Here is a 62,604-nt window from a genome sequence, read left to right as displayed (position 1 = left end):
TGACAGGCAGAACTAGTGGCACTTCCTTCCTTCCTGGCACCTTAACAAGTAGTGCCTCCAATCCCCATTACAATACACTACAAAAAAAACACAAAACCCTCCAGGCTTCATGGTGCTTTACCAGTGGCAGCTGGCTGGCTGAGTGACATCCTTTCCACAGTGCCCACAGTTCCATATCAGTTGCCACCAAGAGAGGGGTTGTATGTGTTAAGCTGTGACATCATCAGCATTGACTTATAGTCTGTTTATAGGACCAGCATCCCAAGGAACAACCTCCTGGTGTACATATAAGAAAGCAGCTTTCTATAGATGACACTAACTTGCCTTAGTCTCACTGTGCATAAGAGAAAGTCAGCGCCCTGCAAAATAATATGTGTCTGGACGGACTTGCTCTTACTGCTGTCTTAACTTGGGTAGGTTTTGCAGAACAGAAAGAGGGTATTCAGAGACATGGTGTTTTACTGTTCCCTTTTCTTTAAGGATGATATACGCCACTTGCCAGGTGCCTGAATGTCCTTATAATCTTATCCTGACCATCTTCTGCAATGTCCCTCAGGCTGCACATAAATAATACACTGTAACCAAATTCACAAGGGTTATACAGAGAGCAGCAGAATGTAATAAGCCCTGTTACAAGAGCAAGCAATACACCCTATATGGAGCTAGCAGGAAGAGGGGAACTAAGCAGAAACAGGATCAACACCAAGTTTGCCTATAGCAGTAATGTGGGTTTCTAACTGACCCAAAGACACATTATAATGATGATCAGGGATGTACACACACATTTGGTGTTGATGATAGCATGGGTACTTCCCTTGTTACAGTCAGCATGTCTTCTGCCATTCTGTTCAAAAGTACCACCTTTGACATTTGGGTCATTTTTTCATTAAGCAAAGTCCCGCTCTGAGTGTTAGCTAAGGCAGCAGCAGAATGGTTAGCTAAAGCCTCAACCTGGAACTCAGTGGTAATGTGTGTTGCTTGTGGAGAAAGCACAGCACGTGGATAAAGTCATCAGACAGCTTGAGTTTCTTTATGTCTAGCTTTGACCAGTTCCCAATCAGCAGGAGTCATAGACAAAGTGGGAAGTATGCAGGCTTCTGTATAAGGTCCTCCCAAGTCTATGGGCAAATCTAGTTATAAGGCAGATGTGGCCATCCATGGGAGCCAGATGCCCATAACCATCCCCGAGGGAGGGGAGGTGCTCCTGCACAAACTTGGCTTTGTCACCCTAAGTAGTCAGTGTCTTTGAGTAGGTTAAACTGCACTGATCGACAGGGGTCCAAACTATATTTACAGGGGGTGGAGAGGTGTTACTGCCATTCTTTCTTTCTAGACGGAGAGAAATTTTTCTTCTCGTTTTCACCTGTGTTGTACTTTAGCCATCCCAAGCCATTAAGCAGTGTGCCCCAACAAAGGCTTAGCCATGTTTCTTTGTTCTCTTACCAAGTAGAAGACATATTTGATGTCCATGAAAGAAGGTAAATTTGGGGCTGGGTTTGTGGCTCATCATTAAAGCGCTTGCCTAGCACATGTGAGGCCCTGCGTTCCATTCTCAGCATCACATAAAAAAATAGATAAATAAAAATAAAGCTACAACTAAAAAATAAATTTTTTTAAAAAAAGAAGGTAAATTTACATTCAAGTCCACAGGGCTGTTGGTGAGCTGTGTCCATGAATGATGGGTGTTTTTCCAGCTTGACATTTATTTTTATTGTACCAAGGTCCCAGTTGTAGGCACTGAAGGAGACTAGTGGGGGAGGACAGAGGCAGCTAACTGTCTATTCAGCAATCGATTTTGTTCTGCATCTCCACAAGGGCATTTGCCATTCTGGATGTAAACAGATTAGCTCTAAGGATGAAACATAAGATATTTTAATAGGTGTTAACATAGGCAAATATTGACTATCTAACAATACATAAACAACCTGATCACTATAAGTGAAAATAGTACAAGCTTGTGGCCCATTCCTAGGTTTACAAAACCATATTTCTTGTTGCAGTGGTCCTGTGATTTTGATAGACAAGCATATAATAATATGACATACTTTTCTGTAGGGTTTGAAGATCTTGGCTTACTAGTTTTTTTTTTTTTTAAAATTATGTTTTTCATTCTAGTCCCTTTGCCCATAGACCTAGGAACCACCACCATCAAGTCTCTATTTGCCATTCCTATGGCCACTAGACTATACGGGTCCCTTGTGGCAGGTCCTGCCGTAGCAGCAACAGCAAATTATCCCCTGTTCCCAGTGAGTGCAGATGTGCCTCTTAAGCATCCTCATCTTTATTCAGATGGTGCTGTCAGGCAGGCACTGTGGCATGTGCTGCAGTTATGTTTATTGATGGTCCTTATGGCCAGCCATAGTTGTTTGGTCCACACTGCCAAGGATCCATCTTTCACGTTTCATGTTGTTTTAGTGGGCCATTCATTTGAACAATCAATCCTGCTGTAGCTGGGTTAGAAGGTAAGTGGAAATTCCAATGTATATACAAATTCTCAGCCTGTTTTTGCACCTCGTGCCAGAAGGATGTGTTCCATGAGTGTGTTACACATGGTGCCAAGTATCTGAAGTCCACGTATGGTTGCCTTCAGTGTGACCTTTTGGTAAGCATGTGTCCATAGCAGTCCAGTATGTGTGTCTGCAAACTTGCAGCCTTTTAGTAGCAGCAAGGGCCTGAGAAGCCAAACTGCACTTTTGTACAGGTGCCTCCCTTGAACTGTCCACTTGCTATATGAAGTACTGGCCACACTGCTTCACAGGATGTCAGAGTCACAAAAGTACAATGTCTGAGTGTCTGAGTGGGAGCCTCCATTGCTATGTTATGGGACAGAGAGCTCTTCTTGTTGGCCCTGTTGGCCCTTCTTCCTATGTAGCCAAACAGCCACATCTTTAGATGGCATATCTTTCAGCCATTTAATTTAGTTTATGTGTTAGGTAGCTTTTTTTTTCTTCTTTTTGTTGCTGTGCCTAAAAGACCCAACCAGCACAATTGTAGAGGAGGAAGAGTTTATTTGGGGGCTCACAGTTTCAGAGGTCTCAATCCATAGACAGCAGACTCCATTCCTTAGGGCTCAAGGTGAGGCCAAACATCAAGGTAGAAGAGTATGGTGGAGGGAAGCAGCTCACATGATAATCAGAAAGGAGAGAGGTGGGGGGTTCCACTATTCAGTGCTTTCTGTTGGTTCTATTTCCATTTTTATCCTCATTTTGTATTGAGTGCATTTTTAAATTTATTCCATTTTCCTCTATTGGTGTAGATATCTATACAGCTCTTTACTGTCCAGTAGGAGTTACTCTGAAGGTTACAAAATGGTCCTCAAGTTATCAAATATAATGTCAAATGATACTTTTTATCCTCCTTCCAGACAATGCAAGGGCCTTAGAACAATTTAATCCATTTGTCCTTATGTGAATCATATAATTGTACTGCTCCTGATGTTTCTGTTTCTTGTTATTGTTTTCCAACTTTCTAACTGGGATAATCTGCCTTTTACTTAAAGAACATTATTTAATTATTTCTTTTGGTAAGATCTCCTAGCAACAAATTTTCTCAGTTTCATTTACCTGAAACCGTCTTTCATTCTTGAGGAATATTTTTTTAATATGGTAAAGAGTCCTACTTTATTATACTGAAGTGGCACCCCCTTTCTCCACAAAAAAGACTTAACTGGACTTCTCCAGAAATCTTCACCCAGACTGATTTTAGGACTGTCAGCAAGAGAGTATCTGCAAAAGAGTTCAATGTAGATAAACTTCCTATTTTTGTGTCGCCCTCTTTTACTTGGCCACTGGCCCAGACGATACCAGCACTCCAGGTGCTGGACACCCTTAACTAGTTTTCCACGAACATATCCAGTATAGTACTTTGAAGAAATGTGAAAACAAGTCCTCTGGCCTTGAGCTGGGGCTTCACAGTGATGTCTATATTTTTAAGATAAGTTACAATTGGGCATCATGGTAACAGCTGGCAGGGGGAGAAAAGACAGGGGAGAAGAAGTTCTCCCCTTCTTAGGTGTTGTCCTTGAAGGGTTAACTTGCCCAAAACAGTGAAAGAAAAAGCTGCTTTTATGTGAACTTCTGCAGACTGTGAACTTCTGAGGCCCTCCCTTTACATGCTGGGTATAAAATTCTGAAACTCCCTGAACTCGGGGTTCAGGGGATTAATTGATTATAGCAAAAGCTGTGCCCTCTGAACCTGGCTGCAGCTAAATAAAACTGTTTCCTACTATCTTCAGTGCCTTGCCTCGTTTGTCCCTACAACAATACTGTGTCAGCATATCAAATATATCATTCTGCTATTTTCTGGCTATCATTGTTTTTAATGAGAAGTCACAGGTCAGTTTAATTATTATTGCTCTTCTGAAGATAATTCATCCTTTTTCTCTGAATACTTGTAAGGTTCTTTAGTTTAAGCAGTTACACTAAGATGGATCTAAGGATGACTTTATTTTCACTTACTCTTGAACATTGAGCTTTAATTGATGTTATGGTTTAGATATAAGGGGTTCTCCCAAATCTCCTGTGTTAATATAGAAATGCTCAGAGATGAAATGATCAGATTGTGAGAACGGTAACATAATCAGTCCATCCTAGTTTGAATGAACTGGATGATGACTGTAGGCAAGTGGGCTGTGGCTGGAGGAGGTGGGTCACTGGGGGCTGCTGTGGGAGTATTCAACTTCTCTGAAGCTCCTGCCCCCTCACTCTGCTTCTTGGCTGCCATGAATGAAGCAGAAAAACCTCTATCATGCCCTTCCATTACAATGTGCTTGTTAAACCACTACGCAAAGAAAAGACCACTGACTCCAATTTTAAATCAAATTAAAGCAAGCTTGTAATTCTGGCCAGGACTGTCTCTCCTGAAATCCTTGGGTTAGAGAACAGTACCCCAGTTCTCTAGGAGCATAATTTTATAGCACAAAAAAATTGCAAAAGGGGGGTATATTGAGAACTTACAGATAACAGGATTCTGACAAGCATAACACAAAGGCGGATAGTAGGTTAATGATCTAAATGGTTCAGCATTTCAAGTTACAGTGTAAATTTAGATCCCAACACCAGAATTTATGAGGCGCTGCTAAGGTTTCAGAGAGGGTTGTTATCTGGTCAGGGAAAGCCAGGCTTGGGTGAGCTCAAAGCACGGGCAGGCATTCCAAGCAAGTTTAGAAATCACAGTAATTTATAGTAAAACAGAAATTAACTTTTCATGACTTTGTGACGAGATGGCTCCCAAGCTTAGGATGGAATTAGGTTGGGTTCATCAGTGCTGCCTCACCTGGGGCCCAAAGCAGTGGACTCAGTTGACCATGGACTCAATCTCTGAACCATGAGCCAAAATAAACTTTCCTTCCTCCAAGTTGTTCTTCTCAGATATTTTTGTTACAGCAATGCAAAGCTAACTAACACAGAAATTGGTGTTGAGAAGTGGAGTCATTGCTATGGCTAATCTAATCATGAAGTTCTGAAGCTTTTGGAGCTGGTCTGCAGGAAGAATTTGGTAAAGTTTGGAGAAGCAGTCTGGAAAAGTTTTAGAACATTGTAAGTGGAGCTTAGTGGGTAATTATGGCAGGAGCTTTGAAGCCCAGAATGCTGATAGGGATGTGGTCTATGCTCACGAAGCTTTAGAGGAAAATGAGGACTGTAGTGGGATTTGGGCAAGGGGCCATCTGTGTGTGTTCTATTCTGGCAAAGAACTTGTCTACATTTTGCCCATGTCCTGAAACTTTTAGTGAGACTCAATTTAAAGGTGATAGACAAATTAATTTGGCAGAGAAAATTTCAAGGCAGCCCAACATTCAGACAGTGGGATGGATATTGCTACCAGCTTTTAATCAGGTTACTATAAAAATTGGGAGCAGAAAGCAAGGCTAAAGGATTTTAAAAACTTGAAGTTTGGCCAGAAAAGTGAAAGTAAAACTGGGGCCAAGGAAGGTGTGGTTGTTAAAGAGATTACATCCACTAAAAAGATGCTAACTACTTTGCACAGAGACAGTAAGAGAGATGGCTTGAGGGTATCACAGGAATTTGCAAGACCACACCCACTGTAGGCTCAAGGATGTCCAGGGTAAATTCCTTTGAGAAAAAATCATGAGGGCACCCTGTTTGCACAGAAAAGTTGTTTCACTTGCTCAGTCTCTCAACCCAGGCACTCAAAGGTCACTGCCGCTGTGACCTTGGAGGCTCAGGTACAGGAGCTGGCAGAAGATCTTGGTGTATTCCTTGTAGTTCTGCAGGATGCTGGAATTAAGAGAACATGGAGGCTTCCATCAAAATTTCAAAGGAAGGACTGGGAGGCCAAGCAAAGTACAGCAGGATTGGAATCCCTGAAGGTTGCCCTTGAGAGGAGAGAGTAATGTCTGAAGCTATGGAGGTGAAGCTGAAGCCAGAATGGAAGGTGAAGCAGGAGCTAGAATGGAGACCCTAAGAATTCAGTGAAGATAGTCATTTTGACTGTCTGCAGAGAAAAGCTCCCAGCGGCACAGACAGGCTAAAAGATAGCCCAGGTGTACTGCAACTGGCATGGCTTCCCAAGTCCTTTGGAAATCACGTCTTGCTGAGATTGGGGCAAAGGACAGTTGTAGATAATGGATGATTGGGTCAGGAAGATGGGGACTAATTCAAAGGAAATAAAATGTTACAACTTCCAGAACACGTTCCCCCTCAAAACCTGTTGCCTAGGTAACTTGTCTCCAGGGAATTTTTCCTTCCAGCAAAGAGTGGTTAATGAGCACCCCCTGGGTGGCTCCTTTCCTGCCTTTGGTTATTCCCACCTTTTGGCCATGTAGGCAGATGAGAGAAGCAGGATGAGAAGAAAGGAAACCCGAAATCTATAAAGGGGCACTCCCTTAGGCACCAGCACTGAATCCTATTCTCTCCGGAGAAGTCTTGAGAAACTGATGTGACTCCATTTTTTGAAAAACCAGTTACTACCTCAAGGCCTGTCTAGAGGGAGTGGGTGTGACCTTGTCCTTGGAAAAACCCACAGAGCTCTCCTAGGCACATACTCACCCTCCAGAATTGTTTGTAAATAACAGGAGAGATCTCAGGCGCCCGGTGTCCCTGACTCAGTTAGGCTAGGTGAGGACCCATAGCAACCTCCTAGCAACCACCAATCAGAGTGAGACAGGGACCATATCTGAAATGCCAGGTGACCCTCCCAGTAGTTTCAGTGATTGATAACATGATTAGGCCACCCTGCAGTTTAGCATATACACTCTTGCAACCCCTCGCGGCCTAAACCAATCAGTTCAAATGTAGCCACCACGTGAACTCACCAATCATCCTTACCCAACTTGTTCCCGCCAGTGAATGTGCGAATCAATGTTCAGAGTTGTTGTTTAATTTTTCCACAGTGTGGAATGATTTAGTGTGTGATGTTGTGACGCATAGAGTAGCCCCCAAAACCTAGAAATCCTCATTGAACTAAGGGTCAGGACTTACTCCTTGGGACCCCTTCATCGAAAACGGTTGTGAGTCTAGGCTCGAGCTTGCAATAAAGACTCTTGTGTGATTGCATCGGATTTGCTCCTGAAGGTCTACTGGGGTCCCACAAATCTGGCATTACAGTCTCTCTTTCTCTGTTCTGCCTTTTAAATAAATTTACTTTTTGCTCTTGCCTCAGTGTTTCTTGGGTGTTTAATTTTAAACATCAGGGGAACAAGTGTTATAGTTAAAGCAACATCCCGGGGTTTCATAAACTGACTTCCAGACCACTCACGTATAATTGAATCAAGCCTTTATTGAAGCACACCGGTGGCGACTGACCAGAACATAAAGCTGTTCCCCAGATCAGTCCCAAAGAATTGCAAGGGCGCTCCTTATAAACCTGAAAACCACAAAAGGGACATTTGGGGGTCCAGCCAATGCAAGCAAGCCAGGTTACAGAAGCAGGACAGTGCAGTCAGGGGGCCAGATGCTTGGCCAATCACAATTAGCCCAATTACCCCAGTTACAGAAACAGAACCCTGTTACCCTAGTTACAGAAACAATGCCCCATTAGGAGGTTCCATATTCTTAAGGGTTTCTATAGCAAAAGGAAAAGAACAACTTGCCCCAGTCATGATCCTTCTACTTGGCATGGTTGTTTTAAAAAATGGAGTTACAAAATAAAATGGAGTCACTTTGGCTTAAATGTCACACAAGGACCTGATCCTGACTTTCAATACCCTGTCTTCTACACCCATAGTCCCAATGGATTTGTGGGGTGGCCTCTGCCCTTTGACTCTCTGTGGGGGTCCTGTAACATATTAGTTCATGGCTATGTGTGTGGGTCCTGCCCTGTAGCTCCTCTGGACTAAGGTCCCACTCTGTGGCTCTCTGAGCCAGGGTCTACTAGCAGATCCCACCTCTAAGGCTCTGATTGGAGGCTCTCTGGACTGTTGAAACTGAAGTAATGGTCTTGATGATCTCAGAATCATACATTTCCAGGTTAACTACAAACGCTCAGAAAAGATGATCAACCAATAAATCAAATGATTAGAACATGAAGCTTAGATACCTTAGAAGTATATTTTCCTCTATATCGTCTTGCAGAGGGAAGAAGGGTAGTTGTGAGGTTATTTATAATACAAAGGGAAAAGGGAAGTAGGCATGAATCACTGATTTAAATATATACCTTAAAAGTAAGCTTTAAGACATGGCAACAGAAATAACAGATGATAGAAACAAATCTAAAAGGATCTAAAATATCGGAATCATTAGACACAGACTTTAAAAATAACTGTGTTTACGGATATGGGCTTGTTGCCTTCTAGAACTGTAAGAAAATAAATTTCTATGATTTCAGCCATCTGGGTCTGTGGTATTTTGTTATGGAAGTCCCAAATGAGGTCATTTTCCTCTGTTCTTGAAGAATAGTGCATTGTCATAGCCTAATAGCTCTCTTTTCCTACACTGTCCAATCCAAGAATTATAATATAATTATAATATATAATATAATAATTATAATATAGTCTTCCTTAATTTCATCCTGTTTCTGTCTCCTTCAGTTCAAACTGATAGTGTTTCTGCTCATATAATCTCATAAAATGTTTATCAAATTGTTGTTCAGCATTGTTTAAATATCCTTAGTATTCTCATCAAAACAAGCTCTCTCTCTCTCTCTCTCTCTCTCTCTCTCTCTCTCTCTCTCTCTCTCCAATATATATGGGTAATTATGAGTGTAATGAATTCCACTATTGTCGTGTATTTAAAAAGTAAATTAAAAAAATATAGAAAGACTGAAAATTTTCCAAATCCTCAAGTTCTGGTTCTTTTTTTTTTTTTTTTAACAATTTCTTCTTCAATTTATCTCTTGCCTTTCATGTTTATATAAGCAATGAGAAAGAATCAAGGTTACATTCTTTTAATATTTTGCTAAAAATCTCCTTAGCTAAATACCTAAATTTATTGCTTACAAATTTCTACTTTCCATAAAACATTAAACACAGTTTACTGAAGTCTCTTGACACCTTATAACAAGGGTCACCTTTTATCCAGTTTCTAATAATACATTGCACATTTCCATCTGAGATCTCATTAGAATTACCTTTAGTGTCAGTATTGCTAGCATCACTACAAAACTCTTCTAGGCTTTACTTATATCCCGTTACAAAGCCACGCCCCCACATGTTTAGGCGTTTATTACAGTAGCACATACTATGTATGGTTCCTGCTAATAAGGTGTCCCCTCTCCCATATTAACGCAGAAATATTCAGAGGTAAAATGATTGGACTGTGAGAGCTGTAACTAATAAGTTTCTCCTAGTTTGAAATAAACTGATTGGGTGATAACTGTAGGCAGGTAGACATGGTGGAAGCATCCTTAGGGGTGTGCCCTTCAAGTTTACATCCTCCCTACAGCCCTTTCCTCCTCCCCTCTCTGGCTCTGCTTCCTGACCCCACCGTGAGCTGAAGAGTTATCATCCACTAGGCCTGTCCCCCATGGTATGCTTCCTCACTTTGAGCCAGAGCAATGGAGGTGGCTGTCAATGGACTGAGACCTTTAAGTTGTTCCTGTTGGGTGTTTTGATCACAGAGGTGTAAAACAGCACTCCACTCCTAGTACCAGAAGCCTGTCTTAGTTATCTGGGGCTTCCATAGCAAAATACCACACACAGACTGGGTGGCTTAAACCACAGAATTTATTTTCTCCCAGTTCTGGAGGCTGAAAGTTCATAGCAATAAACATATGACACTTTATATTTTAAAACCTGTACCTAATAATTCCAATATTTTAGGTCCATTTAGGTCTGTTTCCATTGTAGGTTGTTTCTGCTGCTGCTTTTTTAAAGTTGTTGTATCTCCTCATGTACTTTGATATTTATTGCATTCTAGATATTATATATAAAAATATTTGTAAAAATAAATTGAGGTCTAGGGTCTTGTTCATTTTCTCCAAATAAAAATTAAGTTTTATTTCTAACAGTTTTCTTCACCTAATAAGAATCAAGAATATCCTTAATTCAATTTCAGAGATTGATAATTTTTTTTATTTTGGATCATTGGATGATTAGAAGCTAAGTTGTTGGGCTGGGGTGTGGCTCAGTGATAGAATGCATGTCTAGCACATGTGGGCACTGGGTTTGATCCTGAGCATCACATTAAAAAATAAATAAAATAAAGTTATTGTGTCTATCTACAAAAGAAGCTAAGTTGTAGAGCATGCAGGGAAAGCTTGCTTCCCTACATCCTTACTACTAGGGCATGGACTTTTAGAGACCCAACCCAGATGGAGTGGGTTTATCAGGTCTCAACCTTCACTCTAGTTTTTTCTTTTTTTTAATATTTTTTAAAAATTTGTTGATAGACCTTTGTTTTTTGTTTTATTTTAAATTTATTTATATGCGGTACTGAGAATTGAACCCAGTGCCTCACACATGCCAGGCAAGTGTGCTACCACTGAGCCCCAGCCCCAGCCCTTCACTCTAGTTTTTCTCCCAGTAGTTTGTAAAGCTTTTAAAAGCAGTGCTCAGTCTCTCAGCCACATTTTCTAGAACTTACCCAGGAAAAAAACTAGGTCCAAATACCAGACCCAATACTCTGAATTTCTGTCCTCTCCTAGATTTTGACCCACAAGTTCTTCACTACTTTATTAACTTTCCATTGCCTTCAAGGTCGCTTAAAATATATATAATATGTGTTATATTTTCTGTATATGCTTTTTAAAAAAGGTTTATTTATTTCTGCTATCAAAGAACAGAATTATGACAGTGTAATTTAACAATTCTAATTGGCTTCATTTTAAATTTTAAAATCAGGTAACACTTCATTCCATAAAACAGAATCAGTTTTATGAGCCAAGCACTCATCAGAAATAATTTTATGATTAACATCAGATTATTTATTTTGCTTACACAAAATAAGGACAAGGGAACTTCATTATTTTGCCAGTTGAGAATGGCTGTTCTCCTTCCAATCCAGATTTCTCTTGGAGGACCAGATATGTCAGCTTGGTTTGATTGACTCCATGTTTTGTTTTGCTTTTTTCTCCCTAGAATATTGTCTCTGCTGAAAAACTGGCTTCACAAAGAAGGTGGCAGCAGGAAAATTTCAGAATCCAAAGCTTAAAAATAAGTCTTGGGCAGTGTGGGGTTATTTTCTGTCTCTGGGGGGGATCATTCGGTGTCCGAGGCCTGGGGACAGAGGCAAAGTCCCCAGCCACCCATCTAGGAGATGTCACTCTCAGTAGTGTCTGGTGTCCTGACCTGTTCTCGCCCAGGATGACGGTGGGTAAGGAGCAGCAGGTCACAGGGACCCCCTGACCCTCTGGGAGACAGAGCACTTCCTGGGCAGACCCCGGGACTGAGAGTCAGAGGCCAGAGGAGAATCAACAACTGTCCCCGCCTGTGGTCTCTGAGGTCCTGGGGTAGGGATGCAGGAGGCAGCCAGTGTCACAAGATGTTCCCGTCTCCAGCCAGGCCTGGTGGGTGCCTGGCTAAGCGAGGAGAAAGACAATGTCCCTCCTCAGGGCCTGGCCCCTGCGCCTGGTCTCACATCCTCCTCGGCACTGCCTAGAAAGGGAGGAAGGCCGGGAAGTGAGGCCACCGTCACATTCAAGTTTAGGGTGCGACAGCTCAGTCTGCCTCCCAACAGGCCCCATACTCAGCTCCCCTTCATGGGCCACATCCCTTCTGAGAGTCACGCCTGCCCTTTATAGGCACAAGGACCCAGAAGTTCCAGGGACACGTCCATGTTTAGGCCCTCGGATCCGGAAGTTCCTCAGGCATCCATGTTTAGGCCCCAGGATCTGGAAGTTCCTCAGGTGCACGTCCATATTTAGGCCCCCAGACCCGGAAGTTCCTCGGGCCCACATCCATGTTTAGGCCACAGCATCTGGAAGTTCCTCAGGTGCACGTCATGTTTAGGCCTTAGCATCCGGAAGTGCCTCAGGTGCACAAGGATCCGGAAGTTCCTCAGGCATCCATATTTAGGCCCACTGATCCAGAAGTTCCTCAGTTTCACGTCCATGTTTAGGCTCTAGGATCTGGAAGTTCCTTTGGTGCACGTCCATGTTGAGACTCTAGGATTCGGAAGTTCCTCAGGTGTCCATGTTTAGGCCCCCGGATCCGGAAGTTCCTCAGGTACATGTCCATCTTTGGGCCCTCAGATCCGGAAGTGCCTCAGGCGTCCATGTTTAGGCCGTAGCATCCGGAAATTCTCAGGTGCACATCCATATTTAAGACCCTGGATCTGGAAGTGCTTCAGGCGTCCATGTTTATTCCCCCCCCCCCATCCGGAAGTTCCTCAGGTGCTCATCCATGTTTAGGCTCTTGGATCCGGAAGTTCCTTGGGTGCACATCCATGTTTAAGCCCCCAGGTTTGAAAGTTCCTCAGGCATCCATGTTTAGGCTCTGGGATCCAGAAGTCCCTCAGGCATCCATGTTTAGGCCCCAGGATCAGGAATGCCTCACGCATCCATGTTTAGGCCCTCGGAAGTTCCTCCTATTTTCTGTATATGCTTTCAATCAGTGATTCATGCCTACTTCTCTTTTCCCTGTATATATTATAAAATAATCTCAAAACTTCCCTTCTTTCCTCCCTGTAAGAAAAGGGAGAAATATATAATTTGGAGACAGTTAAGCTTCATATCCAACATTTAATTTATTGGTTGACCATCTTTGCTGAGTGTTTGTCATTAGAGTATCAACTAGATATTTTTACAACTAGCTTTTTTTTTTTTTTGGTACCAAAGATCGAACTCAGGGGCACTTGACCACTGAGCCACATCCCCAGCCCTGTTTTTTGTATTTTATTTAGAGGCAGGGTCTCCCTGGGTTGCTTAGCACCTCACCATTGGTGAGGCTGGCTTTGAACTTGCGATCTTCCTGTTTCAGCCTCCTGAGCCATGTGCTGGGCTACAACTAGCTTTTATGACTATCATATATGCTTTATACAGGCTTAAATGAAATGTATTTTACTTTAAATAAGTAGATAGAAGATGATTTTGTTTCACTCCTCTGACTTGACATCACAGGTCACCATAGGATGTCACAGAGTAGGTATCAAAATCAGAAGTAAATGCATATCTATTCAATTCAAGCTGTTTAAATGGCTAATATTAAACTTTCATGTCCAAAAAATTATTCCCAACCCTCTGTCTTACTTTTTTTTTTTAACAATAATAAGGTTGGCAAAATGCTTTGGCCATTGAATTTATATTTAGGAGATAATAGATAATAGATGATATTATACCTCAATACATGCTTTAGATCTTCACTGATTTCAGATATCATTTCATTATTAATTGAAGACGAAAGCTTATATGCTGTAGTTTTCAACCATAGATTGACATTTAAAATCATGAATCTGTTTTCTCTCAGATCTCTTCCTTTATCTCAATCTTCCTTCCATAATTCCTTTTGAATGGGACTTACTTTCACTTGACTCTTTTTTGTTTGTTTTTAACACTATCATGGCTTTATTAAAAAACACAGTTGCACAAAAGTATTAACCTCAAAATTTAAGGAGAGATTCTTAAAGAACTTAACACACTATATACATACTGCAATACAAAGAGCATTAAAATAGGACCCCAAACTTCTACAAAATATAAATCTCCCCCTTACTTATTTGCATGAAAATACCACCCACAAAGCTAAATAAGTTCTTAAAAGTTATCTGGAGGGTCACTATGTGTTGTTTTCAAACCAAAGAACTCTAATTTTGGTTGTACAATAAGATAATTGACAAGAAGGTCAATATATAGATTTCATTTTAAAAATAAGTATCTTATAATCTGGACATAGTATGTAATGAGAATTCTTAGAGACTAAAGCAGGGCATATCAATTGTTAAAAGTTAGGAAAAAAAATGTTAATCTTTTGTACTTTCTGATCCCCCTACTAAATTTATTCCAAGTGTTTTATTTCAATCAGTTGTGCAACTGTTTTAGTTTCTCCACAAATAACCTTTAAAACACCAAGTCATACATTTTAAACTAAGAAAAACAAGCAGCAGCAGTACTACACTCAGTAATTTAAATGTGTCACAATAGAGAAGAATAGCTTCAATTAGTTTACGGGCACTAACTTTTAAAAACCTTACAAATATTCAAAACAAAGAAAAAATTTTTAGGTAGTCAAGATGAACAAAGCAATTACCTTGAACATGGAGCCTCCATGACAAAAACAGAGATGTGCCTGTGTACTTGTTATATTTTATTTAGTAACCATGTAAATAAGCACACACTCAGACTTATTCCAAATATCCTTCTATTTTAATGGACATTCACTTGAAAATATCACTTGACTCTTTTTGTTCTTCAATTGACTTTTGAGTCTGCCCCTCGACCACCCTCACCCTCATGAAGCTTATAAGCTAAGGCAGTTCCTGTCCCCACAACCTGAATCTCTTTTTTCTTGTACCTGAGCTCGTAACCTGGGGACTAAATAAAATAGGTATGTTAATAAAATATAAATAAAACAGAGGTGTGTGGGTATGGCGGGAGCTACAGGAGGAGAAGTGTCTGATGTGGCCCTGCTGGAAGCTGTTTCCTTTCTTATATTCTGCTGTGTAGACTCAACCGAATGAGGCCTGAGTTAGTCTTGGGAGTATGAATGTTTAATTGAGACTCATTCCAACCCCTGGCAGACACTGCAAGTGGCTGAACTGGGCAGGCTCCATGCCTTGTGCTGTACTTACAGTTAGCATGGTGCATTAGGGCACAGCACACCCCTCTCTATCAGAAGAAGCTTTAAAAAAAAACCCTTACATGTTCTGTAACTTTATTTGTGATAAAATATAGTTACATGTTAAAAGAACCCACAAAAGAATTTAAAGACTTGTTTTTTAGATTGCAAGAGTACAAATTCTGTCATAACAACAGTAATCATTTTAGCCAGTAGGTACCATGACCTAGATGAAATGTGCCAATTTAAACGGAAGCTCTTTATTTTCTTAAACAATGGACAATCTATTCACACTGTGCTTGTTAGAGCACAACACAATGCTGAATGATGCTCCTCCTCTGCTTCTGCTAAATGGAAAACTCAAACTCACCTTAGCTGCTGTTCTTATTTTGTGTTCCCTCCTCAGGTGACTTGTCAGCATTTGAGACCTCATCTTTTGGTCGCTCAACAAATTTCCGCTGGACCATGGCTTCTGTGTGTTGATGGATGATCTGATGGGCTGCAAGAATATGTTTTCGCTGTGCATTCCTCACTGTGCAAAAGGGACAGAAGAATTTTTTCTCTGAAAGTCTGAATGAAACCATTCCCAAATGTTTTCAAGAGAGTAGTAACAAAAATGATCATTTTGTGAATCACATATTTTCTGACTTAGGGCTGATTGGGCTTACTAACAACACTCTGCTCTCTGGTTTTAGAAGAACATCTTCCTAAGTAAAAGGTAAAGCAAACCCATCCCTTATTTGTTGCTGTTCCCTCTATTCACATTCTTCAATTCAGTTGTCATTTCCTCCCCTGCAGACTTGCCTCCATGTCACACCTCCATAGCTTTTCTCACTTGGAAAGACTGCACTCCAAACCCTAACGTTCTGCAAAACCCAGCTCAAGTTCCAGCTCCCCCAGGAAGTCTGTTCTGATTAGGTAAGACCTTTTTTGTCATTTCCCACAAAAAACATTGAAGCACTTCATTTGAATTACATTTTCTTTTCTTCAAACCTTATAAGTGATTTATCAGTCTTAATGAGACTCTTGTCTCACACTTCTCTTTGAACCTTAATTCCTATGTGGAGTTTTGCTTATTAATGATAAATATCTGGGCTCATGACTATAGAAGGTGGTCCCAGCTTCAAATTCTAAGAATATTTGTAATCAGGGCTTAGTATAGATAATGCTAAGCACCTAGGCCTTTGGAAAAGTCAGAGGTGTTGATGTTAATGACAATGATGTTAGCAGTTAGCCTTTTTCCTTACTTTTTGCTAGGCACTATTTTAAGCAATTGACATATGAGTAGTCATTTAATTCTCCCACAACCATAAAACAGAATATTATCAATATCCTCATTTTTCAGAAGAAACATAGACACAGACAGATTAGTTACTTATCCAAAGTCATACTGCTAGCACAGGACAGTAAGAAGTACTGTGGATTTTTTGCTATTTAGGTATCAGCTACTTTATACAGGATAATTCATTCAGCACTTTTACTATAATTCACAGTAGTATGGCCAAAGAAGTGGGTTCTTTGGAGCCATACAGACCATGATTCAACTCTGCAAGTCATGTGTTTCCAAACACATGAAAAATCAGAATACCTTCATAGCTGTTGCAAGAAATTGAGATAATGTACATTTTCAAATGCTTAATGCACTGCTTTTTGCAACTTAGCATGCATTTAAAATGTCACAGTTACTGTTATTTTACATCTATATACATATCTCTTTAAGGTCTTTCTAATTTTATCAGCTTTTTAAAAAGTGAAATATCTCAACATGGCCTTTATATAATAGCACCTTGACTTTTGGTAAAGAGTATACATAATAAATAACATATTTGGTAAGGAGCATATATACTCTCTTATTTGAAAGAAGAAACAGGTTCCTAGTGTACACTCACTATCCATATGGCTTTTTTTCAATTTGACATAAACATAAAGGGAAGAGACTAAGGACTTGGGCAACTTGCCCACAGGATTTCCTCCATTCAAGTTCCTCCTCCAGATCTTTCCCTCATCCCTAGGAGGAGGTGTAGGAGGGGATCTCAAACTAGTAAATATTAAACCCACTATTTCCCTGTGTCCTTGAATTCCTCCAAGTAGAATGGCTCTGAAGCAGGCTGATCTCACTTTGGACCTGGGTGAAGTAGAAAGGAGTTATATATTTTCTTAAGGATCTAGAAAACATAAGGTCCCTTTTATAATGAATGTAAGATGATACAGAAAAACACATTACTTGGTCTGAAAATTAAACTTCATACACTATGAAGATAGATATGGCGCTATCATAACTGTTGCTGGGAGTAGAAATTAGAACACTCCTTTTGTGGGACAGTATGTAGAATCTATCAAAAGGTAAAATGTACATACCCTATTTCCCAGTAGTTGTACCACTAGGAATTGACTCTCAGAAGCATGGCCAGGAAACATATAACATATACTGGTTGCAGTGCTGCTAGTAATAAAGCCACACTGGAAACACTGAGTGCTTATCACTAGAAAGGACTGCTTTTAAAATTACACAACAACCTTGTAAGAATGAAAATATGGTGACTCTTTGTCCTGATGTGTTAGACCTCTACCATTTTCTCTATCATTGATTAAGCAATCAAATATTGCAGTTTTCTGCTTTAAATCTGTCCAGAAGTTCCCTACATAATCCCAAAAGCTTCTGCATTGCTATTTCACCTGAATATTGGTCTTGTCCTGATTGCAGCCCTCCCTCTAGGATCAGGCATCTCACCAATAGTCTCATAGTTCTGGAAGAATCTTTTTCTTTTTTTTCTTTTTTTAGCTGTAGTTGGACACAGTACCTTTATTTTATTTATTTATTTTTATGTGGTGCTGAGAATCAAACCCAGTGCCTCACACATGCTAGGCAAGCACTCTACCACAGAGCCACAACCCCAGCCCCAAAATATGCCACTTTTGAATATGATAAATTGGGGACCTTTATACTTAGGTACAGGTCCAGAGGAAATATAGTATCTGTGACTCAGGCAGAGTAGCAGAATAGACACAGACCTTTTGGGCACCCCCAGTTTTTAATACCCATAGTTTATATTTCCCTACTACAAAAGGCCGTCACAGTTTGAGCCATAGAATTCTTGGAACTAGGAACCTCCTTTTAAAGAAAGCTGGGTCTTGATACTCTGTCAAGCTTGTTAGAACTGCATCCCGTCTCTACGACAAGTGACTAAACTCTACAGTCAGACAACAGGAAAATAATTTATCGAGTTCTGAAACAAGAAAACAGTGCATCTTCAGAATTTCCCTGCATCTCTGTTAAGTTCTAAATCTCTAGGATTTTGAAAATAATTTACATCATTTTAAAAAATCCTAAAGTGAAGCATTTGTATCAGTTTACCTTTTTCTTTGACAAACTCTTTTTGCACCTCTGGAATCAAAAAACTATAAACCAACTCGGCAACAATCTCCTCTGACTGAAGATATGTTCGACTGAAAAAGAAAAAAAAAAGTTAAACTGTTTCCTTTGTTTTTCACTTGAGCTAATGGCACTTAGATCTTCCTTGCATGTATGAACAACTCCACTGCCTAAATTCTGTCATGACCTTTTCCTTGACTGAATGATCTAAAATACCACATTCCTAATGAGCTTAATTCCATGGAAAATCTGGATTTGACCCTGTCCTTCATTTATTGGCCTGGTAGGACGGGAATGTTAGAACTACAGATTACACATAGAAGCCCAAAACCTTGGGATCAAATCCAAATAATGTTGCACAAACACATGTCCTCATTGTTTTCATGCTTCTGAGTATTCTAAAAGTACATAGTATGAAAATAACCCAGATCACAGAGGGTAACTGAGAATTCAATTCCAATGCTCCCACCATACAGTGGTATAGTCATGTTGACTTATAAAGAATCATGATGATAAAACAGTAGACATCGAAGCACAAATTATATATTTGTTTCTCCTCGGTGGCGAAATCTTAAGCTCCTGAAAAATTACATGAGTACCAGCAAATGGACTGTCCGTTCTATAATCTCTTGGTGCATACCGGTTTTCCATTTCATAAGCAATGTCATTGATTTCCTCAGCCATCTTCTCAATTTCTTTTCTGGCCTGTTCTTCTGCAGTATTCTCTTCAGTACTCAGTATTATGTCTTCCAGATATGAGGATACAGTACTTTGATGAACTTTAACCACCTGCAAAGAGCAAAAGTACACCTACTTACTAATAATAGCTATTATTTTAAAAAGACCAAAAAAATAGACAAACATTGGTTGATGGTTTTCTAGCACATGTATTTCATTCATTAAGTCAATAGTTCCTTCTGTTTCTCATTCACCAACTGACTGATTCTGGGCAGCCCCTATCCATTAAGAAATATGTCTCTTACTTGTGGGTGGGTAATATAGCACCACAGGAAGATCATAGGCTTCAGCTCAATAACCCTGGTTTGGTTTCTGCCTTTGTCTTTATCAACAGCGTGACATGGCCAACCTACCTACCTAACTGTAGTAGAGGCTAGCACATTTCCCTTTATCCTTTCTGTTTTTCCTCTTAAATAACAGAACCTCTGGATTTCAGCTGGGTAATCAGGTACCTAGAATAAAGACTTCATTTCCTAACATTCATAGGAACTGGACATGGCCATATGATAAAATTCTAACTAAGACAATATATGCAGAAGTTATGTGTGTAACTTCCAAAAACAGTTCTTAAAGGGAAAGTTCTATCTTCTTTTTTTCTTTCTTATTTCATGGGGACATAATGCTGGTACATAGGTAGTCACCTTAAATTGCTACATGGGCCATAACTTAGGGGGCGAATAACAGAAAGATGGGAGGATCTTGTGTCTCTGAAGAACTTACTGAACTATCCCAACATTCTCGGACTCCTTCTTTTTAAAATTTTCTTGAAATCTTGAAATGGAATACAGATTTTAAAATGTGCAGAGAACACATAGGTACAGTACGGTGAGTTAGGCCAGCGTCGATGTAGTCACAGCTAGTACCTCAGAAGGACATGACTGCAGACCCTTTTCATTTCAATGACTGTCCTAGTAAACACCTCCTATGCTTTGTAATTTTACTCCCTAAGCGTGCAACCATAAGTGTATGGTTTGGTTATGAGGAGTCCCCAAAAAACTTATGTGTTAATTCAGGAATGTTCAGAAGTGAAATAGTTAGATTATAAGATCTGCAACCTCATCAGTGGATTAATCCACCTGGTGGATTAATAATTTGAATGTATTACTAGATGGCAATTGTCAGTTCTTGGGGTATGACTGGAGGAAGTAGGTAACCAGGGGAGTGCTGCTGGGGGTTATATTTTGTCCCTGACTCCCTACTCTCTCTTTTTGCTTCCTGGCTGCCATGAGCTGAAGTTTTCCTCCACTGTGCCCTTCCACCATGATGTTCTGCCTCATCTCAAGCCCAGAGCAATGAGGTCAGCCAATCAAGAACTGAGTCTCTGAACCTGTAAGCCAAACTTTTCCTCCTCTAAGTTGCTCTTGTCAGGTATTTTGATGAAATACTGAAATAAATTTTGTCAGTGATGAAAAACTGACTAATACAATAAGCAATGCCTTTTGGCCTGTTTGACAGGTATTTACACAGGAAGTATCATAAGCATCGACTGCTACATACTGAGTTTTGTTATATATTCTGCCTCCTCAATGGATTGTGAGTTTTTTGGAGACAGGGCAGTTTTCTATTTCATGTCTGGATATTTCTTTGGAATTGAGATAATGCCTAGGACTCAGTAACAACCCAGGACCTGTTTCTTGACAGGCACTGCAACACAAGTCTGAGTATGTGATACTGAACATGTACCTATATGACACCAATTTTGAACCCTTAGGCCTTCCCTACAGGAGTATCTCAGTGACAGTTCAGTATAGTATCAACCAAATGACCAAGTAACCAAAATATACTTGCTCAATGTCTAGTAGGTATGGGAATCTATGCTATTGTCAGAGAAGGCCCAGAGCAAATATACAATAGCTTGCTCTCATAGAGGAAGCAAGTCACACCTATATGGTAAAAAAGTAGAGAGGTGTGTGCTCTTCTCACAGTGATATATGTTCTTGAGTGTTCTTGTGTGTCTTTATAAATAGGTAAGTTTCTGGACACATTTGTGCTTGTAAGTGTGTGAGTAAATAAAGAAACACAGATGGCTATGTATGTGTCTTTGTGTGCTCCTCCTTGTATTTGCTAATTGTGCACACTGGGTTATTTTTTGTGAATTTTTTTGTGTATGTACCTGCAAAAGTGTGATTGTATTTAAAGATTCTTTATATCTTAAATATGCAGCTATTAAAATAACTCCATTCAGCTGTCCTGAGCAAATTTAAATTGAAATCCTGATTCTACCCCTAAACTTATTCTCTCAACTCACCTACCTCAGAAAAGAGGACCATCACCTTTCAGTTGCTTAAGCTCTAAACTAGGCACCATACTTGATTTCTGTTTCTTCCTCAGGCTTCACTACTTCAACAGCTTCCTTCCCAGTCTCTCTATTCCTACTCTGTCCTTCCTCCCACCTCTTCTCCATTCAACAAGCAGAGTAACCTCTTTACAATGTGTCACTGGGCTCCATTTGCTTCCTTCGTGGAACTGCTGCATTTTTCTAATTCTACACTTATATGCATGTTTTATGTTTCTCAACTTCCAGGGAAAAGGGACTCTGTCTGCCTTTTGTCCTCCAAAATACCCCACAGTGTCTTTGCACAGTTCCTGGCATATCGCAGGAACCCAGTATATATTTGCTGAATAAAATGAAAAACAAAAACCCAATGCCATTTCTTGTCATGGGAGTGCTTTGGTGTAACTTTGCTGTTTCCAGGGTATTTCCATGCCCTGGGCTTCCCCTACTTGCCTCCTTAAATATCTGGTCCTCCTCACGCAGGCGCCTTTGTTCCACCTGGCGACGACCACTCTCTTCGGCTTCTCGCATCCGCCGCTGACGCTCTGCCAACATGGCAAAGGCATGGATCCTCCTCTCTTCCTGTAGTCTCACCAGCTCTTTGGACAGGAAGTCTAGCATGTCAGCTAGAGCCCTTCCTTCAAGCCCGGCCAAATGATTTTCAACCAGAGACACCTTAAAAGTAATAATACAACTTTATTATTTAAAAATAATAATACAACAAATTCCACTATGAATGTGGTTATCAGAAGTGCTGGTTTACTCGGAACTCTGACAGTCAATTCACTGTTCAAAGGCAGTTGGTTTCTATTAGGAATGTTATCTCTCAATTGACCCCATCCCAAGCATCCTTACTATGAAAACTTATTATAGACTCAGACAGAGAAAGTAGATTGTTCTGTCAGTCACTGATGGATCACAGTCCTTGGATTATGAAGAGGATTTAGGAAACATTTCTGTTAACAACCACACAAAATGTATTTTTCCTTTCAATTTGATTGAAAGGGCAAGTATATCTTCTCAGACATGAAGGGAAATGTCAAAGTTCTTATTAAAACTGGAGTTTAACAAAATAGAATCTCCTAGAAATTCACTCCTGATACCTTTTAATTTTTAAATGTCTGATCCTTTCACACAAGTTTGAGGAGTTTTAAGATCTCAGATAAGATGAAAGTAGAAAACTTTGGTACTTTTTAGTCTTTTTAATAACTTCAAAGCCATTAACAACCATCTTTGAAACAGCCCAGGGAAAAGCCTGAATGTCTATGTGATCACTGAGATAGAACAAGGGATCATGGAGCTCCTGGCCAGGAGGAAGCCAGAGCGCCCACACTACCTATTTACCAGGTCCTGATTTTGACACACGGAGAAGACAGTGTTTAAGATGAGTCATCCTGTGTAACTTCATCCTGCTCCCTCCCTGGTCCTCAGGTTAAAGGGGAAAATGTTCCTCTTCCAGTCATATGCTGCCTTCATGTTTACAGTTTGCCCTCTGCTCAGCTCCCCTCCTGGTTTGTATTTGAGAGAAAGGATACTCACAGGTCTCAAAGGCAATGTGGCTATGGGTGAGACTGTCAGTCCAAAGTAGCTGTTGGCCCTAACATTCCCATCCTCACCCATCTCCTAGCCTACATGTACCTTGTAACCTCAAAGTTCAACTTCACTTAGTTGAAATTTGAGCTGTATGAGGGAGTGGAGGAAAGGCATGACTAGAACATTTCATTATTTCATTCATAACTACTGAACAAATGCCCAGAGGTCACAAACAAATTCTGTGTCTCCAAGAAACATAAGCTCCCTCATCTGGAGGCAGATGCAACCATTAAGGTCCTAAGATGGCCATCTGTTCATGACTGCTTCCTTCTTCAGCAAGAAATTGGAGTATGCTCAGGTAGGACAATCTAATATGAAATTAAGTAAAAATATTTAAGAAGGTGATTCTGCTGTGGTTATAGCATGTAATGTATCACATAACTGGGAATTGTGTATTTTCTGGACAGCTTTCCAGAAAGAGAAGGAGGAAAGGTGAGGTGCTCTTCCCTTGGGCCCCTGCAGAGCAGTGGTATATATCTCCCTAGTATAGCTGACTGTAAGTGGACCTTGGCTAAGTGACAGCTGTCCCCATGAATGCCTCCCTTCACTCTCAGCTGACTTCATCAGCCATGTATACATCCACCAAGTGGGGAAAATTAATTGACAAGCCCATTGGCTTAGCTGCCTCTGCTGAAGTCCACCATTATCAAAAACCATGAAGGGCCAAGAGGCCATTTTCCCACCCAGAGTCTCAGGATTTGGTGCCCTCATGTCTGGATATTTCTAGGTCCAAGGAGCTCCCAATTCAGATGCTCCAGTGTCCACATTCTCCTTGTCTTTCTCTGGTCCCTTTGTGAGGTCTCACTGCTTGTAACTTTCTTACTTCCTCCCTCCCAATCCCCTCACCTGCTCTCCCAAGCTCAGTAACCATTTATGGCACCAATGTCATGTAAAAGAAGTAGAGTTGTGGTCATTTCCAAATTGTTTGCCATTTGTGCTCAATTCCCACATGGCACAAGAGTTATGTACATTACTAAGGTGGGTCAAGTTAACTTGGCCTACAACAAACTTTAGTCTTACCACACTAAACTTTGCAAATTGATTTTCAGATTGATTCAGAGGTAAGTGGGAAAGGGAATTAAAGTGCATCTATATTAAAGTCAATGACATTTAAAAATGTGTATATAGACAAACACTGAAGAGAATAGAAAAAATTGACAGTTGTTGGTTTAGAGCTGCAGTTCTTAGCTATGTCAGGTGTCAGAGAGACAGGTCAGATGAAAGTCACCAAATACCATAGTAGGTAGTAACATATTTAACCGGCATGTGCTGTATATGGCTACAAAATGCAAAAATAAGTGCTGATATTTTAAAATCCCATTTCTCACTTTTTTCATGTTGTTTTTATTATTTATTCTGCTTGGTCCTCACCCACTGAAATACAGTAGTTACCAATATTTAGGAAAGAAAAAAATCTTTAAGTTGAAAAAGTGCATTTTTCTTTGTTTTAGGAATTTATCTTCTCTCTCCTTATCCTCATTCCCCCTTTCTCCCTTTCTTTCTTTCTTTCTTTCTTTCTTTCTTTCTTTCTTTCTTTCTTTCTTTCTTTCTTTCTTCCTTTCTTTCTTTCTTCCTTTCTTTCTTTCTTTCTTTTTTTTGCAAATAAAGATAAAAATACCATATTCAATTCAGTGAGAGTATAATCCCAAATTATGAACTACAACAACATTGTTTAAAATGCTGAGAGAGTGCTGGGGGATATTCTGTAACATTTCATTTCTTGTTATTAAAATATCACTTGTGCAATAATGAAAACAAGAAAGAAAAGGAAGAACCTTGTGCTCGTGCAAGTTTCTCTGCCGTTGTAAGGCCAGGGTCACTTGCTTCTCGGCTTTCTTTACCAGTTTCTCATCCTCTTGGAGTGCGTGGCTGGTGCGCAGTTCCTGGATCAACTCCAGTCGCTTTTCTTTCCCTTCAAACATCTGTGGCAAATCAAATCAAAGACAGGCTGGCAGGTTACCATCCCTTTTTTCCCAGCACTAGGAGCTTCACAAATGTGAGGCACTTGTGAGCAGAGAGTTCTTTCCTGGCTTTTGGGCAGGTGGGACCCACAGAGCTAGAATTTCGTTCCCTTTTCAATGCTTCAGGGGCTCAAACAGAGAAAGGCAAGACAAGGTGACAAATATAGGGTCACAGTAAGAAACTAGAGCCTTCCCCTTCAGGTGCTCCTTCCCTAAGAAACCTGGGGGCAGCATTTTTCATGGTCATGTTTTCATTTCCAAAAATGTGCCCCTGGTTTGTAAGACACAGGCTGCAGTTTGAATTTACCTGCAGCACTCCTCCTGGGAAGTACTGAAGGGAGAGTAAAGAATACCGATGAAATGCAAGGGCACTCCCTCATCCAGCTTTCCTGAAGTTACTCCATGGATCAAAGTTCTTTAGGGGTAAAACTATCTAGAGATTTAAATCAGCCTTTCTTTCTTTCTTTTTTTTTTTTTTTAAGGTAAAGCATGTCTGCTCCAGCTGCACAATAATCTGGCTAAGCCTTTACAGTCAGGAAGACCAGAGTTGAACTGGCTGGTAGTGAACTAACCGGATCTCAAACTCAGATTACTTGCCTATAAAATGAGATTCCGGATAGAAAAACAAACAAAAACAGAGCAAAACATACAACAATGTCAGAATATAATAGGGGTTCTTTTATGGTTTAGATACTAGGTGTCCCCCAAAAGCTCATGTGTGAGACAATGCAAGAAAGTTCAGAATGAAATGATTGAGTTATGACAGCCTTAACCTAATCAGTGCATCAATGCCCTGATGGGGATTAACTGGGTGTTAACTGTAGGCAGGTAGGTTGTGGCTGGAGGAGGTGGGTCACCTAGGGCGGGCCTTTGGGGTTTATATTTTGTCCATGATGAGGGGAGCTCGCTCTCTTTCTCTCTTTCTGTCTCATCTCTGTCTCTGTTCCTCCCCGTCTCTCTGTCTCTGTCTCTCTCTGTCTCTCTCTGCTGCCTGGTTTCATGTCCTGAGCTGCTTTCTTCCTCCACGGTTTTCTGCCATGATGGTCTGCCTTACCTGGGGCCCAAAGCAACAGAGTCAGCTGTCTATGGACTGAGACCTATAAAACCAGGAGACCCAAATAAACCTTTCCTCCTCTATGTAGTTCTTGATTGGTCTTTTGGTCAGAGCAATAAAAAAATGACTAAAACAAGTTTAAAAGGGGAGTTATCACTATGAGCTATGTCATTTATAATGCAGGTATTGTTAACTACACAAATTCAAATAACTGTTATGAGTCAGTGGAAAATTAGGGAAGCCATTTAATTTGTAATTCTTTAACAGTCAAAATTCAGGTGAGAAATTTCATTGAATAAGTAATTCGAGGGATGAAATAAGTTTCACACTGCCTTATTTACAACTGTGGCAAGAAGTAGTCACGTCCTTCCACTCCTTAACACTGTGTCACCCACCTGGACAAACAACTGCACTAGAAGGAGATGGATAGGTGAATTAAAAGACAGCTGAACAGGGTAGCAGGACGCAAGAGGGAATTCATTCCAACAAATCAAGCGCATATGCATTCTAAAAGTCTCATTCTCAAAGGAGAAACACAGGGCCTGTAGTTGGACCTACACACCATGTTCTGAACGACTCTACCCCGGAGTAAGCTTTGAAGGTAGATCACAGCCATTTCTATGTCTTCTTCTTCCTGAAAGAACAAAGGGAGAAGAACCAAGCAGCCTGAGAAGAGCAGCAATCCAAGCATCAGATATTTTTTTGAAGATTTATTTCAAGCAAGAAATGACGCTAGATGCCAGAAGGATTTAAAAAGAAATAAAGCACAGTCTCTTCCCTCATTGAATATGTAGTACTTCAAACAATGTTACTTAATGTATCATTAACATCATTCTTTTTTCATCATAAACATCATTACCAGATCATATTAAAGCCCAAAAATGATAAGACTACCATGCTGTCCCTTCAAATGATGCCATTTCCAAAAGAAAAAAAAAAACTTTCTTGAAACAACAAGTATTGCTTGAATTAACCTTTCAGCATAGTATTTTGGTGTTAGATCATGAGCTAGTAAAGAAAACAACTCTGTTGTCCATGTTGCAGGGAGGTACTTCTCACAGGAATTTAGCTAAACTGGTAAATTCCAGAATATACTGCATAAGTTAATCTACAAAAATCACCTTAAATAATTCTGTGCAAAAAGCAGAAAGATCGGGATCTGGAAATCTAACCAAGGTGCCTTTCAGTGTCAAAGAAAGTAACAGCCTGATGGGAGCACAAACACCTAGAGCCCAAAGATGTGCATCCAAAGGCCTGCATGAAAGGGGCAGTGTGGCCAGTCAGTGGGAGTGTTTCAGTCCCTCCACGGAGGCCACACAGGTCATCACAGGTGGTGACAGGCATTCATGAGATCTCTTGTCAACCCTACCCTGATGTAGCACACCTTCTGAACACAGGTGGACATTTTGTGGGGACTTGCCCTCCACACAGAGATTCTGTGCTGGCCAGGCAAAGAGGGAGCCCAATCTACCTGGCATTCTGTTTCTCTCAATAAATAACTTTGCCCTGTGGCATCTCTAGCAGGTTTTTTTTTTTTTTAACCAACTCTGGTATCTTGCCCAAGTTGAGTTTAATTAGAAGTAGCCCTGGTTAGGGAGACTCGCCCAGAAGCCCGTCTGTCCTTAGGATTTCTGTAGCATTTCCTTCCTCCTTGACTCCCACAGCCCTCTGCCCCTCACGTGGGAAGAGAGACAGTAGGGTAATTGATCATCTCTCAATCTTCTTTTTCAACTTGGCATGTGAAAGATTACCTTCTGATTCCTATTTTCATCAGAAGAGCTTTCATTCTTTCTGATTTTATTCTTGAAAAAGACTGGGTTTATATTTCACTTCATTCACTATGCTTAGTTTTATGTGTAGCTGATGCTTAGTATATAAGAATAAAATAAATAAAGATAAATAAAATAAATTTTAAAAAATAAAATCAGCTTTAAATCAGAGCCTGACAGAACAAATGTGTTTTTTTCTGTATAGTTCCTTGCCTTAATAAATATGTAATATCAATTTAAAAAATCAGAGCTTGAAAAACTAACACTGTTAAATTAGATTTGTTTTCAACCCAAACTATCCTAAAATGAACTGATTACAATACTGAATTCTGCATTTCAAATAAAAGTTTCAAACTTACATTGGAACTCATTTCCAAGGTTGGAGTTGGAAGCCGAGGCTCAGGTATGGGGTTTCTTTGAAGGAGGCGCAGAGGTTTCTTTGGTTCCAGACCTTTACTCTTCTTTTCCAACAGTGCCTGAAATAATGCCAACTAATGTCATCCCTTTTCTTTGTATTTTCCTCCACTAAGAGATCGAGGCTGCAGATCTGAATATCAATCAAAAACAATATTTCTATGGCTATGCTGGGTCAGCTTGAGAAAGTACAAATGGGGTGTATGCATTTCCCACGGGGTGCTGTGATACTCCTAAGGAATGGGTAACCACTCAATAAATATGGCACATATTCTTAGTGTATATATTTTAATAAAAGATTTGGGAGGTTTAAAGGATTTTTTTGGTGTGTGTGTGTGTGGTACTGGGTATCAAACCCAGGGCCGTGCACATGCTAGACAAGTGCTCTACCACTGAGCTACAATCCCAATCTATTATGAGTTTTTAAAAGGTTCTGTCTTATGTGCACACAAGCAAAACTCCAACTCCTGTTTTTCCACATGAGCTAATTTGCTGTACCACATGAATGTCTGAGCAGAGGAAATTTTGCTATGCAGCAAATGATTGAAATATTTGGTATATCTTATTGTTTCTAGGGAAACTAAAGCACATTTGATGGGAATTATCTCAAAGTGGAGAAGAGATCTTTTCTTTGGCCTTGAAACCTGAACATTCAGATTCTTAAAAAATTAGCTTGTTTCCTAGTGAGACAGTTATATGTGTGTTTGTATTTTGACATATCTTTTTAGAATTTTTGATCACTAAAAGTCCTCAAATAACACATAATGTAAGATTTTGCTCATTGGTTCTATTTTGACCAGAGGGGAATATTTTTAAGTTAAAAGAAGGAAAAATCCTGCTTGTTATTTTAAAATCATACTTCAGTTAATTTTTCATCATATAATATACTTTAAATTATATTTTTCTTAAAAACATAGATAAACACTGTTTTAAAACACACACACACACACACACACACACACACACATACCTGAAACTGCTTAAAAATATGCAAATCATGGATAAAATTTAAAACCATCTAACTGTGGTTGTAATGGAGCCTCTGAGTTTGCCCAAAATAAAACTGACAGCAAATATATATCAGCCCTACAATAACCACAACTGGTGACTCCACAGAAATCAGCAGCAGTCTAAAAGCAATTAATAATTTATGAAGTCTTGAGGGAAGAGTCCTGAACAATACCACATGAAACTATTTCAAAACCAATCATCCATAACCAATTATGTAGATAAGGATGTGGGAAAATGGTGCTTTTGAATATTGCTAACATTGATAAATCATTTAAATAAGAGCATTTGGTAATATCCACAAAATTATAAGTACACGTACATTTGTGGTCCAGAAATTCCAAGTCAAGGAATTTATCTTCTAGATATGTTCACACATGTGCCAAATTATATGCAAAAAAAATGTTACTCACTGCAGTGTAGTGTTGTTGTCTGGGTTTTTGTTTTCAGTACTTGGGGTTGAACCCAGGTGCACTCTACCACTGAGGGAACCCCCTCTTTTTACTTTTTATCTTAAGACAAGGTCTGGCTAAGTTACCCAGGTAGACCTTGAATCTCCTGCCTCAGCCTCCCAGGTAGTTGGAATTACAGGTGTGAGGCACCATACCTGGTTTGCAGCATTAGTTACAATTTAAATATCTATCAAAAAATGAATTGTTGTACATTTATACCATGACATATCCTGAAAGTATGAAAAATGATAAGAAAGTTTTTCTGGTAATAATGACATAAATCGATTTCTGAGATATATTAAGTAAAAAATGCAAGGGTAGAACAGCACACTTTATCTATTTACATGTGAATTATAAAGAATTCTAAAAGAGACTTATATGTGTTTAGACATATTTGCTAGAACATATTTAAAAATGTACTAATGTACATGAACATGTATGCTTCTGTGCAGGTATATATTTAAATATACTCACATATATGTACACATATACAGATATTTGCTTGTATCAAATCTCTCTGAAAGAACATGCATGAATCTAATAACATGAGTTTCATCCAGAGACAGAACTACATGACTGAGAGACAAGTATGTAAGAAAAACATTTAGGTTAATATTCTTAAATAACTCATGGATTTTGAACTATGTAATATGTTGCTTAGTCAACAAATTAATTTTAAATACAAGAAAAAATGAAAAATATCCAAATTTTTTTTAAAAGAAAAAAATTCTCAAAACTGTTACAATTAAAAGAAAATTATTTGGTCAGGAAATCCAATTAAAATAATAATCAAACAAAAATGCAATTTTCTTTAATCTCAGACTCATAATTGCCTATAAAAGTGGAGCTGAGGGAAAGAGTATAAATGAACATGAGAATATTAAAGAAATATTCTTACCAAACAATACATTTTAATATGCTCAAAAGGCAAATTTAAAGAATTTATTTTCACAAAGCATCAGAAATATATTCCAGCTTAAATTTCTACCAAAATGGCCTGAAAATACTGCACTTGGCAATGCTTTTATGCTTTTCTGAATATTTCTCCTCCATGATTTCATGACTTAGCTCATAAATTTTTTTTTAAAGAGAGAGTGAGAGAGGAGAGAGAGAGAGAGAGAGAATTTTTAATATTTATTATTTTTTTTTTAGTTCTCGGCGGACACAACATCTTTGTTGGTATGTAGTGCTGAGGATCGAACCCGGGCCGCAGGCATGCCAGGTGAGCGCGCTACCGCTTGAGCCACATCCCCAGCCCACATAAAGTAAATTTTAAGAAACCTCTTATCCATGGAGAAACAAAGATAAGAATTATAGCAGATTTCTAGTAAGAAACAACGCAAGCAAGAGGAAAGTGGAGTAAAATCTTTGAAGAGTTGGAAGAGGAAAGAAAACAAATTAGAATTCTATTCTCAGCAAAATCACTCTTTGAAACTAAAATATATATGTATGTATGTATATATATATATATATATATATATATATATATATATATATATAAATCAAAACTCTGGATTTCAAAGGATATTATTAAGAAGATGAAAAAGACAACCCACAGAATGGGAGAAAACTTTGTAAATCAAATATCTAATAAAGGTCTAGTCTCCAGAATATACAATGAACTCTTATAACTCAACAATTTAAAAAAAAATTATTAAATGGGTGAAGGATCTAAATAGACATATCTTCAAAAAAGAGATCTAAATGAGTAACAGGTACTTAAAAAGATGCTTGATATTATTAATTATTAGAGAAATGTGAATCAAAACCACAATGAGATATCATATCACACATACTGGAATAGCTATGATAAAACAATAATAAATGATGGAGAAACTGGAACCCTCATACATGGTTGATGTGAATATAAGACAGTCCAGTCACTTTGGAAACAATCTAGCAGTTTCTCAAAAGTAAAACATAAGTTTCTGTAGGACCCAACAATCCCACTCCTAGAGATATGCCCAAGAGAACTAAAAACATGTCCACACAGAAACTTGAACATAAAAGTGCACAGTAACACTACTTGTAATAGCCAATACTAGAAATGATTCAAATATTCATCAGCTGATGAGTGGATAAATAAATGTGGTATATCTATGCAATGGAATATTATGCAGTCATAAAAAGAATGGAGTAATGAGATGTATGGGAATGTGGACTGACCTTAAAATGCTATGCTAAGTGAAAGAAGCCAAATTTAAAAATGCCATTTAATGCACGATTCAGTTTACACAATATGCTCAGCATAAGCAAATCCATAATGAAAAAGCAGAACAGTGGTTGTGAGGGAATGAGGAAGAGGGGAATTGGAAGTGACTGCTAGTGGGTCTGGCATTTGTTTAGGGGACGATGAAAATATTCCGGAATTAAATGTGTAGATGGTGGCACAATTTTGTGAACATGCTAAAAACACTGAGTTGGACATTTTAAATGGGCAGATTTCTGTTGTGTGTGAATTACACCTCCCTCCCTCTACAACAGTAAAGGAGGAAGACTCTTGAGACAGACAAACACTGAAGCTGCTTGCCAGAGCACCATGTGAGACAATGAAACCAGTTGTTCAGGTCGGAGACTTTGAAGTCTGTGTAGATACATGAACAACGGAAGAATGGCAACAAAAGAACAAATGAGGTAGAACAAAATCTTATCTTACTTTTCTAATTTTTAATTGCATTAAAAGATAACAATCTGTTAAAGCAATAAGAGTAAAAATGTATTGGGTGATTACAGCTTTTGAATCAAAGCAATGCCACAAGGATGGGAGACAGGAAATGGGAATTATCTGCTATAAGGTACCTGCCCCACACATGAGGGGTATAGTAGGATCTAAAGGTGGACTTTGATTATGTTATATGTATAATCATATACTAGTCCACAAAGCAACCCTCACTAAATTTCAAAGAAAAGGTATCACATAGACTATTAGCTCTAATCACAGTGCAATTGAGTAAGTTAATTGAAAAAAAAATGAGTTTAAATTCCTACATATTTGGACATTTTAAAACACTGTTAAATACTCACAGGTTCAAAAACAATATTGAACATTTTTAGATATTAGAATAAGAATAATGACAAATACTACATATCAAAACTAGTGGAATGCAGCAGAAATCAGTGTTTTAAATGAAGTGTTCAGCTTAAAATACCTATGAAAATTTGATAAGTGCCTGAAAAAATTCAACAAAGACACAGTAAGACCTTTAGTAAATTAAGAACAAAAGGGGGCTTCTGAGACCTCACAAAAATCATCCACAAAAACATTCTTACTCTTCTCAGCAAAGGACACAATCAATAATGTGAAGAGAGAGACTATAGAATGGGGGAAAATCTTTACCACACACACCTCAGATAGAGTGCTAATATCCAGGATCTATAAAGAACTCAAAAAACTCAACACCAAAAGAACAAATAATTCAATCAATAAATGGGCTAAGGACAGAACAGACACTTCACAGAAGAAGGAATACAATCAATCAAAAATATATAAAAAAATTTTCAACATCTCTAGCAATTAGAGAAATGCGTATCAAAACTACTTTAAGATTTTATCCCACTCCAGTCAGATGGCAATTATCAAGGATACAAGCAACAATAAATCCTGATGAGGATACGGGGAAAAAGGTACACTCATACAGTGCTGGTTGGACTGCAAATTGGGAGCAACCATTATGTGATATGGAGATTCCTCAGAAAACTTGGAATGGAACCACTATTTGATCCAGCTATCCCACTCCTCAGTTTATACCTAAACTGAGGCATACTACAGTGACACAGTGACACAGTGTTTATAGCAGCTGAACTCACAATAGCTAAACTATGGAACCAACCATCCTTCAACAGACCCCCAAAGCACAAGAAATAAAACCAAGAATCAATAAGTGGGATGCTCTCAAGCTAAAAAGCTTCTGTACAGCAAAGGAAATGACTAAGAGCAAGAAGAAAGAGCCTACAGAATGGGAGAAAATGTTGGCCAGCTACTCCTCCTATAGGGGATTAATATCCAGAACCTACAAAGAACTCAAAAAAACCTAACACCAAAAAACCAAATAACCCAATCAATAAATGAACAAAAGAATGAAACAGAAACTTCTCAAAAGAAGGGACCTACACATACAGCTAACAACTGAGTGAAAAAATGTTCAACATCTCTAGCAATCAGGGAAATGCAAATCAAACCTAAACTAAAATTTCATCTCATTCTAGTCAGAATGAAAATGATCAAGAAAACAAACAATAATAAACACTGGTGAGGTTGTGGGGGAAATGGTACACCTGTACGTTGTTGGTGGGACTGCAGACTAGTAAAACCACTCTGGAAATCAGTATGGAGAGTCCTCAAAAAACTAGGGATGGAACCACCATATGACCCAGCTGTCCCACTCCTTGTTATTTTTCCAAAAGATGTAAAATCAGCATATATAGCAAAATAATCACATCAATATTTGTAGTAGCACAATTCACAATAGCTAAGTTATGCACATTAATAGATAGATGGATGAATTAAGAAACTGTGATATATCTATGTGCATATATATATATATGCGCACAATGGAGTTCTACTCAGTCATAATAAAAGAATAAAATTATGGCATTTGCAGATAAGTAGATGGAAATGGAGAATATTATACTAGGAAAAATTAGCCAAATTCAGAAACTTAAAAGTTGAATATTTTCTCTCATATGCAGAAGCTAGAGTAAAATAAAGGGAAGAACAAGGGAAGGATGTTCTTTATGTTATCCAACATAAAGAATCAATCAAATAAATAGATGAACAAAAGGAAGTCTGGTAGGGTAAAGAAAGGAGACTGGGAGAGGGGAGAGGACAGGAGGGAAAAGGGGGAAAGAAAAGAGGGGATAATGAGCTGAAATCAATTTCCATGTATGTATGAGTTTGACAGAATGAACCCAACTACTGTGTATAACGATTAAGCTCTAATAAAAGAAAACACATTCTTATAGAAAGGAAGCATATAGTGAACACAATATTCTGCATAGGTAAAAGTAGACAGGGGAATTAGATGAGAAAGAACCGCATAGATACATGTACATCATTGTTGAGCCTGGGTTCCCATGGACTCTTATTACTGAAATCAATGGAACAAACAAACATGAATGGACTAGTGATGGGTGCTCATCATAAACCAATGGGTCCCAAAGTGTGTTTCCTGGGCCTGGAGCATCAGCATCAACTGGAAATTTTTTTTTTAAATATGCCAGCACTCCAGGAAGCTTCGCCCCAACCTACCTAACAGAAATGGGGGGGACCCAGCAACATGTTTCAACAAGCCTCCCACATGATTCTGATGCATACTAAAGTTTGATGACCATCAAACTCTCTCATCTAAATGAGAAAGCTGTTGAATATGCCTGCTTTTATTCATGATGCCTCCTTATATTCATGATGCCCTCGTAACAATTATGAAGTGGAGAAAATGGAGCCTTTTGCAACTATTAACACGAAGAGTTAATACTAATCCTAGAAATTTGCTATTCCTTAGTAAAGTGTCAAATTTTAATTTATAGATCCAAATTTGAACACTTTCAGAAAGGAACATGAGTTCTCTAAATGGGAAGAATAACTTCTAAGTTTTCCTTCATTTTGAAGTGAGGGGAGGAAAGCACATGGGTTTGCACATCAGGGGGAACCTCCAGAAGAGAAAAGTCTAGCGAGGAAAAAAAGAACACAAGGTCCTACATTAGACCCACTGCTCAACACTGCCCCAAACAAAGTACAAATTAGACTACAGCATTTTTCTGCAGAAGTCTTACTAGAAGCCTCTTGTCTTCCAGATAACAATGATACCTTATGAACCTCTGTCAACTCATAGTCCAGTCTTGCTGCCCTCTTCAGAAAACCAGATTTAGTGGTACCGACTTTTGGTTTTGGAGTTCTGATTCTCGGTTGTGTCACAAAATCTGGAAGATTTGATTCAAGTTCAATTAATCCTATGGGAAGGAAGCACACGGTTTTAGTATCTAGTGCTTAAATTTACCATTTCAGATGAATATGTTTAATTTTAGTAAAATTAAAATGGATTTTGTTGGAGGTGTTGATAAGCTGTACTCATATAATAGAATGAACTGCCCCTAAAATGGTAAGCACATTTCTGTGTAATTAACACATGTTCTCAGTGTCTTGAACTATAAAATAATAAATGTATTCTAAAATAACAATGTTACCCTACAAAGGAACAATAAATTCTATTACTATCAACAGAAAATCAAAAATGCTAAGATACATGTTGCCACCACTCTAAAGAGAATGTTCATATTCTCTCACATTGTCATATTCTCCTCTAGAAATGGCCAGTCAGAGCTAAAGTTCAACAGTGTGATGATCAACTCATGATCTTGGCCACACGATGCTTCAACTTATGAACTCAAATTTAAACTATTTAAATAAGCCTCCTACATTTTAGAAAAGAAACAGTCCTCTCTGTGAATTTACCACCTGACTACCCATCCCTTTGCCCTCTAGTTTTCTGACATTTCTTTCTTTCAGGTTGATTCATTATGAAAGTCTTGTTTGTTTCATAAACCTGCTATAAAAGGTTTTTTTTCTAGTTAATTTTTGCATAACTTTGATTATTAACTATATTAAACATTTTCAAACATTTAGTAGCTAGTTGAATTTACCTTGTTAAAATGTTCTATAGTGTGTCCATATATTCATTTGTGTCTTAGGAGTTTTTATTGGTTTGTATGAATTTATATTAATAATCACATTAAATCTGTTCGTTGCTGTTTCCTACAAATATTTTTTATTGTTTAGCTTTTAGTCTAAATTTATATATTTAATCCACATGTCCAAGATAACCCTCTTACAATAGACTTCTAATTATGCAAATTGCTTACCTTCATAGGTGTTGAGATAGTAGTTTTTTACTACAAAGTCCTCTGAGTTGTTGTCTGGGAAACGGCCAAGGCGAGATAGAGGTCCATAGACCTGTGATGCATAATCAGAATAATCCTTGATGATATCTCTTTTTTTCAGTTTCCCTTCTATATTCTTTCCCTTTCCTTCAAGCTTTCTGATTGCTGAAATAAAACATACCTACATGACTCTCTCCAAAATATTGTTCTGAATTAGAAATGCAAAATAGTAAACTATTCTAGTTTTATTCATTGGAAAGCTACTGAACTAAATGAATTTCAGGATGATTCACTAGAGCCAGAATGTGACACTAAAGACAGGTCTGCCATGAGATAGGTAGGAGTGACAGGAGCCAAATCAGCTAGTTGTCAACTCGTACTAATCAAAAACTTTTATAACTGCAAGCTTTTAAAAGCTTTGGGCCAAGATGTTTTCCATAAAAGTTTGTTAAATGAGGGAAATCCAAAGTAAATAGAAAAGACAGGTTCAGTGAGTGCTAGGAGACTTACTCTCCCCTACAATTAAAAGAGAGGACTACAGGTTCATCTTGGCTAACATCAGAATAACCAGAAAATGACTCTGTTTACAGCTTTCAGACTTGTCTGGCAGTCAAAGGGGAAAAAGTTTCACCGGTGCCCATTAGGAGAATTCTCAGCTCAGGGGTCATGCTCTCTGTCTTCCACCTGCTCTTTTCCTTTCTTCACAGATCCATTCCCTTTAAATGGCTCCAGGTGCACCCCCAAAGTGTAAATCATATGATGTCTCTGCCTTGAGCATATTTATTGTCTGTTTAATCATTAGCGCTTTTGTATGGGACTTAGAGTTTTAGAATTAAGTAAAAATAGTTTATATTTTATTACTTATCTACAAAATTAGTCAGATACTTCACTAGTTATGTCAAGTACCGAAAAGAAAAAAAGGTTAACAATAAATAAATGAATATCTAATTGTAACTTAAAAGTTACTTTTTTACATCCAAGAAGGAATTGAGGAAGGGCTGGGGAATGTAGCTCAGTTGGTAGAGTGCTTGCTTGTTCAATCCCCAGCACTACAAAAAAAAAAAAAAAGAGGAATTTATATTCACCAAAATAATTTTAAGCAGTAATTTAATTTTTGTAATTGCTTAACTTTTGTTAGAAAACTAGTAGTTTTGAATTATTTTCTAAAATGTGATTGTTACTTGTATATATATCAGTTGCTAATTTGCATATGGAGGTAATAGAATTTTTAAGTAAATAAATGACATTAACAGTTTCTCAGTAAGTAAAGCTTTACCATTAAATGTTAATAATTTAAAATTTTTCACTTAAATTTTTTATTCTTTTTAAAAAATATTTAGTTTTTAGTTATAGATGGGCACAATATCTTTATTTTATTATTATGTGGTGCTGAGGATAGAACCCAGTGCCTCATGCATGCTAGGCACTGAGCCATGGCCCCAACCCAAGTAATTCTTAATTCTGCATTGAATAAAGAGTAAGGTGTACATTTCCTATTTTTATACATGAATCACAAATACATTTGTAGAACATAAACATATATACAAGATGTTAGTGGTATTAAAATTTCTTGGAGAGGTGTGATTAGGAAAAAAATGTATCTTAAAGTTCATTTTTAGGGGACAATAATGACAAAAAAAAAGTGGAGCAATAGGATTCTCTATCCAGGGCCTTGGACATCAATATGAGGAACCAACACTCAGCCCCTCCATAACATCAACAACTTAACTACCTATTAGAATGTGGTCACTTGATGTAGAGAGGGACACCCTTCTACCTTTGAAAAATAACTCATCTCTCATCCCTTACCTATCTGATAACACTAGAATGCAAACAGAACTTTATCATAGCTAAATTAGAGAGAAAAGCCCCCTTTTCCATTTTCTCCCGTCCTCATACTACACCATTACTTGATATATGTGTGCGATGGATTTGGGCCAGTTTGGCTTCTTTTGCTTCCTGCAGTTTACTCCACTGGGCATTCAAGTGCTTCATGTCCAGTTCATTTTGACGCTCTTCACGCCTCCTCAGTAGCTCTTTTAAAACTTCCAGGCGAAAGTCCTGCAGTCTTCAAATAAATTACAGAGCATTAATAAGTTCACGGTATTCCAAATATGTGTTTCTACTAGAGAGCACATGAACAGTTGCCACAAATGGGATCTTGTCCATGGGCATCGTCTTCATAGACTTTTCTAAAAGATCACTCTAGAAAAGTGTAATGAATGACTTGAGGGAAAAGGGGAGGAACTTAAGAGTGAATCTAATCACAATGCGTGGGGATGGTTATGAAGGTCGAAGAACAGTATGGTAGGTGGGCTCTCCGGGCAGATGGACCTACAGGAACAAGAGGTCTGGACAGTTCCAGATTGAGTGGTATTGCTGGAGGATTAAGAAATGGGGGAGTGAAGAGAAAATGAGGTATGAATCTGAAAATGCCAGTGTCCAGTACATAGTAGGTACTCAATAAGTCTGCTCCCCTCCCTTTGCATACAAGTGTTCTCCTAGAGTGTCCAACTCTGTACAGATGACTGCTCAGATATTTCTGAACCAGACTTTGCTTAAATTCCTGCTGTCCCTTAACTATCTTTTAAAAAAAAAAAAGGTACTCATTTTGTTCCCCCAGAAATCTACCCCTTTCCTCACATTTTCTTCCCTCTGCCAATGATCCCTCCTCCAACCATTTTTGCATCTGTTCCCTTGTTCGTGTTCGTATTCTCTCTCCTAACTGGGACTCCTTGCAGTTAGTCTCTCCTTCTTCCAAACTTTGTCCCACATAGCTGTCAAGGTTCACTTTCCTAAAACAGAGCTCTGAAAGCACATTTTACTCCTACTTAAAAACTCATGCATTAATTTATTCTTTCTCTCATTTGTCAAATATTTAACAAGTGCCCATCATACAGGAGGCCAGAGACAATGACGTGCAAGACAAGATTCCGTTCAAGAAGCACTGTGCTCCAGAAGAGGCCTAGAAACCAACATGTACAACAAGGAGATAAATTCTAGGATAGAAGAATAAAAAGACCTCTGGGGGAGAAGAAAGACAAACAAGGGCAAGAAGGGGGTGACAGGAAGGCTTCCTTGTGGAAGTACCAAGTTAGCAGCAGAGCACGGGGGATAAATGAGGTTTGGGGTCTGCCACGTAGACAAGGGAGAAGCTAGGGCTCAGCCAAAAGGCCCAGAGAGCACAAACATGTCAACCAGCAGAGCTTCTTAGAGTGCATGTGGGAGGGTGAGGCAGGAATGACAAATGAGTATGGAGAGACAGACACTTTTAAAAATAAGACACATGCCAGCTGCCACTTTTCTCTCTAGAGTGAGAAATACAGTCATGTTCTGCATAACGACTCTTACGTCAAGGATGAACCCATTTACTGTGGTGCTCCCATGGGACCATAATGAGCTGAAAAGCGCCTATCACCCAATGATGCCACAGGCATCGCGACATCACAGCACGACCTATTAAATGATGCTGGTGTAAACAACCCTACTGTGCATCCACCATATAGAAGCACAGCATGTACAATTATGTATAGCACTTGATAATATCAATAAACAACGATGTTACTGATTTATGTGCTTACTATATTTTTATCATTAGTTTAAGGTGTACTCCTTCTAAAAACTCAGTTTACTGTAAGACCATATGCTGCGCTATGCAGGAAGCATCCCCACGCATCTCCCATTTAGCACCTCTCTTGATTTCATCAAAGAGCCACACTGTGATGATCCTGCCATCTGCTTTGTCTAAACACTGTCTGTGATGTTCACACAAGGATGAAGTCACCTAAGCACACATTTCTCAGAACACCTCCCACACTGAAGCACTCCATGGCTACTAGGTCCAGTTTTCAACCTCACCACTTTACCTAGTTTCTTCAAGTGCAAAAGGGAGATAATAGTATCCAGCTCATAAGGTTGTTGTGAGCTTTAAATGAGTCAATGTATACAAAGTGCTAGAACAGTAGTCCTCAAACCTAACTGTGCTCCAGAATAATTTGGAGGGCTTGGTAGGACTCACATTGCTGGCCCCACCCCTGATTCAGTAGGTCTGGGATGGGGCCTGAGGATCTGCTTTTCTAACAAACTCCCAAGTAATGCTGATGTTTCTGATCTATAAAACACACTTTGAGAACCACTGACATAGAACACTGCCTGGCCCATTGTAAGAACACTATAGTGTTACTTGCTCTCTAACTATCATCATCATCATCATCATCATCATCATCATGGACATTACCATCCACCTGATGGTTTCCTACTCATCCTTCAACACCCAGCTCAGTGGCTACCTTTTCCAAATCACCCATCTCAAACACAACGAACTGTTCTCTCACGTGGATTCCCCTAGCACTAGGTATAGAGAGAAGCACATCACTGGTAGAATATACCTGAGAGGTGTTGGTCTGAGGTCTTCTTTTTTTTTTTTGGTACCGGTGATTGAACTCAGGGACACTAAACCACTGAGCCACATTCTCAACCCTATTTTGTATTTTCTTTAGAGACAGGGTCTCACTGAGTTGCTTAGTGCCTTGCTATTGCCGAGGCTGGCTTTGAACTCATGATCCTCCTGCCTAAGCGTCCCAAGCTGCTGGGATTACAGGAATGCACCACCATGCCCGGCCATCTGAGGTCTTTTGTCTCATCCTCTGCCCACACTCCTACTCCCCAGCCCCAGGAGACTATAAGGAGCTCTGTTGGGCCCAGCAGTTTCCCAGTCATTCTGTTCCCCCATCTCATAGCACAGTGCCCAGAACATAGGAGGGACTCAAAATATGTTTATTAAAACTGTCCTCAGTATAACAGAAGTACTTACCTTCTCAAGTGATGCCTTTACTCTGGCCAGATAAATTTTTAATATTTTTAATTTCTTCTGAAAAGACATTCTTTTCCAAAGTAGAGCTACAAATTTAAGTTTTTGCAGATACCTACTTTGATACCTACTTTGCCCCCAAATACTATTTTCTATTAAATAACAAGCTTTTACAAAAACATCACATAGTCTGGATTCAGGGTTAATAATAAGGTGTTGTAGAAGAAAAAAAAAGTACACATTTTGAGTTCACCACCAAGCTGATTCCCTAGCTTTCTGAGGGGCCTTGGTAGCATCGCTATGAATAAGTGCTTCAGTAAGTGCTTCAGCATGGCTTACAATGAAGGACACCCTTGACTTGCAAGTACCCTTCCTTTCTTGCTTGTTAGGGAGTTTGGTGCTAATAATTTCTCATCATTTCTACATGTCAGCAATAACCTCATTACCAAAACCATGTCAGTTAAAATGGCTGAAGTGCCTTGGCATAATGTTTATGCATATCATCATGTATGCTCATCTTTTAATAGAAGCATTTCAATTCTTCCTTTCAAATCAGAAATGCCTATAGCCTATTTGCGTCCTGACTGCAAAACCAGTGTCAGGAGAGTATAGGACAGAACTCCTGGGAGGCTCGTCAGTGGATATGAATGGGGCAGAAGCCTAGGGACAGTGGTACTGTGAATGAACGCAAAGGGATAGTTTGAAAGATGCTTTGCAGAAATCAGTGGGATTCTGTAATAGTCTAGATGATAGATACAAAAAATAAATAAAAGAAATAAAGAAGAATCAAAGATGCTCTGAAGGAGATGCTGACATCTGGGTTCCATGCTGAACTTCACACACCAGGAGGGTATACCTTTTCATGTTACTGGAGAGAAATTTATAGGGAACTCCTACACCACATCAGGAGGCAGCGATTGCTCCTGAAAGAATGAGAAACCCCATTTCTTATCTCCATAGGTTGAGATTGCTTCTAGAACCCGGCATTTGGGAAATCAATTTACAGATTAAAAGAAGTCCAAACATAACTTCCATCAGTGCAGGGTAGCTGTCTGATGGTAGGTAACATACTTTTCAATCTCCTGCTCTCTGAAGGCCCACTCCTTCCTCTCCATCACATTCATCATCTTCCTCCTCTTCTCAAACTGGCGGATGTCACCCAGAGGGGGAAGAGTGGCTTCCCAAGCACGCTTCTCCCTGGCTCGTTCTATCATCTCCACCTCAGCCTGTCCTGCTGGGAGACCTCGACCTGGAGGATGAAACATCCCACCTTAGAAACCAGGGGGCAAGCCCACGCTCTGCCAGTGTATCATTTACTCCCTTTCAGTTCCTAGCTTCTTCCCTAAATTCAAGGGTTATGACAGGACACGATGACACAGGAATGCCTTCTAGATGTGCCTCTAGGCTTGTGCTGTTGGTACCCTGCATTGCCTCTTGCTCATAACCGAGCCCTAAGATGTGGAGAGCACCTCTAAATATGATTTACTCCATCATCTTTCTGGGACCAAAAATTGATAAAGAAAATGGAGACTAGAACAAGTTTCCTATTTGATCACTGAACCCCAATAACCTTTGTTTTATTGTCATTTAAAAACAATTATAAAGAAATAAATAACAAGTTCTATTTCTACTAAATATAATAAACTATTATAAAATTTCTGCTTTATTTGTTCAAATCTTTTGTTATATTTATACTTGTATATATGTAATATGTGAATTTACTCTCTCTTGGTTTTAAAATTAGGATATTATAGAAAATAATTTAAGTTTTCTAGAAGAAATCACAATGAGTATATATTTTATCAATTCATTTTTAGTTTTATGGGTGTGTATAAAGAAACTAGTAAACCCATGTGCAAAATTATACATATACATGTTTATATACACATATATATAATTTGTGTATTTTGTGTAGAGTTTTCTTTAGTAATTAAAAAAATAAAGAGCATGAAAATAAAACCTTAAATACTCAGATTTAACAACCGCATACACATTTTGTCTCATATACTTTACCTGTTTTAGCCAAAGACATTAAAAATAAAGTTTACCAACATATCAAGCCCCAATGCCTTTTTCCCAGAGCAAACACAAAAAGAAATCTGGGACTCTCCTTCCAGTCAATCTTAGTATTTTATATTCAGATTTATATATCTATATCTTGCTATATAAAAGCATTTAAAATATATCAAGTACTGTTTTAATTAATGCAATCCTTCATAAATCCCTATCATATAAATACAATTACTCCTATCTTACAAGTGAAGAGACTGAGGGGTCAAAGGAGGAGTAACTTGCACAAGATCAGAGCTGTTAAGAAGCAGAAATGAGGATCTGAAGGCGGCAGTGTAAGCTTCGTGTGAGCTTCATGTTCTTACACACTCCAGGGCACTCTTTCTCCAACAAAAACAAATATGAACCAGAAACCAGATTTGGCTCAAATATTAGCCAAAAATGAACTATGTATAAATAAAATTTATAGTACTTTTAAATTTAATATTTATATACATCAGCTTGTACTACATGATGTATCATTCTGAAACATGCTTTTTTTTAAAAAAAATTCAACTTTGTTTTAGGGGCTTAACCATACTGATCTATAGAGATCTAGGACTTCATTACAATTTAAACTGATGGACATTTAGATTGCTTCTAATTTTTTTTAAGAACTTAACCTTTATTTTATTTATTTGTTTTCATGTGGTGCTGAGGACAGAAGCCTATGCTAGGCAAACACTTAACCACTTAGCTACAACCCCAACCCTGCTTCTAATTTTCTGATTATGCACAATGCCACAGAAAGCATCCCTGTACTGGTCTCCTTGTGCCCATGTGTGAGTTTCTCTAGGATTCTTAGAAGTGGAAATGCTAGAGTCTGGCAGTCAAATCATAAAATATGAGCATTTTAATCCTGCATACTGCCAAATTTACCCGCAGGAAGTATATTTTTGCTCATGCTTTCTGAGATTCCCCGACTCCAAGTTCCTCACTTCCTCCCACATTGCTTCTGCCTAATCTCAGTTGCTTTTTGCAGTCCTTACAAATATTTAGTAGTTCATAGAGTATATATAATTTTTACTTTCACCGAAAGCGGAGTTTGTGGGAGTTTTGTTGTCCTTGTTGCTTTTATGTAATTTAGGGAAAGAGAAGAGAAAAATGTAAATTTACACAAGCACAGTTATATTGGGAATAAGAATTTGAATTAGAATTTCTTGAAGGTATAAATTGTTCAGGGAAGAAATCAAATCTATTCGAGCATGAGTTTTTCTGTTCACAAACATGGTGTGTTTCTGTTGTAATCAAATCCTTGTTTTTTAGCTTAAAGAACAATTTACAATTTTCTCTGTAAAAATGCTTTAATATATTTATTTATTAAATAATTTCCTAGGTACATTGTCATTTGTTTCTATCATGAATGTGATTTTTTCCCAATAATTTTGCCAATTAGATATTATTCTCATACAGTAAGTGTGGTTTTCTTTGTATGTTGATTTCATAACCAACTACCTCATGGAACTCTCTTCTTGTTCTGATCATTGATTTTACTAGGGTTTCCAAACAAGTACAATGTCTGCAAATAATAGTTTTGCTGCTTCTTTCAAATCCTCATAACTAATTTTTTTTTCTCTTATTTTACTGCATTGACTCCATGCTTCTCAATCCGGGTGCTATTGCCAGATTGGGCAGACAAAGACTTCTTGTATGGGACAATCCCATGAAGTACAGGATGTTTAGTGTCAGTGCTAAATTTCTTCTACAGCCCATTCCATATGTTAAATGCCTGCAGCATTTCCTAATCATTATTACATTTTAAAAAAAAATGACACACATACTTCTAAATGTCCCTGGGTGGGGAGGGATCATAGCTCAGCTCGCTAAACTGTATGCTAGGATCTTCTCTACACATTGCTATGTAATGGTGGAGATTAGGGTGTCCTCTTTCTTTACTTTGAGAATAAAGCTTCCAGAGTTTTGCCTTTGGTATTATGTTTACTAAAGGCTGCAGTAAATGCTCTTTATTATGTTTCTAAATTTCCTCTGCTCCCAATTTATTTTGAGTTTGCATCATGATTGAGCACTGAATGTTATCAAATATTTTTTCTGCATCCAATGAAGCATTTTTCCTATATTTTCTGTTAAAATTATAATAATATGATTGGTTTTCTGAAACTGCAAAAACTTGAATTTTGCTTGGTTATGATGTGACTCTTTTAAAATACAGCAAAAAAAATTTGGGGGGGGTGAGTAACCAGGGATTGAATTCAGGGGCACTTGACCACTGAGCCACATCTCCAGCCCTATTTTGTATTTCCTTTAGAGACAGGGTCTCACTGAGTTGCTTAGTGCCTCTCTTTTGCTGAGGCTGGATTTGAACTTGTGTTCCTCCTGCCTCTGCCTCACAAGCTGCTGGTATTACAGCATGTGCCATCATACCTTGCCTAATTATAGCAAAATTTGATTGCTGGTATGTTATCTAGAATTTTCTGCATATTTCTTTACACCTAAGATTGGCTGTAATTTTCCCTTCCAGTACTGTCCTTATTCAATTTTCAAATCAAATCTAAACTAGCTTCATAAAATGAATAAATTAACTTTTATTCTTTCTCTCTTTGACGAGGAATCTGCAAAAACAAGAGTTTATGTGATCCTTGAAAGAGTGGCAAATACCTGCAAAACTCTTTGGGCCTGGTGCTCTTAAAAATATATATTTTTTCCTTCTTAGCAAGTATTTTCTTTAGTTACTCATCTATTCTTGAAATCAACTTAGTAATTTATATTTTATTTAATGATTGTGTCTGTTTTTAAAAATACAGCAGAAGATATTCATATTATTATCTTACATTTCTTACATCCTTTACTCTGTAGTTATGTCTCCCTTTCAAATCTAACACTCTGTATTTGCATCGTATTTTCCTTGATGCTTCCTACAAGAGGCTTGGCTATATTATTAGATTGTATCAAAAAATTCCCTTATGGTCCCAACAAGCATTTCTTCTGCCTTTTTTAAAGCTCTATATTATTAACTTCTGATTTTAACTTCATTATTTACTTAACCTGTGAGAATTAAATAAGCTACAAATGTAAAGCACCTGCCACTGTTCTTGGTACATAGTAATAAGCACTCAGTTTTTGTCCTTAGGGTCATCCTTTTTCACTATGTTTTCTTTCATTTATCTTCTTATAAACTTTTTATTAATGCATATCACAAGTACAGAAAGGTGAAAAATGAGCATCTCATATAACCAGCACTCAGATCAAGGAATGCAATATTACCCAAACCTTAAAGTGCCCATCAGATCCCCTTCCCAGCATCTACCTGCCCAAGAGAACTGCCATCCTCATGCCTAACAACTTACTTTAGTTGTGGCTGGTTTTGAGTCTGATGTGAATGGAATCACAACGTAGGTGCTCTTTTCCATCTTACTTCTTTTGTTCAGCACTATATATATATGAGATTCACGTAGGTGGTTATATATAATTGTACTTTCTATTCTCATTACTACATAGTATTCCATTGTGTAGAATGTACTATATTTTATTCATTCATTCATTCATTGTATGGTTGTCAGACATTTGGAATGTTTCCATTTTGGAGTTTTTATGAATAGTGTACCATGAACTCTTTGGTACATGTCTTTTGGTGAACACACATGGATTTCTATTAAAATTATGTGTTGACTTTTCTTTGATAAACACCTACGAAATTTCTGGGTGTAGGCATGAGCATATTCCATAAATGAATTTATCTAATCCTTGTAATACTCTATAAGATAGTTTTATTATGTATGAAAATGTCTTTATTCCACCTTCATTCCGTAATAATATTTTGGTTGGTAAAAAATTCTAGATCTATAATTATCTGCTTACCATATCTTGAATATTTAATGTCAAATTACAAAATGTCAAACTGGTTTTATCCCTTTGTGGATAATCTCATTTTTTTCTCTAATAGTTTTTGTATTTTTTTCTTCTATAAGTAGTAGATGTGAATTCTTAAATGTTTATCCTTCTCAGTACTCAATGTAATTTTTCTTTGTGAGGGATCATATCTTTCTGCAGTTCTGGGAAATTCTGAGCCATTATTCTTTCCTGCATTGCTTCTTTATCATTCCCTCTGTTCTCACTTTCTGAAGCTTACAATGCCATTTCCCATGACTCTTTTTTCTTGCTTTACCTCTGTATGTTTCATTCTGGAATTCATCTTCATTTTTTTCATATATCTATTGGCCACTTGTATGTCTTCTTTTGAGAAATGTGTATAGAGTTCTTTGCCCACTTTTTAATAGGGTTATTATTTTCTAGTTATTGAATAGTTTGAGTTCCTTGTATATTTTGGATACTAGCTCTTTATCAAATATATGATTTGTAAATATTTTCTCTCAATCTGTAGGTTTTCTCTTCACTCTATAAACCAGAGTTGCCTGTATGTGTGTAATTTCCAAGAACTCAATAGTATGAATGGTGATTGTACTGTCATCTTCAAATATTCAAGAGAATTACTAACTTACCCCAAGTCAGAGTAGCCAGGGTTAAGAGCTCAGGGATCGTGTCTTGGCATACGACATATTCTGGAGAGTATGGATCCGTTTGAACATCAGCATCCCTATAATCAGTCTGAGTGCCCACAGTAGATTTTGAAGGGATGACTGGGTACTTAGAAGGAACAGGAGGAAAAATATATGGTTCTGTCCTAAAAGGAGAAAAATAGTTTTAAATTGAGACTTAATATGATCATTTAAAATACTATATAATCATGAAGAAATAAATTCTTCAGGTTCACTAAGTCCATTTACCCCTTTCATGCTGATAGGCACAAAGTTATAAATCCAGTGAAACCAGGATTATGCTCCCAAACCTTGATAGAGTTATCTTCTTATTCTCACTTCTACCTAGAAACTGAGTGGGAATAAACAGGTTGATCTACTCACAAAATTGTATAGAACTATCCAAGGTGGATTCTGGGATGTTGTACAGTACTTCTAGACCTATTTAGAATTTAAATTCCCTGGTTTCTTCTCTGCTTTCAATCACACACACACACCAGTCTCAGCTATTTCTCTCTAGAAATACAGGAGCAACAGAGAGAGAAGGGATGTTTTCTGAGAAAAAAGGAAGCAAGCTAGCCAGTCAGCCTCTTTCTGGATGGATGACTTAGTAATTAATGCCAGGATAACTTGGCTAACGTGGGAAAATTACCTAATCCCTTACACAAAAATTAACTCCTGATCATTTAAAAATGTAAAGCTAAAATGAGACTACAAAAGTACTAATAGATTAAGAAAATATTTATATCATCCTTCAGTAAAGGTCTTTTTAAGCATGGTTCAAGCATCAGAAACTGTACAAGAAATGATCATAGAGGCTGGGGATGTGGCTCAAGTGGTAGCGCGCTTGCCTGGCCAGGGTTCGATCCTCAGCACCACATGCAAACAGAGATGTTGTGTCTGCTGAAAACTAAAAAAAAAAAAAATAAATATTAAAAAAATTCTCTCTCACTCTCTCTTTTAAAAAAAGTATCTAGAAGAGAGACTTAATTTTAAAAAAAAGAAATGATCATAGCACTGAGGGTAAGTTTAAACCTCTATATCTCAAAATGTCACAATTTTAAAAGGTGAATGAAAAACTTGGAAATAGGTTTTGCAGCCTACATAATAAAAAGCTAAGCAGCCTTTTGCATAAAAGCCCTTATGAATCAATAATGAAATTGAATACTCCATAGAAAAGTGGTAAACAAACAAAACAAAAAATAAAACTTTTATCAGATGAAAAGATAATGAACCATAAATAGCAATCAAATAAAAGTAAATTAAAATAGAGAGAAGCTATTTTATCATGCAAGCAAAGATTTAAAAAACTTGAAAGTAGCTGGCATTGATGAGGTTGTGAAAAAATGGGCATGTTTAAAAACAACTGTTGGAAATGCAAACAGGTACAACGGGCTGACAGGTACTTTATTAATATATATCAAACCCTTAAATACCTTTCGCCTCAGCAATTGTACTCCTAGAAATTTACTATAGGAAATAATTTGGCAAGTGTACAAGCATACAAAGATATATATGCACACATGTTCATAAAGCCTCATAAAAGAGTGAAAAATTAGAAACCTAAATGATTACAAGCAAAAGAAAAATTATTTTAAAATTATGGAACATTCATAATGAAATTTATGCAGCTGCTCAAAATAATACTGCAATCTATAATTATAAATATGCAAAAACATTTGTGGTTCATTAAAAGCAGGAAAAAGGATACTATTAAACAGAGTATATAGTAGAATTCCATTTTTATGTTTTTAAAAACTGTACTTTTACACACAGAGAAGTGACTAGATGAAAATATAACACAATAATAGTAATTAGAACCAAAAAATTGACTTTCATGGCAAAAACAAATAGTAATTAGTTCTTGGTAGAATTGCAGAGAGAATTTTTTCATCTTTATAGTTTTCTAAATTTTCTTCTTTAATATGTGAACATGTGTGTGTATTTGTTTTAAAATAAGAAAGAAAAAAAACTAAAGCCACTTTCATTATTAAAAAAAAAGCCCACCCCCGAGGTAGAAGAAGAACTGGCTAAATTACATAAATAATAATAACTAAAGATTAGGGCAAGGGGCTAAGGGTATGGCTCAGTGGTAGAGGGCCTGCCTGGCATGTAAGAGACCCTGAGCTCAATCTCCAGCACTACACATATAAAACAATAACAAAAAAAGATATTTCCATTTTAAAGAACAGAGGTAGTACAGTATATACAACAGATTAACCCTAAGAAAAATGCATTTCAAGCCATTTAGAAAGGAGTGCTTATTTGGAGTTTCAACCTGTGATGGAATAAATACTTTGAAATTAGTTTTACTGCAGTTGCTGTGAATTTCTAACATATGTAGACAATACAGGTATTTATGGCTTCTTATGTTTTCAGCAGAAATAATTCTACTATTAAATTCCAGTTGAGAAAATAACTTCAAACCAGCTTTACATCATCCCAGATTACGTTAAAGTTTATTATATTATCATACTATTAGCTTGAATCGAGAGAATGTTTATTCCAAAATAAATAATTGTTCATTTGAACCATTTTATCAAATTATGGTAAGGTCTTGGATTATGATAAGGTCTAATAAATTCTTCTGACAAAGTTTTCTGATGGATTAGTGTCTTTTTTTCTTCTAATATGTTATATATGACAGCAGAATGCATTAGAGTTCATATTACATGTATAGAGCACAATTGTTCATATCTCTTGTTGTATGCAAAGCATATTCACACCATTCCTGTCTTCACACATGTACTTAAGGTAATGATGTCCATCTTATTCCACCATTCTTCTTATCCTCATATCCCTTCCCTTCCCCTCCCACCCTTTTGCCCTATCTAGAGTTCCTCTAATCCTCCCCTGCTCCCCTCCCAACCTCACTATGACTGAGCCTCCTTATATCAGAGAAAATATTTGGCATTTAGGTTTGGGGATTAGCTAATTCACTTGGCATTATCTTCTCCAACTCCATCCATTTACCTGCAAATGCCATGATTTTATTCTCTTTTATTGCAGAATAATATTCCATTGTGTATATATACCACATTTTCTTTATCCATTCATCTATTGAAGGGCATCTAGATTGGTTCCACAGTTTAGCTATTGTGAATTGTGCTGCTATAAACATTGATGTGGCTGTGTCCCTATAGTATGCTATAGGAGTGGGATAGCTGGGTCAAAAGATGGTTCCATTCCCAGTTTTCTAAGGAATCTCCAAACTGCTTTCCATATTGGCTACATCAATTTGCAGTCCCACCAGCAATGTACTAGTGTGCCTTTTCCCCCACATCCTCGACAATACTTATTGTTGTTTGTATTCTTTTTTTTTTTAGGAGTGCCCAAGAGAAGGATGCAAAAGAGGAATGCTACTTTGATAGAACTCCTACACTTATTCATAATTTTTATTCTTTATGTCATTGTTACTTTGGAAAGAACAGGAGAAGCATGACTAATTTTCTCTAACCTATGCTTTTCCCCCCATTTCAGCTGGTTTTAGGGGAGAGTAAACTATGAATGAGAAAGAACAAACCTCTTCCTTCAAGACTCAGACCCCAAAACTCCCCACCTACTTTCTGTTTGACCTGACCCTGCTCTGTTCCAGCCCATTCTCATGGTCAAATACTCTCCCTCTGTCACAGCCCAGGTACCAGGGGGCCTCACTGTCTGCCTCACCCATCTTCTGAATTTTCCCTCCATCATCCAACAGAGCTGCATACAAAGAGATTTCATTGAATGTTTTCAGAGTTTTAACTCCTTTTTCTCAATGCCAAGATGTTTACAAAGAATCCAAAGATCCAAAAACCAGCCATGAAAAGGCTGTGGCTGGAGAAGGCCAGCTGCTCCCTAGACAATCCATTCCCCCTAATACAGGTGGCACTTTCTTCCCTGCTCAGAAACGCAAACCTGCCCGGATTCCAGAGTTGGCTTTGCTTAGGAATACTGATTCATTCTTTCAAAACTTCCATAGTAAAAACTTCTAACATGCCAATGTCATGGTCTAACTTTTGGGGAGAATTTTTATTCCTTATGTCATTGTTACTTAGGAGTAACAGGAGCAGGAGAAGCATGGTGTTAATCACTGTAGGCCTTGAACTCCCTATAATTTAACAATGGTTTTACAGAAGGTAACTAAGACCTCCAAAGTAGGCAATCCCATGAGCCTGCTTCTAAAGAATTGCCAGGGGATCTGTAGGGATCCACCCATCTCATAGCTCCCCCTTTGCTCACACAAAGCATTTCCTATAAGTCTGCATCTCTCCTTGATAAAATGGAACCTTAGAAAATTGCTCCATCTGGGAAGAGCAGGGAATCTATTCTCTATCTCAAGTCTTAAAAAAAAATCAAGGGAGAAGTAGGATCCAATTTGGCATTTATTTTGAGGATTATAGATATTTTACAACATATGGCTTATTCACAAGATGCTATATATGTATATCATTAAGAATAACTACATCATTTAAATGCATGCTTGAAACCCAGTCCTAAACACATTTCTATTCAGAATTTGAGACTTTAAAAAAGGCATCTTTTCCTGAACATTTCATGAATACCTTGAAATCATAGAGAAATATTAAGGTATGTTAACAGGAAAACGTATTGCAAAAAACTAGATTTTCAGTGTAATGCTCTACATAAACTGCTGCCTGGCCCTAAAAAGTGGAAGACATTTATACCAGATTCAGCCCTTGAATTTTACTTCTCTCATCGTGGTTCAATTTTTTGTGCAAGAAAAACTATATTTTACTTATCTTTGTAAATCACATTGCCTTGTATAGGTTAAATGATTATTAAATTATAAAATTCTAGCATTCCAAAATATTCCTTAATTTATTAGTTTTTCGGATAAAATGTTGAAGAGTCATCATCAAATAAGTGTGAGTTTCAGGAAAGCAAAAGAAGACATTTAAAGAATATTAAACTTTTTTCTCTTAATCATAACTGCTATGGTTTGAATATATGTCTTAACCAAACTTCATGTTGGAACTCAATTCCAATTTTGATAATATTAAGAGGTGGGGCCTATTTTGGAAGCGATAAAGCCTCATAAGAGCATTTGGTGCCTTACAAAAGGGCTGGAGGTAATTAGTTAAAAGGCCCTTTTTGCCCTTTCACCTTTTACTGTGTGAAAACATAGCATTTGCTCCTCCTGCCATGTAAGGTCTTCACCAGACACCAAGTGTTAGTGCTTTAATCTTGGACTCCCCAGTCTTCAAAACTATGAGAAACACATTTCTTTTTTCTTTTTTTTAAAGAGAGAGAGAGAGAGAGGAGGGAGGAAGGGAGAGAGGAAAGGAGGGAGGGAGAGAGAGAGAGAGAGAGAGGGAGAGGGAGAGGGGGGGAGAGAGAGAGAGAGAATTTTTAAATACTTATTTTTCAGTTTTCGGTTTTATTTTATTTTTATGTGGTTCTGAGGATCGAACCCAGCGCCCCGCACATGCCAGGCGAGCGCGTTACCGCTTGAGCCACATCCCCAGCCCAGAGAAACACATTTCTATTATGTATAAATTACCCATTCTGTGGTATTTTATTAGAATATTTAGACTAAGACAACTCATAATAAGAAATACATTTTATATCATAATTCATTATATACATAAAAACATGCATATATTCATCTTAAAAGGTATACCAAAAAGCAACTCTTCCTCAATATGTCTGATACTCTGGTTATTTTCTATTGTTGTTTGTTTTTTAAAATGCTGCTCATGATCCACTAGAAAATTCTACACTTTCTACTGGTTTTGATCCACAATTTGAAAAATATTGATTTAGAGAACTATCTTCTAAAAGCAAATATGGAAGAAAATAACAAATCAAAAGAGTGCTTTCAAATAATGGTCACTTACTTGGTTGCTGCAAAAACAACACTGAGTGGCATCTGTTGATAAAAGGGAAGGAAGGGCCTGGGATGAAAAAGAAAACACAGATGTGTGGGACTTTTGCATTTTGCATTTCTTCTAATTTTAGTATCTGTTTCTTAAAATATTTGAATATGTTATGGGCAGGCTATCTGGGCAATAACCAAACAGACTCTATTTTCCCTGAGACTCCATATCATGTAAGAAAAGCTTCTCCCATGGGAAAGCCCCTCTTCTGTACCCATTAATAGTTACCTAGACTTGGCTACACAAAATAGCAATTCTTATACAATGTAAAATTGTTCTCCTTTTTTTCCATTTTACTTTGGCAATGTACCTTGTCAGAGATGTCTAGACATTAGTAACCATTCTCTTAATTTGTACTGAACTAGGATCATTTTGACCAATTTCCCTTCTGCTTGCTTGCTGCTATGCCAACCTGCAAAATCCTGTGGGAAACACCAATGTACCCATTGAATTGTCTCGCTAACTGCCCAATCCAGCTTCTGTACCTGCTTGCCTGCAGCTACATCAACCCGGATGTAGTTTTTGCCTTTAAATATCCTAAAATGCTCAGGCTTGGGGCTGTTCCTTGCAGAGACAGTTATGGGTCCTGTGGGGAGCAGTACAGCTGGCTAAATACTCTTCAATTGGGGCAAAACTAGGACTTGGTGTGTTTTCTGAGGGATCTGCCCCACAACAAATATCCCATGTAACAATAATACTAAAACTTTGGCATATATAAAATCACTGAGGGGAGGGAGGAGGGTCTTGTTTAAAATGCACATTCCCAAGTCTGGCCCAGAAGACTTAATAGCTGTAGAACACAGCTAATGAATGTGCATTTTCAGAAGGCACACCAGTATCTTCTTTGTGATGGCAAACAAGCCATGATTTCAGAAACTGTTCTCCACTTGGGCTTCACCAGCCATTAGCTATGAAGTGTATTGCATGCACTAAAAATGATAGATGTTATCATTGATGTAAAGAGATTTTCTAACAATGTCAAGACTGAAATGTTAATTAGTCATTTTGTACCTGTCAAAGTATTTATAGCGATTCTTTCCAGTAACGTCAGGATTTTCATAAACTTCTTTAGTTTATGAAAGTAAAGTAAGTTCTCATGTTCCCTGAGACATTTTGAAAATCCCAATGACTTAAAGTGTAAAGCATCCCCTTTTCCCCCCAGAAAAGTCTAGGAATTAAATATGCTTGAGCTAATATCAGAAAAGCTCCATAAGGCAGTTACTCATAAATAATAACATGGATTAGAAGTTTATTTTCTCGAGGAAGCTTATGCAGATGTGATATCAAGACTATTTTTCTAACCTACATAACACCTACAGGAAAATTCTCATCTCATTTTAATAAGGGTATATAATTATCACATGAAATTAGTCTCAAATGAAATAAATTTTTTAATGTGTTGGTTTGGACAATGTTCATACAGAGAGCAAATGACCATTTGAACACTTTTTTAACAATTTTCCCTGCTCTACAATTTCATGATATCTCTGCAAATATACATTCTTCGTTGCAATTAGTACCTCTAAAGTTAGGCAGACTTAGTTGGAATTCCAGCTCTGTCACAAGCTAGCTTGCTCATCGATTTTGAGTAATCTACTTTTCCTCTCAGTTTCAGCTTCATTATTGGAAAAATGGGGCTAATATGTATCTTATGCTATATTTCTGTTGTGAAGATTAGACAGCATGTATGCAAAGCACTTTAAAGTGGTGCCTGGTATATTGCATGCACTTAAAATGATAGCTGTTATCATTGATGTAAAGAGATTTTCTAACAATGTCCAGACTGAAATGTTCATTAGTCATTTTGTACCTGTCAAAGTATTTATATCGATTCTTTCCAGTAACGTCGGGATTTTCATAAACTTCTTTAGACATCTGAAAACAAGTGCCCATTCTAAAGTGAAGCAGGAAAACATTATTCAAGTGTATCATTTCCACCTCTAATTTCTACTTAACATTTCTACATCTATAGAGTCTGAATATCTCATAGTAACAGGGAAGTCTTTGTTATCATGCATTTAGCTATCCTACATCTTAGACTAGGCATGATTACTTCCTGTAAGCCAGGAAACAAGAACTTAGTAATAGGGAGTGAGAGTTCAGAAATGAATATATTTGTGAAATCCTGTATATAAAAATGCCCACTTTTAATTAAAAGCACATGAGAATAACAAAGTTCCAAAACATTATCATTTGTTAATTTACTAAATATTAACTTTGTAGTTTAAAAAATGATTTCAAGAGTAAGGTGATTTGGCTGTAAGTCTCCAAAAAATATTTTGGACACTAGCAGAAAAGAGCACTTACAATTTCTAAAGATGGATCAAAGTAACAAAAACTCAGTCATTCCTATACTCGGTGGCAAGTTGTCAATAAATGTATACATATTCTGCAACTTTCAGGTCATTATTAGCAGGCATACCAGTCTCTTCCCTGCAGATGACAAACAAGCTATGATTTCAAAAACTACTTGGGTTTCAGGGGTCATTAGCCCGAGCAAGTTCTCCAGTTCCTAAGACATTCTGAAATTCCCAGTAATTTAATTTAAAGCATCCTTCCCCAAAATCTAGAAATTGAGTATGCTTTAGTTAAGAATTTAACATTTCTTAGATATGACACTAAGCTTAGACACTGAGCTCAGTGGTAGAATGCTTGCCTAGCATATGTGAGGCCCTAAGTTCTATCACCACTTAAAAATCACACACACACACACACACACACAAAGAATTTTAACATTTCTCTGAAAAAAAAATCAGCATAAAAATATTTCCATAAGGAAGTTTCTCACAAATAATAATTTGTGGATTAGTAATTTACATATTTTTTCATGCCAACCTTCTGAGAACTACTAACCAATAAATGTATAACCTTTGTTCCTTAATCAAGCTTGTTTGGAAGAAGGGGTTTAACAAGAGAACTTGGTCCAGGTAGACATTATAACCATACATTTTTAAATAATGCAGAGTAAATACATTAAAATTTTTAAAAATAAAAATACACAAGTATATTTAGTGTCAGGAGCCACCTGACACTTACGTGGAAAGCTGCCAGAGGACTTCTTTATGCTTCTCAAGTCCTCTCCATTCTCGACTGATAAATGGTGGGAGAGGATCGGACTTGTTCCAATACTGAGAATATCTTGGATAATGAATCAGGTTACTGAACATGCTTCTAAATCTGGGAACTTTTCTCTAATGTTAGGAAAGGGAGGAATGGAGAAAAAGAACATAATTATATACATATATAAAATATCAGATTTTCTAAAGCACTTTAATTATATTATAAACTTTAAAAAATAGAACAAGACAACGAATATTGGGAAAACAATTGTTGTATGCATAGACAATCTCTAAAAGGACTCTCAGGAAATTGATGACAGTGACTATTTACATGGCAGGGCTAGAATTAGTTTATACTGTATATGCTTTCATACTGCTTGCATTCTTCCAACCCAGGCATGAGTATCTTTTCCATCAAAGTAAATTAACAAATGGCTCTTGTATTACAAGTATTGAGATGCCTTGCCCCCTAGTAATCATAGCAAAGCAATTTCTGCAGACCCTAAAATCCAGTGGAGATCTGATGATTGTCAATCTGATTAAAGCAGTTAGCCATGCTAGACAGTTCAGATTCATTAGGTTGCCTTAGTAGATGAATCAGACATACCAGTCGGCTTCGAATCAGGGTGGCTTGAATATATGCCTGTGTGTGGTCTTTCTCACTTGACACAATAAACAATGGATCTGAGAAAAAAACATAATAAAGTAGTATAAGGAGTAGAAAAAATATTCTCCTAGGGTGAGAACACTAGCAAAGCAATATAATTTTCTTTCTTCTTTCTTCTCCTTTTTTTTTTTTTTTTTGAGATGGAGATCTCGTTATGTTACCCAGACTAGCCTTAAACTCCTGGGCTCAAACCATCCTCCTGTCTTAGCCTACTAAGTATCTGGAACTATAGGTATGTAACACCATGTCTGCCTTGTAATTTCTCAATTGGAAAACAAATTAGAAAGTTTAGATATTGCCTAACTCTGCAGCAACTAATGGCCCTATTATTCAATTCCTTCTACCAGTGAGAATTTGTTAGATACATTTCTTTCCTGTATATTCCAAGTCAGTTTATGAAAATGGAATGCAAAAAGAAAGACCAGCATCTTTACAAGCACAATACCCTAAATAGCTCTCTTCATTCCTATGAAGTCCTTCGTAGTCCAGAAAATACATCAAGAGAAAAGATATTATATATACATATGTACTATGCCCAGTTATAAGAGAAAGAAAGAATAAATTTAGGTACTAGTTCTATATTCAGTGTACTAAGATGAGGAAAATAGCAAAGTTCCTCAGAATTGGTAGACATGGTAAGGAACTCTCAATTTCTAATAAGAAATAAATAAGGTCAGCTATCTTCAGAATGTACTCCTTACGTTTATAAGTACTGTACATTGATGATGGGCCTAAGTTATCTCTCTGAAGTTCCATAGAAGATTAACCTGCTGTTATAAGAACTTATTTATTAGGTATATCTTTAATGATGAAGAATATTAGTGATTGATTACATCACCCATTAAAATGAACTGATTTGACACTGAACTCATAAACAGAGACACTTGATTTCCCAAGTAGACTTATCTCTGGGGAAACAAATACCCTGACCAGCTAGTCTAGGCAACTGAGTGACATATATTTCTTCATAGATATTAGTAAACTGGTATTGTAATGTTAGAAATAAGTTTCATTTGAACTTGAATGAGTCAATTCTTAAAACCTAACGACTCTGTGGTTGATCAAAAAAAAAAAAAAAAACAACCTGCTGGATGTAGTTATCTGATATTTCCACCAACATTTGAAAACCTGCAAGGGGCTCAGGCTCCCTTTTTCCTTCACACAACAAGGTGTTTTTGACTGGCTATTATGTCTTATATGCTTGGACTACATACATCAACAAAAAGATTTTTAAAAACTGACTTCATGGTAGGTGCATTAAACAACAAATATAATAAACAAGAAATTATATAATAAGTTAGAGGATAATAAGTGCTATTAAAAAAGATATCAGGGTAAGGGAGACTAGGATCAAATTTTAAATTCTTAACAACATAACATGTAAGGAAACTTGAAGGTGAGGGATTTGTTATATGAATATCTGGAGGAAGAACATTTTAGGAGAGCAAATCACTAGAAGAAAGGCCCTAAGATGAAAGCATGACTGATATGTTGGAGAACAGCAGAGACCAGGGTGAATGAAGTAGAATGATGCAAAGATTAATACATTAAAAGTGAAGGAAATAACCAAGGGCTTCTTAGATAACAGTTAAGGAGCTTAGAGGTGTTCATATTTGTACCTTTGACCCCATACCTAACCTGTCACTTCTTTTTTTTTTTTTTTCCTAACAGATGGAAACCAGACCCAAGGTCAACAAACTTACCAGCTGGTCAGCATCAATGTTATTTCTTTTAAATATTCAACTAAGATACATGAAACTCTATTCTATACAATTGGTGGTAAGCTTTAGGATTAAGAGGTTATGTTGAGTGCCACCCCAGCCCCTGTTCTAGTAAGATAAATCCAAGTGGCTGTCAAATGGAAAAAGGAAGCACATACATAGAAAACAATAACATGCCAGATAAAATACAGATAGCTAGAGTTGCCAGTTAAATCTGAATTTCAAATAAGCCATTAATAATTCTTTAATATAAATGTCCCAATATTGCATGGGATGAAAAAAATTATACTAAAATATTATGTTATTTATCTGGAATTCAAATTTAACTGTACATTCTCTATTTTTATTTGCTAAACACTAACAGGGTAAAAGACTGTAAGGTCAAAGAAAGAAAGCAGGAAAGCATGTCACATTAGTGTTTAATTTTCCTGTCCAGGTTCTAGACTGTCCTGGTTATACCTTGCTTCCTGTCCGTGACTAGCTGCATGAGCTTGCCTGTTTTATTGTAACAATGCAGACTTTCAATTGACCTATTATGAATGGATTTCTGTTCTTTCCAAGGGATATGGAAACATTTAGCAATCTCTGCAAAAGAGACACTTAGAGGTAAAACAACCAACAAGCTTAATAAATTCTTTGCTTGTCTTTACTGAAGATGTTTATCTTCCTTCCCAAATTACCTTTGAAAGCAACATAGAGATATGTTTACAGGACTTACTAGATTTATTTAACAAGATGAAACCAAGTGTGAATAAAGATCCCGGGCCTGAATATGTAAGCAATCATTACATAGCTCCTATCCAGGAAATGGGTACCATATAGGATCCCATTCAAAGAAGACTCTGGGCATCCCAAAGGCAACACCATGTGTTTGGAAACAATGCTAGATTCAGGCCAAAGCCTAGAGCTACTGAGAACAAAACTGGAAAAAAAAAATCATGTTTGACTGTTGTAACAAATATAACAGTAAATTTGGTAATTGAATTAACATTTTGAAGTACCTAGCATATGTACCAGCGTTGAAATAGATTTTGAGAATATATAGAACAGGACTTTGAGGTCCAATAGAGTTAGAACACAAGTGGAAAGTCGAGGAATTAAAATAAACTGGAGCTTTATTGGCGCTAGAGGAACATAGTTTTTAAACAGTATTTTAATGGAAGAGAAAACGTTTAATGAAAAATAAAACGCTAAAATCAAAAGTGAGATAAACTGCATCCTCTTTATCTACAATGCAAAATTTGAAGCTGCCCAGCGAATGAGAGCTGGAAGATCATTTTCGCTGGGCATTGTATGGAGTTTGAATGTGGGAACATTGTGTGCATGAATACCCAAATCTGCAAATCTCTCCATACTTTTCCGCCGAAGTAGGTTTCAGAAAGATAGCTCAGATCTGAGCAAATGATCCCAAGACAGAGACAAAGAGTAAGGTGTCCCCGCGCGGTGCACCTGGCATGGCGCACCTGAGCGCGGGGCCATCTGAAGAGCTTCGTAGCTGCCCCAGCCTAACAATAGACAACTTTGGGCAGGGAGTCTATCCAGAGGTTCATCCTTCGTTCACCATCCCCCGGCAAGGTCCTACCAACTGTAAGGTCAATCTGGCCCAAGAGTCGACAGCCCAGGAGCGGGTTCTGGGGCAGCCTTACCATAAAGGAAATCGTACGTTCGATTGGAAGAAAAGTAGCCCCTCGACTTCTCCCGACACAGTTGCTGAGATAATTGACGGTCAGTCGAGGACTTCTCGATGGTCACTACGTGGCTCATGGTGCTGCCTCTTTCCTCGGGCCAGCCAGGGACAGCTAGGGAGGTCCAGTTTCTGTGTGCACCGTAGCTATGGTAACCTACCCCTCCCCTGCAAAAGGCGCGCGCGGGTCAGGGGCGGGGCGAGGCTCTGGAGGGGCGGGGCCGGACAAGGATGCAGGGCGGGGCGAGGCGCTAGAGGGGGCGGGGCGAGGCGCTAGAGGGGCGGGGCGAGGCGAGGCGCCGGTGGGAGGATCCTGGAGCCGGGTTAGGGCGGAAAACCTAAAGGAGGAAAGGAGAGTGGGGAGGGAAAGGATGGGAGAGGGACAACCTCAATCCCAGTAAACTTGCTAGAGGTGGCCCGCAGCTTTTTAGCGTCCCACGCAGGGTCAACGCCGGGAGCTAAGGAAAAGGGCAGTCTCACAGCAATTTGCCAGTTATAGCCTATAACCTCTTTCGGAAATCCCTGGGACGTCTCAGAACCTTCTAGAATGGTTGGGTGCTTTCATTTCAGAAAGTCCCTTTCCAGGGGACTTGTGAGAGAGCGATGAGGAATTCAGGCTCCTCAGTGTTAGGCCTTGGCTATCGCCCCACGCGCATCAGCGTTTAGAGTGGGCTAGTTCCATAACTTACTCCACAGACTGCTGCCCCCTACTCAGTCTGGGCATTATTAGATCAAGGCCTTCTAAAAACTATAATAGCAAAATTTGAAGATGGTCAAAAGTGAGCCCATTTTTAATAAAGTATCTATACCCAGAGTTAACCTTTGTTAGCATTTCCCGCAGTCTAGTTTTATTCTCTCCTTTTTAAAAGATATCTCAGACATATTATTATTTTACTCTTAAAATCCTGTCTGTATCTCAAAGTGATGCAGATTTTTAAAAATGTTTAAGCTCCATTATTGTATCTAAATGAACACTAATTGCTTCCTGTAATTTAATACTATGTATTCAAATTTCCCAGCTTGGGTCCAAGATGTCATTTACAGTTAGTTCTATTCAAGATTCAAAAAAGTCCTCACATTGCTTTTTGATATTTATATTAAGTCTTTTATTTTAGAACAGTTGATTTCTAGTACTCTCAATGATTCTTTATCTTGGGGATTCTTCCAAAAAAGAACTTTCTCAAACCAACTCATTGGATTGAAATAAAGCTCATAGAGAAGAGACTAGATAAATGCTGAGTGTTTTTCTCTTAAGTATAAAATTCAGAGAAATGAGTCAGTACCCTAGCAAACTCCAATATTAACCACAAAATTTTTTGTTTGTTTAGTATCATTATGAATGCATGCATTTTACATTTCTGTTGTCTTAATCCATTATAATGATGATTCTTTATGATGCTGAAATCATCCCATTAGGCTAGTGGCACTCCTTTAAGTGGCTTCTTTGTGTTTTTGTTTGTTATGATTCACAGATAGTTATTGACTAAGCTTGCTGACTGCTACTACTCTTTCTGCACATACTACTGGTTTTCACTTATTGTATCTACTCCTAGACTTCTTGGGGTTTAGGAAACCAGATATGTACTTTGTCACCTTCAAATTTTTGCTCAAGCTGATCCTTTT

General features: G+C 37.9%; 1 protein-coding gene across 1 annotated transcript; it reads right to left on the bottom strand.

Moving 5' to 3' along the window:
• Positions 1–15,477: 15,477 nt before the first annotated feature.
• On the bottom strand, positions 15,478–61,061 carry Cfap91 (cilia and flagella associated protein 91). The gene is made up of 17 exons (XM_026395626.2): positions 60,944–61,061; positions 57,517–57,593; positions 56,887–57,041; positions 55,661–55,744; positions 53,812–53,868; positions 47,936–48,117; positions 42,501–42,678; positions 38,530–38,687; positions 36,602–36,784; positions 35,550–35,692; positions 28,229–28,345; positions 26,663–26,734; positions 24,861–25,007; positions 21,946–22,167; positions 19,120–19,268; positions 18,462–18,553; positions 15,478–15,638 (listed from the first exon to the last, which is right to left on the bottom strand). Exons 1-17 carry the CDS (start codon positions 61,059–61,061, stop codon positions 15,478–15,480), a joined length of 2,295 nt encoding a protein of 764 aa, XP_026251411.2.
• Between the last annotated feature and the right edge of the window lie 1,543 nt (positions 61,062–62,604).

This window comes from Urocitellus parryii, chromosome 2, assembly GCF_045843805.1.
Source record: "Urocitellus parryii isolate mUroPar1 chromosome 2, mUroPar1.hap1, whole genome shotgun sequence".
NCBI lineage: Eukaryota > Metazoa > Chordata > Mammalia > Rodentia > Sciuridae > Urocitellus > Urocitellus parryii.
Note: the sequence above shows the minus strand (reverse complement) of the source record. Positions and strands in the feature narration are given on the sequence as shown.

Bases quoted from the DNA above. Each gene is read 5' to 3' on its own strand.
- Cfap91 (XM_026395626.2), bottom strand. From the start codon at position 61,061: ATGAGCCACGTAGTGACCATCGAGAAGTCCTCGACTGACCGTCAATTA. The intron at 57,594-60,943 runs GTAAGGCTGCCC...TTTTTTTCTCAG, and splicing joins AACGTACGATTTCCTTTATG to ATCCATTGTTTATTGTGTCA. The intron at 36,785-38,529 runs GTAATGGTGTAG...GTTTTATTTCAG, and splicing joins CCATCGCACACATATATCAA to CAATCAGAAAGCTTGAAGGA.